At 37.5% G+C, this 72,089-nt stretch overlaps 1 protein-coding gene across 4 annotated transcripts; it reads left to right on the top strand.

Annotated features, from left to right (window-relative positions):
• Nucleotides 1–13,338: 13,338 nt before the first annotated feature.
• SLC1A3 (solute carrier family 1 member 3) lies at nt 13,339–71,174 on the top strand. Of its 4 annotated transcripts, XM_065661605.1 has the most exons (9): nt 13,339–13,519; nt 33,172–33,309; nt 54,398–54,602; nt 55,982–56,024; nt 64,549–64,844; nt 66,285–66,518; nt 67,766–67,960; nt 69,369–69,503; nt 70,739–71,174. In XM_065661605.1, the coding sequence occupies exons 1-9, from the start codon at nt 13,339–13,341 to the stop codon at nt 70,941–70,943; spliced, it is 1,632 nt and encodes a 543-aa protein (XP_065517677.1). In that variant the 3' UTR covers nt 70,944–71,174. The 4 variants fall into 4 exon arrangements, with proteins under 4 accessions (XP_065517677.1, XP_065517680.1, XP_065517679.1 ...); XM_065661608.1 differs by lacking the exon at nt 33,172–33,309; XM_065661607.1 differs by lacking the exon at nt 69,369–69,503.
• Nucleotides 71,175–72,089: the final 915 nt, after the last annotated feature.

Below are 72,089 nucleotides of genomic sequence, written 5' to 3'. Positions count from 1 at the left end.
TGGAACTAGTGGGAAGTGAAATTAGTAGCATTTTGTGCTTCTTTGCACTACATTTAGAGAAACCTTAGGTATCAGAAGGAAGAAAGGAATGAAGCCATTCACACATCACTAATAAAATGGGGGAAATTAAAGATTTTAAAAAATCTGAGGCAAAATGTTTTTAATTTTAATGGTATTCACGTAGGTCCATCAAAGTAAAATATTATTCCTGCAGTTCAAACAAGATATCAAATGTTGTAACTAAATTCTGTGTGCAAACAGGAATTCGAAGTTTTATTTGCTGCTGAACCGTTGTAGACTTTAATAGCTTGTGATTATACAAGGTTCGCATAATTTAAGCTGTTTGAATACAACATGACAAAAGCAGCTGAATGCGATCATCTCATTTCATTCGTCTCACATTTTATTCTCCAACTTTGAATCACTGTATCACTGGAATTCTGTCTAATAACTTATCAGGAACCTGATCAAATAATTAAATGCTTTCATATTCCTGGGCTTAGAGGAAGTCAAGAATAGCAAATACTTTTCAAAATGTATTCATATCTCAGAGAAAATACTGTTTTAAGGATACTTCTTCCAGGATGACACATTCGTATGGGTGACGTGTTTATAATGTTTAGGCTAAAACAGAATTCTTGGGTAATTCTACAAAGAATTCAGTAGTGATTTTCCAGAATTAATGAATCATCAAGAATTTAATATCAAAGCACAGCTGACTGGGTTCCTATTCAGTGCTTCTGAATCACTGTTCATTGAGCAAAGCAATCACTGAACAACGGGGTTTTTGCCTCAGCAAAATGTGAGTCAGGAGACCTGGATTACCATTGTCTTCTCTGGGAGTTCTGCCTGCGTATGGAGTGAGTGGGGACTTGTGGTGAATGGGAGCCATTCACAGCGTAGCTAAGTAAAGCACCCAATACATCACCATTTTGAAGTTAATACTAGGTGGTAGACATGACTGGAAGAAATACAGACATTTTTGGAGATGTGAAAGACTTGTGTAAAGTAGCAGTTCAAATGTATTGTCTCTTATTTCCCCGTTTTGGCCTGAACTTTCTTTCTTTTTTTTTTTTTTTTTAAAGGTATCTTTGCTCCAACATTCCCTGTGATTTAACAGATTAATTAAAATAATTTCCTTTTGCATGCAGTTGTAGGTGGGAGAGACATTCCTGTTTGGAGGGGATGAGCTGACATCCTTGCAGCTAAAAACGGTAATCTGTTCCAGTCTGAGCCCATATCGTCTATCATTGTTTAGTTGGAGGAGAGAGAGATTTCTGACTACCCGTTCGCAGCATACTGCTGTGTAACTGCACACCCACTGATCTATAGAGACACTGACAGCTGTATATTTGTGGTACAAACTCCTCCATGAACACGTCAGTATGAGTGAGACCTTCAGTCACATTTTCCAAGCCAACTGAGAGTTGGTATAAGCAGTCAAAAAATGAGATAGAAAGAAGTAAATTAAAAAGAACAGAACAGCAGGACAAGAAGGCCTACAGGGACGAAAGAACATGAGAGAAGAAACAGAAAAGGAGTATTACAGACTACACACAGAAGGAGCATAAAGTAAGGGGTGGTTTGGAATAGGTGTCTTAAGAAACAAATAGGGCTAAGGTCTAAGCTTCCCTTAAAACTCAGTTCACTGATTCAAGTGAAAACAAGACCTGTCCTTAATTGTTTTTCTTTCCAACGAAGGTAGTGGTGAGCAAAAGGATTAAAAAGGAATATAGACTTAATGAAAATAAAGGGAGAAGGAGAGCAGTGAACCAGCAGAAACCTGGGGAGTTGTAGTTCTACCAAGGAAAATAGGACAGTGGGGGTAGAAGTTCAGAGGGAGTAGAAGGGATGGAGTAAGTGACTGCCTGAAAAACAAGCTTAGTGAATCAGTAAATAAAGCATAGGGATATCATACTGTGGCTGAAATACTTGATTTACATCTTTCTTCTAAAAAATTCTGGCCTGAATGAAAAGACTTCTGTTTATGTTCTTTCTACAGATGCATTTATAATATGCTTCACTGTAGAGCAAAAAAACTTTAAAACAATCTTGAGTGTATTAATCCTTTGTGTTGTTATAGAAAAGACAGTTTTCAAATGTAGACTCAACACATTCTTGTTTCTTAATTTTGATTAATTTTTAATTGCAGTTTGCTGCATTTGTTTTGTATAACAGTAATATTCATATCCTCTCAGAAACTGAGTGAAGAGCCTAGTCTCTCTGAACAGAACAACTTGGTGTATCACACCAGTGATATCATCTTTGAAACATACTTGTTCACCCTGCTACATAATGCTTAATTTTTCCATAGATCTGATGACAAGCATTTGATCAAGAAGAATGATGAGTAGTATTAAGGCACTGTTCCTACTTTAAGTAAATCACAGATTACCAATGAGTTCTGAGGGCCCCGGATCCCAGCAGAGAATGGAATTTCAGAAAAACAACAAAATAAGTGCTGACCACTACACATTCTGAATGTCTATGAAACAGATATTTTGAGATTTTCTGTGTTATATTAAAATGGGATCATCCAGAAGACCCTAATGACACTAAATCACCTCAGCATATGTGGACTAGAAAGATAGAAGCAAAGGAGACTTTCTTCCATTCTGTTTTCCAAACCTGATGCTGCTTTTTCCCTTGCTGAAAATTTGCATGTTTTCTCAGAGCCTGTTTCTTTCTCACAATAAACAATGCAAAGCCCTCCTGCCAAAAAAATGTCCAAATGCTAAACAGTTGCTATTATAGTCATTATTATAACAGCAACTTTGAGCTCTGTGCTTTTAAATTACAATTATTTTTACAAAAGATTTTTGTGTCTTGATTGCAGTAATTATGATACCATAATAGTAAATGCGTATTTAAAAAGTCACGTTAGCTTACTGCTCCAAATAGATGAGTTTCCTTAAATGAACTTGATAGAGATTAGTGGTTTTCTTTGTATTTATTTTACTTGCTATGCCAAAAACACACTAGGAGGTATTAAACAGCTGATAAACCATTGTTTTATTAGAAAAATAACTATGGACAAAGATGTCAAATGAAACACAGTGTTTTATATGACATGTATTTCACAGAGCTAATACCAGATTCTAATTCAGAAATGTATATTTCTCTTTAGTCTCATTTCTCACCAATTTGCCCTTGCTTTGTTAAATAATCACAGAACAACGCCAGTTTAGAAGGGACCTCAAGGGTCATCTGGTCTAACCTTTCCAGGCAAAAGCATGGTCTAGACAAGATGTCATAGAATCACAGAATCATAGAATAGTCAGGGTTGGAAAGGACCTCAAGATCATCTAGTTCCAACCCCCCTGCCATGGGCAGGGACACCTCACACTAAACCATCTCACCCAAGTCTTCGTCCAACCTGGCCTTGAACACTGCCAGGGAAGGAGCATTCACAACCTCCCTGGGCAACCCATTCCAGTGCCTCACCACCCTTACAGGAAAGAATTTCTTCCTTATATCCAGTCTAAGCTTCCCCTGTGTAAGTTTTAACCCATTACCCCTTGTCCTGTCACTACAGTCCCTGACAAAGAGTCCCTCCCCAGCATCCCTATAGTCCCCCTTCAGATACTGGAAGGCTGCTATGAGGTCCCCACGCAGCCTTCTCTTCTCCAGGCTGAACAGCCCCAACTTCCTCAGCCTGTCTTCATACGGGAGGTGCTCCAGTCCCCTGATCATCCTCGTGGCCCTCCTCTGGACTTGTTCCAGCAGTTCCATGTCCTTTTTATGTTGAGGACACCAGAACTGCACACAATGCTCCAGGTGAGGTCTCACAAGAGCAGAGTAGAGGGGCAGGATCACCTCCTTTGACCTGCTGGTCACGCTCCTTTTGATGCAGCCCAGGATACGGTTGGCTTTCTGGGCTGCGAGCACACACTGAAGCCGGCTCATGTTCATTTTCTCATCAACCAGCACCCCCAAGTCCTTCTCTGCAGGGCTGCTCTGAATCTCTTCTCTGCCCAGTCTGTAGCTGTGCCTGGGATTGCTCCGACCTAGGTGTAGGACCTTGCAGTTGTCATGGTTGAACTTCATAAGGTTGGTATCAGCCCACCTCACAAGCATGTCGAGGTCCCTCTGGATGGCATCCAGATGTTCTGACACCCTGTCCAGCTGAATCTTTAAAGTGGCAAAGGCTAGGGAATCCACCACTTCCCTGGGGAGATTATTCTAGTGGCTGATTGTTCTCATTGTGAAAAATTTTCCTCTTGTCTCTAATTGGAATCTCCCTAGGAGTAACCTGTACCCGCTACCCTTACCTTTTCCATGTAAATCCTTGTAAAAAGGGAGTCTCCATCTTCTTTGTAGTCACCCTTGAAGTACTGGAACACGGTCTCCCTGAGCTTACTTTTCCCAGTGCTGAACAAGCCCAGTGTAACGGATGGGAACCTAGCTGAGAATTGATTACCTCTCATGACTGAAGAGAGATAACGAAGTATGCTGTTTGCCATGTTGTAGTCATAGAATCATAGAATCATAGAATAGTTATGGTTGGAAACGACCTTAAGACCATTTAGTTCCAATCCCCCTGCCAGGGGCAGGGACACCTCCACTAAACCATGTCACCCAAGGCTCTGTCCAGTCCGGCCTTGAGCACCACCAGGGGTAGAACATTCACAACTGCCCTGGGCAACCCATTCCAATGCCTCACCACCCTTACAGTAAAGAACTTCCTTATATCCAGTCAAAACTTCGCTTAAGTTTTAATCCCCTACCCCTTGTCCTACCATTGCAGTCCCTGATGAAGTGTCCCTCCCCAGCATCCCTATAGGCCCCCTTCAGATACTGTAAGGCTGCTATAAGGTCTCCACACAGCCTTCTCCTCTCCAGGCTGAACAGCCCCAACTTTCTCAGCCTGTCTTCATACGGGAGGTGCTCCAGTCCCCTGATCATGCTTGTGGCCCTCCTCTGGACTTGCACCGATGGTTTCATGTCTTTTTAATGTTGAGGACACCAGAACTGCACACAATGCTCCAGGTGAGGTCTCACAAGAGCAGAGTAGAGGGGCAGGATCACCTCCTTCGACCTGCTGGTCACGCTCCTTTTGATGCAGCCCAGGATACGGTTGGCTTTCTGGGCTGTGAGCACACACTGAAACTGGCTCACATTCAATTTCTCATCAACCAACATGGCCAAGTCCTTCTCCACAGGGCTGCTCTGAATAATCTCTTCTCTGCCCAACCTGTAGCTGTGTTTGGGATTGCCCTGACCCAGGTGTAGGACTTTGCAGTTGGCTTGGCTAAACTTCATAAGGCTGGTATTCAGTAGAGTATATATGTTTATGTTCATCGTCACTCTGTCAGAAAGAGACAGGAAAACATAGGTGTGCAGTAGTTCTATGACCTTCATACATGGCTGCACTGGGGCGCCTGGCCAACGCTCTGAGTGGGCAACGGTGAGATCATGAGAAACTGCTCGGTCCCACAAGTAAACAATTAGAGATCTGGCATAAAGCCGTTTGTTTTAAGAAGTGTGTAAGTGCGGGACCCTCTTGTGGCCATGAGAGATGCCTCACCTATGGGTGGACGCACCATGTGGGAATTTTCCTAATTACCTGAGACTCCTAGTACCAGCTGCATCGAGGCTTCCCAGCTGGAAGTGTGGGCCTGAATGATGATTCAGCGGTAATTGGTGAAGTATTTCTTCTTAATCTCTCTTCTTTCTATCCAGTAATAATTTAATGCACTGCTAACTTTCTTCAATACTTATATAGCTATACCTCTGATTAGCCTTATTGTACTTATTCACTATATAGAGAGAGATACTTGCCTAGTTCACATTAATGTGCTTGCTTTATAGTGTGCTTATTGGCTTTAGTGTGCTAGTTTATTAAACGCTGCATATTATACAGCTAGTGTGTGTTCACTTTGTGGTGTACCCTGTCTGTCACCAGAACACAGAGCTGTCTCATCCTTTCCTTACACCACAGGCTGCCCAGTCCTTTGATCATCTTTCTGGTCCTTCTCTGGACCCCTGCAGTCTGTCCACATCTGTTTTGGGACCAGAACTGAACACAGTAATCACGTGTGACCTCACAATTGCTGAGTATAGTAGAATGATAACTTCTTTATCTCTGCTGGTGATGACCTTGTTGAGGTACCCAGCATCCTGCTGGCTTTCTTTGCTGCAGCATACTGTTCACTGTGTTTGAATGAGATCATGTCAAGAAAATAGAGCAGTGAAAAAGGAATCTAAGACCTATTGTACAGTCTAGTACATGTACTAATGATAAGCCTATACCCTGTGTAAAGAGTGTCTAATATAAATGGCATAAGATCTAAGAAATGGGCTTTTTCAACAACCAGTCTGGTAGGGAATAAAGACAGAAAACAGTTCAGCCAGAGGGACACCTACCAACGGTGCTATTATTCCAATATGGGACCTGTGTGGGATCATTGATCTGTTGCTACCGTGACCAGCAGGGATTCGAGGTCACCATTTAGAGTACCCACGGCAGTTTGTACTCCCAGCCAGATTTCCCCAGGGGACTCTCAGTAGCTCTTGGTTCACAAGCTACTGAAGTTTACAGCTGTTCAGAAAAAGGTGTTTTTAAAAAAAAAAAAATCAGGAAGAGGAAAGAGAGGGACATGAGAGAAAGGTGTAGCAAGTTTCTGGCTCCAACGCTCTTTTGTAACTCGCCACAATGCTGCATTAAATTTTACAATGAACCAGTCTATCCCTCGACTCCCATTTAAGTGGTTGTCATTAGCTGTGAGAAAGGCAGTGAACCCATACTATACAGTGTTTTGGATCTGAAATGCTATCAGCTATTGATGTAGTTTTCTTACAATGACACAATCCCACCCTATCTCCCATCCTTCCTAGACAACCTTGCCTATTCTTTGGTGAGAACTGCTCCATTGTACATGCATTCATTCACATTCTTGATAAAACAGTAGGGAAAAAGTTCATGAGCCTCATCCTCTGCTGGTATAACTTCATTTCCCTTCCCCCTTCTCCCAAGAGTGAGTGGATGATCTGTCTCTCTGTGTTGAAAGGAAACAAGGTTTTCTATTCAGCTGCAGTCAAACATACAGTATGTGTTAAAGCCCAGACAGCCCATGATGCTGAGTGGAGATACTAAAGGTTCATGTTTCTCTGCTGGGAGTTTTCACAGAGCAGAAAAGTAATGCCGCTTTTTTGTTGTACAACTTCCGACTGACAAGTGGCAGAGCATAAAATCACAATTATTCTCATGGTGCAAGGCCTCAAAATGTAGGGATAAAAAGTGACCAGGAGGATTTATTGGCTGGCTTGAATGAGCAATGTTAATACTGTAATGGGACACTAAATAGAAATGCTGAAATGGGTCACTGAAAATCTGAGTCCTGCTGATTGCATTGGCCATTACAACTAATCATTTTGCCTAATCTCAGGCAAAACACTTTGCTTTTGAAATGTTCTTTTGATGGAATAGTAGCATTTAAAAATAATAATTCAATCTTTATTAATAGAAATTTTACAATATCATTCCTATTGATAACTGAGCTTGTCCAGTGATCTGCATTGTATCAAAGATAAACTCAAGTTCAGCACAACTTGGAAAGGAAGTTTCCTACTAAAAGTGACCAACAGCAACATGCTTTGATTCACATCATAGAGGGCTGTTAAAAGGTGTGAACTGCATCCCTTTACAACAAACAAAACCAGATCATATAGTTCAAGAACAAATGGGTGTTTGGATCACCAAAGAAGGTTAGAATTAATTCAGAGTAACACTTCTGCAGTGCCTACATTGCAAATGTTACATCCTCAATACCAACCATGGATCTACAGATGTCTTCCTGTAGCTCTTCATATTTGCTAACAGAACGTAGCCTGCGTCTTTTGTGATGTGTGTAGAGAACATCAAGTATATAGATTACAGCACACTATCTGTTGCCACTGTCTTCAGTACAGTAATTACTTTATAGAAGTAATTTCTGTATACTTTATAGAAGTAAATTCTCAATTAGTTCAATAAATAATGTGGTAACTATAATTAAATAAATAATAAAATAATAAATAATAAAAAAAAACCCAAAGTGTAATTTTTACTTTTGGCTGACCAAAACTGAGGTATTTGTCAAATACCACTGATAAACAGATTTGAAAAGAAACAAGTATTAAACCTCTATTTCCCACACTCATTTTAGCATGCTCAGAAAAGCAAGAGCTAACCAAGCACCTCAGGAGAAAAAAAATGCCATGGTCCTGTGGAAATATTGAGGAGCCTGAGGCTGTGTCTTAGCTCTGCCAACTATTTGCTAACTTGTATGGATTAAATTTGACCCCTTAGAGACTCAGTTTCTTCATTGGTACAACAGGGTATGATGGTAATTAACAGCTGTAAAATGGATTTGAGCTTGCAAGGAGCTTGCAAAATACTCTTATTTTGTCCAGCTTAATTGAAGACTGGGGAAGCACTGACATACCATTTACCACATAGTATTTCACAAGAATTTTATTCCAATTTTGACATTTTGGTTTCAATAATACTTTGCTGAGCTTCTACCTAAGCCTCCAAAACTTCAAAGATTCAGACAGTATTAATTTATAGTTCTGATTTATTAATGTGAAGACTTTGAATGTTAAAGTTTATTTGAGTTTAGTTACTATCTGGGAAATGAAATGGTTGTGTATTTTGTTGCTTCATTTCCACTTCTTGCATTTGCTACAGCTGACTTCCCTGGGTTTTTGTTTGGTATCTCTGGTCACCTGAAAATAACAATACTTCGTGTTTGAACAGCAGTTTCCAATCTAATACTTTTACTTCTTTTACAGAGACACTCTGATAATTTGCTGACACACAGAGTACATTCACTGGCTGATTTTTTTAGCCACAACTGAGCAAGGCTTAAGTTCACCACCACATAAGAATTCAGCTGGCTGAATCCACACTGCCTGGTGAAGATGAGTTTCAAGTTAAAGCCAATCCTTACCCTATACTTGCATCCCCTGTTTTGCAAGGCAGCTGATACATTGTCAGAGAAGGGCTAAAACTGAAACCCAAAGCGCAGAGTATAATGCTGAGCTAACAGGGCAACATAGACAGGTTCATCAAGGCCTTAGTTCATTCCTTGTCAATTTTCATGAAAAAAAAAACCCAACCAAACACCCCAAAAAAACAGAAACTGAACCAACAACCCGACCCCAGACCAAGCCAAAATACAAAACCAAAACCAAACAAACATGAAGCATCTATAAATTATTTCACCAATGCAAAGTTGGTGGTAACACCAGTGACGTCTGCTCTGTGTTACTCTACAAAACATACCAATGCTTTTGTGTATTCCTAGTGTTGGCTGATTCAATTTAAAGTCTGCAATGTTTCTAGTCACTTCCATGGCTTAAGTTGCTCTGCCTAGGAACTAATAATACTACTGAAAATTACAGACAGAAGCACTTAATCAGTAACATTTTTTTTCCTAGTGCTAGTATTAAGTACTGTATACTAAATCTGTTTATTGTGTATGTAAAAGAAAATGCCAGTTCATTGCAATTTCATCTGTTGCAGTGTGGCATTGTACTGTGAATTGTGACTCATTTATTACTATCCAAGGAAATCTAAAATACATGTTTATTATAATATAAAGGATAATACTCTTTATATGGTTGCCTTATTTCATCATCAAAGTTAAAATCAATAAAAGAAGTAGATTTCAGGAAATTAAAAAAAGGGGAAAAAAGACACTAAGAAAATTTTTAGCAAAAATATTGCCAAAAAGCTCTTAATATTTGTTTTTCTAAGCATTTTGAAGTATGTGTTGCTCACTGAGAGCTAATAAAAGTATCACTGATGTTTACCTAAGCTGTATGGCTGCTTATTGTCTATTTTCATTTTGTCTCAACAAAAAGCTAATTCCTCACAGGATTATTCTCATTTATTGTAAACTCCATTACTAATGATGGCATTAAATGAAGGCATACTTCTGGATCACCTCGTTTGGGACTTGACCTCTGTTCCAGGCAACTGGAACATTATTATTCATATGAACAGAGGGCAAAATAAAACCCTTATCTGTGAGGTTTCACAGAAAGCATGCCTTACTCCAAAAAGAGATCAAACAAGCAGATCACTAAAGGCCAAAGGTCAGTTAGGAGGTCAGGTCCCATCTCCGGGCAAAACTGTGAAAGTATTTTAAAACTCCACCACAAAAAATGAGAATGAGATTGATGCTTACACTGCCAGGTGTAAGAAAATGCATGTGTTTCTGTCTTTTCAACACAACCTGTCAACGTTTGCTTGCCTTTTAAAGTCAATTAATATGTTAATTTACATGAATACTCTCTTTCTTAATTTAGATACCTAAGATCAAGGTTCCGCAGTATACAGTTCAATCTCAAACCTACATTAATCATGAGCAAGTTTGTATTGTTATTTCTCTGTACATTGCACATTTTTATCTGAAGCCCATTTGAATTAGAAAACACTTTAGCAAAACTATTACTGTAACTGTGTGGAAATAACACTACTCTTAATTTTATTTCATGGCTAGCTATATTTTATGTGTCTGGCACATAAAATTATTTCTGTACATTTAAAATCACTTTCAAGAGGGAAAAACCCCAACATTAAAAGCCAATATAGTCTAAAAACAAACTTCTTAAATTGAACATTTAGCATAAGTTTAAATAAATTTCCATTTACAGTATTTGTTCATGCTTTAAATAAATACAATTAAAAATCTCATGAAAGATGCACTGAAATATAATTGTGGAATGTATTAACCTGACTTTACCAACATTTAAAACAAAAGTGTTTTTCTAAGAACTGAAAGAAGGCCTTTTGGAATTCCCTTGCCTCTCCTCTGCAAATATCTTTTCAATAGTACAAACTTTTAAATGCTAAGAAAACTGAAGGCCACTTATTTCTTGAAAGTGAATGTTTTATGCTTTCCCCTTCATCATTCATTCCTGGCTATTGAAGCAGGCTGAATGGGGCTTAGTACCAGTGAGTTTAAATTGCTAAACAAGGGGCAAGTCTCATCATGTGGTTTGAATATCTACAAGAAACATACAAAGAATAATAGCTGATTTTCTCTATTCTTGATAATGCTCCAGTTGCTTCTGAAAGATATGTCTGGTTCCCCACCCTGGGAAGAGCAGATCATGAATAACTGTCCTTAAGAATTAGAAAATGTGTGATAGCCTCATACCCTGTCTCCTGGTAGAACAAACTGGCATGCTCAGATATTTTACCATTTATTTTAAAAAGCACAGGAATGGTGTTATATAATTAAGTTCAGGCTTTTCAGATTTCCAGTCTGGAATGCCTAATGAAGAAGTGTTCCTGTTCCAGCCTCTGCTGCTCTGTGTGTGTGTGTGTGTGTGTGTGTGTGATCCTTCAATTCTTCCTGCATTCTGATTTTGCATTTCTAACGAAGCTGAACTGACAAAGCGTGAAAGTGGCCTAAAAGGAAAAACAAAGAAAGTGACCCTGCTTTCACTGTGCCAAGACCAATCAATATTCCAGAAGCTCCGCTTTGCCCTCTCTTCTGATGTGTTTTTATTTTTTTCAGAGTTGGGCTCACAGTCTCCTCCCCTTTCCTTAAGTTACAGTGATAGTAAGTTGCTGTATTCCAGAGCACATGCAGATTGTCAGTTTGCGCTGCCTCCCGCTTGCTCAGCTCTGCAGCTCTGTTGTATTTGCTGGGAAACCCCTACTTTATCTGCCACCACCGTGTCATAGGGTACTGAAGATCTGAAAAGGTGAGCCGATGATTGTTTCATTTTGTGGGGTTTTGAGGAGGAAGTAATTTTTTTCACTCTCTGCGTTTGTATGCTACTTAATGTACTGATCCTTTTGGCTGTACCCATGTTCTTTCTTTATCTTGGTGTAGTTGTAGAGGACAGATTAGCTGCATTAATCTTGGAAAGAAAAGTCACCATGAATGAATCTTTAAAAAAAAAAAATAATAATAGTTCTGAAAAAAACACTGCCTGCACACAGTAGTCATGTCCAACCTGGAATATTTACTAATTTAAATATCTAGCTCAGTCTCAGGATGTTTCCACTCTCCAAAAAAGCAAAACATACATAGCATTCTGTTAAAAATTAGACAGGATATTGCACCGAAGTGCCAATCTCGGAACATATGGTAGAAGCAGTGATCAAATCCCATCCAAATAAATTTGTTACAACATGGTATTTGCTCTAAAACATGCTGTTTGAAGACTCTGTGTACTTTTAGTCTAATTTATTAAAAGTATTAGGCCATAAGATTTAATAAAAGTAAGATGTTATTCTGGCTATGTATAAACTGAGAGATTTCAATGGAAGCACCTAACTTTATCCATTTATTAATTTCTAATTTCTTCACAAAAACATGCCACTGTATTGACAAAGACTTCAGAAAATGGGAAGATATCTTTGTGCAGGATCCATTATTGAATAAATACACACCAGGCAGCCACTAAAAAAAAAAAAAAAACAAAGCCTACTTAAAAATAATGTTCTAATCAAAGGCTTTTAATGTTAAAACATTTTAAGGTTGATTCAGTGTGTGATTTCTTACAATCAGATTATATCCCCATAATCGCTGTCAGGCCAAGTAAGCAGTATTTTGCAATGTGAATTTCTATTGCAGTCTGAAGTGACAAGCTAAGTGGGATATAACTTCTGATGTTTTACAGATGTGCTCTGAATAGTTCATACACTTCAAAGATGAATATTATCAACCTAAAACTCTCAAAGGCATGTCTTCTAAATAGTGTTTCAGGGGTAAATAAACTGTTCCTGCTGCGTTTTGCCATGTGAAAAAGAGGAATTCAGCCAATGCATTCAACCATTTAAAAACATCTGAAACACAGAACATTTTAAATGTACCAGTTCAAGCAAACTATTTCTCTCCAATGGTTAATGTGAAGGTGAGCTGGAATTTTTTTCAGCTAATATGGGCCTGCTAAACAGATGAAAAGCAAGCCTGACATATAGTTTCAAACATTATACCAACTTACACTCATACGAATTTTACTAAATTCACATTTTTAAAAAGTTAATCCTGGGTTTTATAGCATGACAACAATGCAGATTAATTTCTGAAGACACAAGACATATTTTATCAATCCATATAATCCTTCTTTCAGAGTTCTTTAGCAGTTATTGAGGTTATCTATCAAAAACTGCAATCAACAACTTAGATACTATAAATAATACAAGTTTTACTGAAACATGAAGAATACTTGCTTCCATATGGCTAATCATTTCTCTGAAAATCTTACTGCAATATGTGGTATTTCTTGTCTCCCAGGTTTCTCCAGTACCTCCCACGGAAAAGAGTCTTCCACTTTTCTGAAGGGATATTGGCAAAAGTTAATTATAGGAGAAAAGTTTCAGCAAGACAGATGACTAAAGGTAACGGAGAAGACCCAAAAACTGGAAGTAGGATGGAACGCATTCAACAAGGTGTCCGGAAACGTACCCTTTTGGCAAAAAAAAAAGTGCAGAGCATAACAAAGGATGATGTTAAAAGTTATTTATTGAGGAATGCCTTTGTGCTCTTCACCGTTGTTGCTGTGATTCTTGGTGAGTAATTTGTTCAGTAGGAATATTCTGTTCTCCAGTGCATTTGACAGTGACAATTTGCCTGGGCAATTTGCATTACAAATGAGATCTCAAATTCTTCTGCACTGATAAGCATGTTCTGGCTTTGAGAGTCTTGGCTTTGACAGCTGCACGTTGAAGTTTAAGGAAGAACCATTTTAACTATTCTAGTATGCCTAAGGAGAATTTGGGTGGAGAAAAATCAGTTGGTTTATGTCTTCTTCTCTTGAAGAATTATATACAGTAAATGAATTGAATGTTTTCAATGAAATCTTTTTCTACCAAAGCAAGCTGCTGCAAAATGCTCTGTATGTAATTTATTTACCTAATCTACCAAAAAATAACACCCTGCAAATGACAAACAGATCTCAATGAATTAAATTGAGTGACATTTCTAAGCAAAGATATATATTGGAGCCCCAGTGGTTTTGGTTTTCCCCATATAAATGCAAAACAAGCTTATGGTCTCTCACTCACAATCTTACACATGCATCTTTCAGTTGCAATTGGGGCAACAATGGCAATGTTAGTCGTTCAAAAGACTTCAAGATAGTGCCTGAATACACGCCTTCTTAGAGTATATTGAGAGGAATCCAGAACATCAAACAGCATTTAGATTCGGAATGCACCAAAATGTAAATTTAAAATATTGCCACACATTTAGAAAGAGAATCTTCCAAGAAAAATTTACAATTTTTAAAACAAATTTTCTTTTATATAATTACAGTACCACTTTCGATATTTTTCCCTTAACTACAGATTTTCTAAATGACACCATATGTTTCATGAAACACCATTCTTTTAGTGTGAGCAAGAACATTATGGCTTTACTGTACCACTTTAAGTTTTATTTTCTAATTAGTTGAAAATAAAAGTGAATCTGCTTCTGAAAACCCAAATATCAGCACTTAAAAGTAAAGGTTTATATCCTGCTCCTGGGTAGGCCCTAATGTCCTTGTTAATGCTGTTCCATATAAATCTGCTTGCTATTTTTCTATAATTTTTCAGGAATTAAAATTTTAGGGCTTTACCATTATTGTTGCTTGATGCTACATCTGCAGGATTATTTTAAATTTATTTCAGGTTTGATGGTCCTTTTCTGGGAGACAATAATACTAATTTACATATTGATAAACTGAAGTACTTTGTTGCTATAACAGAATTTCAGCCTGTTGATATTTGTCAACAGTATTTGATCACAAGTGAAGAATTTAAGCATTTTATCTACAATAATCAGGAAGACCAGAACTAAATAAGCAGGTTTTGAAACACTGCCCAATCTCAAGTGAATGCAGTTTTATTATTGACAGTTACCAGTCAATACTGGGCAAGACCAGTGTGCTATTGCAGTTTCTTTACTGTCATCTAACTCCAGTGTGATTCCCATAAATCTGGCAAAGTGGGAGCAGAAATGTAGGCTGGACAAGTTTTTTTACTGTTTGCATGTTCCAATTAGTTTTAGATAATTAGTAACAAATGTCTGCCCACAGCTCCACTAGCACCTACAGCAGTGTCAAAGCATCAGTAAGGCTGGAACCCAAGTTGTAGAACTAATGAAAATGTGCAGACTTGGATGAGCCATCTGCTCCAATTCTGCTAATGAACCTATAGATGTATCTGGTGTAATATGTAGAAAAAAGTCTTCTCATTCCTATCATGGAATACTTCAGAATTTTTTCACATTTGGTGTTTGTGGTGTAATTTTACAGTACATATACATTAGAACAGGAAATTCACACTTGGTAGCTTATAAAAAGATTTTTCTGGAGAGTCTTTTGCTGTCATAGAAATATTCAAAAGTAGGGAACAGTTGTCTAAAGAATTTGGAGGTGGTTAAATTCCACCTGTCTAGTTTGCAAGGACTAATCGTTATCACCTCTTGGTTGTATGGTGGTCTGTGAAAAATCAGATGGATCCCTTTCCTCGCAGACTGCAATCAACATTGTGAAATTAACCTGCCAATTAGCACCACTGACTGTCTCATCAGAGATGCTTGCATGTGAGTGTAGTGTAGGTGGAAACCTAGCTATGCGCAGGCCAGGGTTGAATCATTTACAAGAAACGATGTTTAATGCTCTCTGTAATCGAAACAAACAGATACATCAGTTATTAGGACTGTCAGTCCAGCAATTTTCATAAAGACTAAACTCAGGAAAAGCAAAATTTTAGCCTTAAAGAGAGCAATGTTTCTTCAGAAACATTTATTTCAGGCCTCTTTTGTCAAGGTACTGACATGAAAAAGCCTGTTTAATAGAGCATTTCTGACTGCTTTGCTGGCAGGATTGATGCTGGTTAAGGGGTTAAGATCATTTTTCTTAGGCCCAGTTACAGGACTTTATAATGGACACTTGAGTTTGCATCTGTGGAGACTTGCGCTTTGTTACAAAGTGGGTAGCTGCAACATGCATTTGTTTGTGGTGCCTACTGATATTTTGCAGACAGAGTAGAGATTTTCTGGCATTCACATGATAAGGAGAAATACAGCCATTCACCCCAACTTCTGCCGTTACTCTGATTCTGAAATGAATTCTAACCTGAATAGCTTTTACAATACAAAGCCAATTAATCTTTGAAAGCCTAATGAAGTTGCAAGGAGCTATAATTCATGTTGAGAATTACTTGGAACTATTCTCTCTTTCCCCAAAACCTCATGAAAGGCCCTTCTGACTTCACATTCTGCATAGATAGGATCTGTATAGCACATTGTCATTATCATTGTTGTTGCTATTTTTAGTGAATAAACTGCTTTCAGGCTCTTTGAAAAACTTCAGGAAAAGCGTGGTGAGTAGGTAAGTTATGAAGCAATTTTCTGATTCTTCTGGTACACCTAGAAATATGAATTTCCTGCAGTGGATCTTGGCAAGAGCCAATAGCTGAGAACAGTTATGTGAGGTGAATTTGGGAAGCAGACCACTGGTAAATTCAGTGTCAGGATGACCACGAGCAATTTAAGGTAGGCTAGGGGTCATGGTGGCTCATGGAAAATCTGCAGGAAGTCTTACGAACTTTGAAGTGCTAGCCAAATTACTGGCAAAATCTCAGGCTGTGCCCTCTCTCCCACGCTACTTAGCTCCATCATCCTGTCCCCAAAATGCCTTCCTTTCAGATACTCTTCCTTCAGTGGACTGTCTTGATTCCCTACTTACCTCCCAGTTTTAAGAAAGGCCGCAAGGAGTCCAGACTTTACTCTGGCAGGAGTCCTAAATGCCAAAGAATCTCCTGTGGATTCTGAGCTTGTACTGAAGGAAAGATCAAGACACACAGAGCTGCTGAGCAGAGATCCTAAGAAGCTGTTCACAGAGAAATACTGTTTTAATTGAGGGAATAAGTAAAATAGAGGAAGGTTGTGGAGCAAGTACTATAAAACTCAGTTTCTGCATAGTTATGAAATCACTATAGCTCCTAATGTTTAGATGAAATCCTTTGTACGCTGCCAAAGTCATATGCTGCAGTTGTCCACGTGGACATTCAAGGGGAACAGAGATAGAACCAGTTGTGTTTTCTGGCTACCTGTCCACCTGAGGGAGCATAGGAGTGGCTCTGTCGTCGAGCCCAGTCTTCTGTAGTTGCAGGCAGTCTCACAATAAGAGATGAAATGTAGGCAGGCCCAAACATCTGTTCTACAACAGCATGCACCATATAGATTCCAAAGATTCCAAAACTTTCCAACATCTTTAAAAAAAAAACAGGCCAAACTGGTTGAAAGCACAGGAAGAGGGCAGGAGAGATGAAAGCATAGCAATGTTCCTGTTTCCTTGAAAAAAGCAAAGAGCTAAATAAAGACTGAAGATGATCCTTCATAATACAGAAGGAAAAAAAAAAACCAAACCCACCAAACCCCTAAAACATCTGAACAGTGAAAAGCTGGGCAGGGTAGCAGATTCTCTTATATCAACACACTCCTTTAAATGAGTTCTAAGAAGTACAAGTCTGTAATATGCAGGTGGAATTCTGGGTAACACTCACAAAAACCAGCAGTCTCTTGTGTGCGGAAGTGACATCTTCTCTGCTATGGCAGATCCTCTGTGTCTACTGAAGAATGAGGTTGACATACCCAGAGAAGGGTATTTGACCCCATTGCACACTGATAATGAACACGATGACAATGCCTAAGGCAGCTTTGGTAAAATTTACATGAGAACAAACAAAAGATCCATCACTATGGGGGAAACAGCTGTGGGAAGTGAGACCTGCATGAGAGACTATGTTAAAACATAAAGAAAGAAATGTGATACCAGACAAAAGATGAAGACATATACAAGAAAATCAAGATAGTTTGGGGACAGTGAAGGATTGTTTAATTCTATGTATGCTCATGTATGATGCTATGTATGCTATGTATGATCTCAGAGGCTGTCTCTGTGCCAGTGCTCCCCTAAATAACCTGCACAGCCAATTGCTTTCTCACTGAGTGAAAAAACTTTCCTAAGTCATATTCTGAAAAAAATTGCTAACCAAATCCTTTAATCTTTTTTTAAGAAAACTTTATGATTTGGGGAAAAACAAACAAACAAACAAAACATAAACAGACACTCTAAGATCCAGAGTAACATTTAAAATTCAAAAGATTATCTTTTTCAAAAAGGAGAAAAAGTGTAGAAATATAGGGAACTTCAATTCTGCTACTAAGTAACGGGTCAGACTGTGAAATATGAACAGTACACTAGTTTAGCAGTTACCATCAAAATAAAGCTACATTTGTGTATTATCACTATCTGATTTTCTTACTGTACAGTCTGGTGTAACTGTCATACATGACACAGGGTAACAACAATAAATGTGGCTACTTTGTGAATCACAGTTGTGCATTCTGGAGTCAGCAGCTGTGTATATAAGCACTTAAAGGTATAGCGCTTAATATAGACTCACTACCTTCTCGTTTACTCTAAATTGTCGTTCTATGATTCTGTGAATTCAGGGGACTTGCAAAGTGGTGCTCAAAAGTAGTATGTCTGAGTGGTCATAAAACAATCCAGAGAAACATATATTCCTTGCACTCTTCATACAGCTTGTGAAAAAGAAGGTGAGATTCTCAAAATTCTGAATACAAATTAAATTTAAATTTATTTTTGTAATGCCACTTCTCACAAAGCAGATTTCAAGCCTGTCCTGGGTGGAATGCAAGACAGTAACCGCATGGGACGTTTAGGATGTTTGTGTGGTTTCTCAGAGATTTTACAAGAGAATTCCCTGAATGCCAGTAGAATATGGCAATCACGCTATCGAAAGATGTGTTACAACAGAAACAGTGGTCATCTCAAAGACCATAAAGAATTTTTTTTGTGTGTATCATCAAAAAGGGACTAAAAAGACATTTCTGCATTAAATGAGCTAGTGTTAGGGTTGCCAGTCATTTCTACTTTTCAATAGATAGGCACTGTAGTTACTATGGTGACTGCAAGGCAGTACAAAGTCATAAGCAAGGTATCAATGATTTGTGTGCTGAGTAAATGTTTAAGATTGTTAGATCTTTACTAGCACCATAGCTATTGTAAACCTAGAATGAGTTGTCATCTGTACTGGAATGCTTTTGAGTTGGCCACAGTGAAGGTGTGGTGAAAATAGTATGATCTGTTCGTAAATTCTGAAAAATTTCATTCATGTGGCTTAAATTTCTCAGTTTCTTGAAATCATAGAATCATAGAATCATAGAATAGTGACAGTTGGAAAGGACCTTAAGATCGTCTAGTTCCACCCCCCCTGCCATGGACAGGGACACCTCTCACTAAACCATCCAACACAAGGCTTCATCCAACCTGGCCTTGAACACCGTCAGGGATGGAGCACTCACAGCTTCCCTGGGCAACCCGTTCCAGTGCTTCAGCACCCTCACAGTAAAGAACTTCATCCTTATAGCCAATCTAAACTTCCCCTGTTTAAGTTTGAACCCGTTACTGCTTGTCCTACCACTGCAGTCCCTAATGAAGAGTCCCTCCCCAGCATCCACAGAGTCACCCTTCAGACACTGGAGGGCTGCTATGAGGTCTCCACGCAGCCTTCTCTTCTCCAGTCTGAACAGCCCCAACTTCCTCAGCCTGTCTTCATACGGGAGGTGCTCCAGTCCCCTGATCATCCTCGTGGCCTCCTCTGGACTTGTTCCAGCAGTTCCATGTCCTTTTTATGTTGAGGACACCAGAACTGCACACAATGCTCCAGGTGAGGTCTCAGGAGAGCAGAGTAGAGGGGCAGGATCACCTCCTTCGACCTGCTGGTCACGCTTCCTTTGTTGCAGCCCAGGGTACGGGTGGCTTTCTTGTCTGCGAAAGCACACTGAAACTGGCTCATGTTTCTCATTGACCAGCACCCCCAAGTCCTTCTCTGCAGGGCTGCTCTGAATCTCTTCTCTGCCCAACCTGTAGCTGTGCCTGGGATTGCTCCGACCCAGCTGTAGGACCTTGCACTTGTCATGGTTAAACATAAGTTTGGCATCAGCCCCCCTCACAAGTGTGTCAAGGTCCCTCTGGATGGCATCCCTTCCCTCCAGCATATCAACCGAACCACACAGCTTGGTGTCATCGCCAGACTTGCTGAGGGCGCCCTCAATCTCATTGGCCGTGCCACCGACAAAGATGTTGACCAAGACCAGTCCCAACACCGAACCCTGAGGGACACCAATCGTTACTGTTTTCCGGCTGGGCATTAAAACTGGCAATAACCAAACATCTAAAAAGTTTTCAGGGATCATATGATACTGAAGAAAAAATATTTTTATAAAATACTTATGTTTTTATGTGTGTTAAGATAATGCGCATTTGGAAAACCATACATAAAGATCTGAAAGAGAACTAAAAGAAATCAGATGTTCTGGATATTAGTAAGACTGCTAAAAATGTAAGATAAATGCAGGCATTGTGATAATTTACTGTAGCATTGACTTTTAGATTAGCAGCTGAGAGATACTGACTTCTTTATTTTTCCATGCCTTGTTAAAAAAATCAGATATTCTGGTACAACCAGCTGCATAAAATAAACCATGTAGTCACATTACTTGTGCATATCCTCTGTCTGTCCTCCAAATTTATTTTGTTTACATTCCTTTCAAATATTCATTTCATTCAGATTTTCAGATTTTCAATTGAATTTTCAGATTACAATTTAGTAATCCCCTCACTACAAGAGAGACATTGAGGTGCTGGAGTGGGTGCAGAGAAGGGCAACAGAGCTGGTGAAGCATCTGGAGCACAAGTGTGATGAGTGAACAGGTGAGGGAACTGGGAGTATTTAGTCTGGAGAAGAGAAGGCTCAGGGGGGACCTTAACATTCTGTACAACTGCCTGAAAGGAGGCTAGAGTGAGGTAGGGTCAGCCTCTTCTCCCCAGTCACAACTCGTGGGACAAGAGGAAATGGCCTCAAGCTGCACCAGGGGAGGTTTACTCTTGATATTAGGAAAAAAATTATTCACCTAAAAGGTTTGTCAAGCATTGGAACAGGCTGTCCAGGGAAGCAGTTGAGTTGCCGTCCCTTGAGGTATTTGAAGGACATATAGATGTGCACTTAGAGACATGGTTTAGTGATGGACTTGGCAGTGCTATGTTGATGGTTGGACTTGATAATCTTAAAAGTCTTTTCTGACCTAAACAATTCTATGATTCTTTGTTATTTAGGATATTTTGTCATATATTTGTTTCTCAGCATATTACAGTTCAGTTCGACTGGAGCTTTGGAACAACAAGGCAATGCAAGTGGAACATAAAAATAAAGTAATAGTAAGGAGCTAAAAGATGTCTTCCTCAATACCAGTTTCTCCAGCTGTGTCATTCTTAGTATATGCTATGGTGTTGACAATGTATCTTAGGAAACTAATAGGCTCCTGACCAAGGAGTTTTAAATTACTGATACAACAAAAATAAATGGTGTGGAATAGGGAAGAAAATATGCAAAATAGGTAAAGAACAAACGAAATTATTCTAAAGGAATTTTATTAAGAACTGGATTATTGTGTCAACCCATCAGACTTGAAGTTGTACTGACAGTTTGTACTTTTAATCCACAGGAGGAAACCATGGGTTTTTTTAACCTCATGGGGTTTTTAAACTTTTTTAAACTTTTAAACTTTTTCAAACTTTTTCGAACTTTTTTAAACTTTTTAAACTTTTTTAAACTTTTAAAAATCCATACAAAATGAATCTACTTTGAAGATAAATTTTATAAGGCATTTTTTTAACAAACAGGAAAATCATAGGTCCAGTGAACTGTGCAGCAGTGAAAAGGAGAACAGTTAAAAGCAGGAAAAGAGGCAAGGAAATCAAGAACTGGATATCAGTAGAATCAGGAGGGTAGCAAAGTGTCACTGTTAGTTATATTTTGTGGTTGTTCTCTGGTATCTGTTCTCTTAGCAGCAGTTATATTTACCTTTTGAATTCTTGTTAAATTCTATACATCGAAGAAACGCATTTTCTTGCTTGAGATTTGATGTATTTCCCGTTGGTACAGATAGAAGATTATAAATGGAAATCAGCTTGACAGTTACAAAGTGTGTGTTTGGTTTTCACCATTTAACTTGGCATAACTGCAAATTTATTTATTAAAAAAAAGTTCTAAAACATGGAGCTGAAATGTTAAGTGTTATTTACACTGAAGCATAAGATGATCCCTCACACTGGCTCTAGTAATTGCTGTGGCTTTATCATTCACAAGGACTGAATTAAAAAAAAAGTAAATAAAATTGCCTTTGTATCGCAGGACTAATAACCATGGAATTCCTGAGGATACTAACCAAAGGCAGTTGTTAAATAATGCTGCTGCATATATTTTGACGTCTTTTAAAATCATTTTTACTTGGGAATACATACATTAAACAAACATAGATATACCATCTAGTCTTTCAGAGCCTAAAATGTAAGAAAATGAAGAGACATGGAATCCAAATCTCAGAGCTGGGTGTTTTTCTAGGGCATGAGTGAAAGCTATGAGACTCAGAAGACCGCAGAAGTCCACAAGCTAAGCATGTAACTGCCTAAAACTTGCCAGGAGAAAAAACAAGCAAAAAACCAGGTTTGCATTCTTACTCCTACTCCTGTCTGAGTAAGTTAGGACCATGCCAGATATTTTTACCCAGTCAAGATCGAGAAGCACAGGAGCGCTCACCTTGGAAATGGTGTCAGCAGTGCTTGAGGAATTGGCTTACCCTTTTCCTTTCAAAAGCCAAGTAACAGGAGGATGGAATTCCACCATTACTTTCAAAGTTCTGTCATCAGGCAGAAGGAAATGCAGTACTTCTAAAAGCAAATACATATGCCAAGACAGCAAAAGTTGGCAGGATGTTAAAACATGGCTAAAATACTCATCTGTAAGAGGGAACCCCTCTCAGGCTATGAAGTATTCCTTTCAGCAAGAATAAGAACTTGAGGCATGCAAAATCCAGGTAGTTTTCTGCATGTGTCAGTCACATTCAGTTTCTAGATCCGCAAGACTGCTCCTGGAATTAGGCAAATAGATGTCTAAGTCATGTCAGTTCTGAGAAAACCACAAATAGAACAGTGGAGTGAGGGGTCTTCCAAAACAAACAAAGTGCCCGTTAACTTCATAGATTTCCAGAACTAAGCCTTTTTTATCTAGAGGGACTTTGCAGGTCACGGTTTGGACTCAGGTACTTATTATATAATTAAATATTGTTCCAGGTGCCAGTTTCCCTTTTCCATTTTTAGTGACCTTTAAGATAGGAAAATTCTGCCTCTCTGAATAACACTTAATGGTGAGAAGAGAGGTATTGTAAGCTATATGGAAGCTATATTTAAATTAGTCCTTGTATGCTTGTGTATGCTACAATGAGTTAACTCACAAGAAGTCAGGTGTGAGTCCTCTTTTTAATCAGCTGAAATTAAGCACTTCTGGAAGTTTATGTGCTGAAAGAGGCTGTCTGACTAGAAAGCTGAACAGATTGAAAGCTCAAATTAAGAATAGTTTCACAGTCATATTGAAGCTTTTAGGGATGGAGTAGCTCCAGTAATAAAATCAAAGAGCTAGGGAATGAAAGCATCCTATCTTTTAAAAAAGATGATAATATAATTCCAGGAATTTTAGTAATGAACTGATTTCCTTATTAGAAGTATTCACTGAATGATGGATTAAACACAAATCAAATATTGGGATAATACTTACACTTGGTATGACAAAAGTTTTGTATTCTACAACAGGAAATGCATGCTGCCAGTCTGTCCAGGTTTTCATGTGTCAGCAGAATACTGGATAAAAAAGGTTCTTTAAAATCTTATAACAAAATCTGCCATGTGAATTATGTTGTATGACCCAAACAGTTCTGGCATAGGCATATCTTGATTCAACAAAATACTTAATGCTCAGTGGCAAACATCTCAGTTACGGATTTAGACTATCAGCACTAGGCTAAATTAACAGGTGGTTTTGTAGGAATGAAAAGTTGGGCTATTTCCATAGACATGTGAATGCATAATTTGAATGCCCTACAGATAATGGTGTAAAACTGCATATCAAGGAAGAGAAGCTTACAATGAACTGTTTTGTAGTGTATGTCTGAGGTGGATTTTAAACAAAGCAAATAAAGGCAATTATCGGGGCCTAACTTAAGGCTCTCTGTTAGACTACACTGGAATTTCTTCAGAGCAGAGCTCTGTTTTCTGAGCATGTTCACACAAAGTTCTTGGCACTGAGGGATCTCAGTCTCATTGACTGTGATTCCTCAGTTTTACAATACTGTAAAAAAGAAAGTAATACAGATGGACAGCTGAAACTGTAGTAGAGAAAAACAGAATTAGGTGCTGTTAAAGACTATGTCAGCTTCCAGCTGAGGAAAAACAGGGAAAAAAAGAAATTTAAAGGCAAGAATGAAACTATATAAACTTTAAGAGGGCAGCTCTCTTATTAGTTGGGAACTATTCTTTATGAGAGTAAAAGCATTAACATCAGTTAAGAAGGTGAAGCAGCAAAGTAAACCCAGGAATGAAAAAAACCAGTAAATTTATAAATCACTAAGTAGCATCAGAATTCTAAATAATACTTCACGAAATATATGTATCATTAATGTCTGATCGTTTATATATATAATAAGAAAAAAAAATCCTGAATTTTGATGTAATTATTTGTTATTTTGTGCATTAAAATTATTTTTTTCCTATAGCTCAGTCTAATAAGAGTACATAAATTACGAGTAGTTTGTCTTTCAATAAAGTCTTTTGTCTGAGGATGGAATCAGGAATAATGTCCCTATTCCATGAAGAATGATCTGCTTCAGTGGAGCAGTGAAAACCCTTCTTCATTCCAAATCCTCTACAATCCTTCAATTGCTTGTCTTATAAATAACAACAGGGAAATCAAATATTAGAAATAAATACAGAAACAGTTCAAGGAAAACAGGGAAACATAAGAAAAAATTAAAGGCAAACAAGCAGAAGTTGGATAAAATGAGAACAATCTTTTGGACATGTTCTCAAAGGAAGAAAATTACCTCCTGATTGGGGAAGAAAGGCAAATGAACAAAATAACCTCAGAGAGAATGGAAAAAAAAATGTATGGGTGTAACACCGGAGCCAGTGAGTAGCAAAGGACAGATTTCACTGTTTTTTAAAAAGCTTTTTGATAAAACTCAGATGCTGCTATATCCCCAGATTCAATACAGGAAGTGTCCTGGCTTAGGCAGTACCTCATAAAAAATGTGATTCTTCTCATTCCTTAGTTCCATCAGTTCTTCTTTACAGCTTTGGACTCCCCATTCCAATTGCATGCTTTCTGTACACAAGATACATGGAGGAGCTGCTGTGTCTGCAAGTAGAGAGAATGGGCAACTGCCCAGCTATAGTTATAAGGATGTTTCAGGAGTTCAGGCACCTGCAGAGTTAGTGGAAGGCAGAGGCTTTGAGTGTCGTACTTCTGAACTGTGAATTACATGCCTATGTGTCTATGTTAATGTAGCTTTAAATGCCCATAAAATGTGTTAATATTATTAAATGCTTCTGGATCTTTTGTAACTGTAAAAGTAGTTGTAACTCGATAGAGATGTTATAAATCTGGTGTGACTTTTGTGGAAGGTAATAGCTCTCACTGGATAAGGTGAATCTTCAGGGTCAGGTTCAGGAGGCAGGTGCTCCTGAGGCACAGTGACTGCAGCACTGCAGGTCTGTCTCTCTTCAGTATAGCTGATTGCACCATGGCACTATTGTGACCCCTCAGGCTGACAAGAAGTTCAGTGTGAGCCAGCAGTGTGTGCTTGAAGCACAGAAAGCCAGCCATGTGCTGGGCTGCATCAAAAGGAGTGTGGCCAGCATGTCGAGAGGGGTGATTCTCCCCCTCTAACATAAGAAATATATGGAACTGTTGAAGGGAGTCTAGAGGAGGGCCACAAAGATGATCAGAGGGCTTGAGCACCTCTCCTGTGAAGACAGGCTGAAAGAGCTGGCATTGTTCAGCCTGGAGAATATAAGGCTCTGAGCAGACCTTTTTGCAGTTTCCAGTGCCTAAAGGGGCTACAAGAAATCTGGAGAGAGACTTTTTACAAGGGCATATAGTGATAGGACAAGGAGGAATGGCTTTAAATTATTAAAGGGTAAGTTTAGATTAGATGCTAGGAAGTGTAGGATGCTAGGAGGCACTGGCATAGGTTGCCCAGAGAAGCTGTGGCTGCTTCATCCCTGGTAGTGTTCAAGGCCAGGTTGGATGGGGCTTGGAGCAACCTGTTCTAGTGGAAGTTGTCACTGTCCGTGGCAGGGGTTGGAACTGAATGGCCTTTAAAGTCCCTTCCAACCCAAGCTGTTCTATGATTTTGTGATTCTATGGTATGATTGGGATCTCTTGGATACCTACCTCTTCTACAGTACTTCTCCCATGACTCCCCTCATGGTATCTCTCAAGCAAAACAAAGGTAGCTATTTGTGCCTAAATCAAGCCATATTCCACTTCGGTATAGCCACCTATTAGAACTACTCGGCAGTACAAGTCCTTAATCTCTCTACTGCATTGGCAGCATACAATTAAGAGAGAAGTGAGATATCACACAAAAATATATACACCTTTACATGTGGATTCTCTGCTGGGTCTCTTATCAGGTGAGAGCTGTAGAGGAGTAACAGCTGGTTTATTAAGCCAATTGATGCTTGGTCTTTTAAAGGTCTGAAACAGAGAAGCAAGTTCATATCTAAATCATTTGCTCTAAATTCAGTCTTAAAAGAGAATTAAAGGAATTTTAAGCTATCTTCAAACTTTAATTTTGGATTCTTTTAGGAAGAGTAACTGATAAAGTTGCTTAAGGGTACATTTCTGTGCTTGATTAATGAAGCCCTACCTGTGTCCCTGGGCTCGTATTTCAACCCTAAAATGTTTGCTTTCCTCCCTTGCCATTACATCACCACCATCATCTAGCACAGCAGTAAATCTGTCCAGGGAAATAATTTGTCAAAAAACTAACCCAGTAAAAAATAGTTCCTCCCTGGTTTAGCAGCCAAATGATCTCATCCCAGTACCTGGCAAGTACAAGTGCATTGAAGTACAGATTTCAAGTTTGATTAGTCTGGAAAGAAGGAGGCTGAGGGGTGACCTCTGCTTCCTGAGGAGGGAATGTGGAGAAGAAGGTGCTGAGCTCTGCTCCCTGGTACCCAGTGACAGGGCACATGGGAATGGTTCAAAGCTGCACCAGCAGTGGTTTAAACTGGATACCAGGAAGCATTTTTTTTACCAAGAGGGATGTCAAACACTGGAATAGGTTTCCTGGAGAGGTTGTTGATGCCCCAAGCCTGTCAGTGTTAAAGGGGCATTTGGACAATGCGTTTATTAACATGCTTTAACTTTTGGTTGCTCCTGAAGTGGTCAGGCAGTTGGACTAGATGATTGTTGTAGGTCCCTTCTACTGTGATGACTGTGTAACATAAGAAGCAGTTCTCAAATGATAAAGAGCCGTAAGTCTGTAGTGATCCTAAATTAAATTAATTGAGTCAAAAGGTAGCTAGTTAGCTACTAATCAGTAATTAGTGCAACAAGAGGTAATCTTTACAATAGAATTAGTAAAAATAATGGAAAAATCACACATAAAATAAAAAGACTGCTGCAGTATTTAGGAATTTAATATGTAGGTTAGGTATCTAGTATTTAGGTTCAACAAAATGTTTTCAAAGGGAACATACATCCCATCCTATATAAAGAAAACCAGAAAGTAAGAAAGAACAGGTGATATGCAAGGTGGGGGGAGGAAAAGTGAGAGTGAGGAGAAGGTTCAATATAATATTGTGGGAAAAAATAAATTATGAAAATCAAAAGCATGCAAGTGAATTGGTTAGTCTGTGGTTCTCATGGCAAGCAAAGAAAGAGATTAAGAGCAATTGTGTTTTTTTTCGGGAGCTGGAAGTATTTCTTATCACTAGAGGAGTTACTTACCTGTTTGTTTCAAGTACATACAGTTGTGGCCTTATCTGAAATTGGTTGTTAGAAGAAAAGGTGTCAGAACAAAATGGTAAATTAAGCAAAGGCAAATGACCCGAAGAACAAAAGCATTCATTCCAGAGCTCTGCAGGAACATAAGAATGAAATGGCTGGGCAGCTAACAAAAATACACAATGCACCATCAAATTTGTAGGAGCCCAAGTCTCTTGGTGGCTCTAGACTAATTTCTGCTATAGAAAAAAATGTTATTTGCTTGCTGGTTACAAGTTTTTCTAGAAGAGTACTATTTACAGCTATTACTTTATCGCACCATTTCACCTACTTTAAGGTATACTTTTCCAGTTTTTATGAATTTTATATTTCATGCTAGAAAAGAAAAAATAAGTCTTTATCAATAACCTGCTGAAGGTTATTGATAAACACCTCATGTAACAGTACTTTGAGATTTACTGGCAAAAAGCAGAAGTGTATGTAAATCTGACTGGTGTGTTCTGTTTGAGCTGGCAAGCACTAGTATAGAAAAGATATTTCTTGCCCTTTCGTTAATACACCACCTAGTATTTTCCTCTTGAAATAGCTTAAGTAATTTTTTATCAATTAAAAAGTAAACCTGCTGGATGTTCTACTTTCTGCATGAAAATACAGCGGAGAGCATGGAGATTGTAAAAAGTATTATCTCCAGATAAAGGTATGGTCACACTCGTGTGTTTCTGAAATAAGACAGAGACCAGAGGCTCATAAGGTTTAATTTAAAAAAAAAACAAACAAGACTTCACTTATGTAAGGAAAATACTGCTACTGTTCACTTTAAAACACCATGCCTATTAGGAGATTCCTTATTCTCTTAAAATTATGAATTATTTGAAGTAGTGAAAAAATCCACAATCTGCTGTATTAATCTTTTATATCTAATTCTTCTAAGAATGTCAAAGAGGAGAGTAGTCTTAAGCTTTCCTAAAGTCCTTGAAATAGCATTTAGATCTGGGTAAAACTCTATCTCTCCTTCCTCTTTGAAGAACTGTGATTTGGTTTCTTTTACTGATATGCTGTTTTAAACCTATGTGTAGATATGCAACCTGTTTTATTTATGCAACACAAAGGATCATGTGAAAGAGCTCTCTACCATTGTGAGAGCAAGACATTCCAAATACAGTTAAGAACTTAATTTTCTTCATGGAGGATTTTAAAGTTCATTTTAAAACTCAATTTGCAAAATTATAAGTTGATGATACTGTGATAGATCACTACAATAATATTAAAAAAAAACCCACCCAACCAAAAACGAATAAATATCTCCATAACACAGCTATTCCTAAAAACTGAGTATTACAGAAGCATTTTTGTCTTGTTCCTTCAAACCCTGATTTTAATGCTCACTTCATCACATTTTTATGTTGATCCATTTAAGAAATTTTATATAGAAGTTTGTATGCTTCTTAGCAATTGCAGGTATACCCTACCTTTTAAAGCCTGACCTCAAGACTTTATTTTTCCTTTCTGGTATTGCAGCATCTAGAAGTTAAAATCCTAGGACATTCATCAATGTTTTCCTGTCTTAGGAATAAACAATCCCAAATCGTATCTGCTATTTTTGCCATTTCCATCCCATTCTTGTCGCTGTTAGAATTATTTTCACCTCCTGCTACTTTTGAATTTAACATCATCTCTTCACTTTATTCATACAAACAGAATATTTTTTGAACATCTACATTGGTAGAAAAATGTAATAAAATTGTGTAGCCCCAGGATTGTTCTGATTGTCCTCAGGATTATCTACAAATCAACTTTTCCATAAATTTGGCTATATCACTGACAAGAACACCTGAAAAATCTTTTTATAACATAATCTGATTTGCTTCTTCATAGTGAACTGTATAAATCATTCAGCAGTATGGTTCTGTTATACAGCTATACACACGTATAGAATAAATCTCCTTAACTTAAACAAGCACTACTGATTTTTATCCAGAAAAAATCTAACAAATTCTGTTGAGAAATCTACACTTCCCTGCAGTGCAGAAATGGTGCACCATTTACCATTTGAGAAGTCAGGCTCTGATAGCGTTGATTAGTTGTTCTTTTCTGTTACAAAGGGTAGACAGAAACCTGCACAACAGGTTGTGGGAACTTGTTTCACATAAGGCTTTGTTTCATTACAATTTTCAGAATTAATCAGAAACTTGAAACTTCTACTGAGAAAGGCCAGCTCCAGTGTTTAATTCTCTCAGTCTTGATTGGGGAGGGTGCTAAGCACTGCAATTCTTACCACACACAAAGACATGGATGATTGTTGAAATACCACACACCTTCCAAAGATTTAGTACCTCTTCTGGGGTGTTACTTCCCAATTTTATTTTGATACTTTGTCGTTGTGTCTATCTTTAAATCATCATTGTATGCTGTTATCTCACTATTTTAAAAACTGCGAATGCTGGTTCTGAGAAGTGAATTCAAGTAAGTCAAAGCTACCTTTCCAAGTTTTACTTTTCTGTTTCAAGTTCATGATTTTTCTTAATAAAACTTTGTCAGATAGGATGTAATACCCAGTATCTAGGTATTTAAACTCAGAACCAAAAATAAAGTTTAATCTCCATATACTCTAAGATCAAGAGACACTGGTAAAATCATGCTGTTCTGTTCTTATCCGTTCAATGCTTTCATTGTCACACATACAATGAGGAAATAACTTGCTGAGATCCTTTACTGAGCCTCACTATGTGAAGACATTTTCAGAAACATCAGTAATAGCAATCACTACTACATCTATATTACAAGCAGGGAAAATGAGTCAGAGAAAGGTTCTTACGTCTTAGGCATAACTGCATAGAAATTAATAGCAGTGATAAGATTAAGGCTGAAGAATTACTAACTATTGGGTGTTGACCCAATTCACCACAATACACTACCAGGCACATTTTTTCCACATCGCAGAAATTCTTTTTGTAAACTGCAGTGCTGGGCAACCCTGTAATTATGCAGAGAGCATTTTCACACACACAAAAAAAAGAAAAAGCAGTAATTTTTGGCTCAACAGGCTTACTTGAAACTTCAGAAACTTATTCTCACTATGAATAATATTAATTCAAACAGCCATTTACTCAGGCCCTGATTCTCTCTTAGGCCTCTTTGTAGTGCTTGAACAGTAGTTGACCAGATAATCGAGCCCTTATAGTATAGCATAAGGACTAGTTCTTATAGTAGCCTCAGAAACCCTTACTAACTTCAGTGAGGCTTTGTACTAGTGCAGACATTAATTCATGTGGAACTAATTGCAGGACTGTGGCCTAAGAAACTGGTCTAACTCTATTTGCTTGTTACCCAGTTGTCAAAATGCAGTGCTCATTAAATGCAGAAACAAAGGGTCCAGATGGATTCTTTATATCTGAGAAATGTGTTCCCCATATAAAAAGAAGATAATGAGTAACACTGCTGTGGAATTTAAAACCTTATTGGAAAGAAAGGAAAGTCTAAGGCAGGTCTTTTAATCAAGAATAGTTCAGAGTCCCTTTCTCTATATATTTTATGATCTACTTTTACCTAAAAAATATTTTATGCACTTGGACTACCTGAGTCTTCTTACAACATGAATGAGACTTACATGTTTTGTAGTTCCCTTGCTTTTTTCCACAGAGTGAACTCCATGCTTGGTTCCAATTGTACTCTAATTACTTTTCTCCTGTCCTGTAACACTGAGATTTTCTGTCCTACACAAGACATTTCTGGACTCCTCTAACTTAACCAGCCTGCATGATCAGACAGTCAGGACTCATTAACATGAGAGTTACAGATATTTCCTTACATCAGCAGATGGCAATAAGCTAGTGTGGGAGTCATAACAGCGTATTTTAGCTAGTAAAATGTGGCATGAAGATACTGTCTGCTGTATGGATGTGCCAATCTAAAATCTGTTTTTTTAAAAAAGCGCAAAACCACAAAGTGATTAAGAATTGGAACTGACATTTTCCGAAAGTGTTTAATGTTACAGCAGTTCTAGGATGTACCCAAGTGCTAATAGGATCTAGATGTGAGCGTGAATGCTCTGCTGCCTAACATCACTGAGGATTCAGTTTCATGGAAAGTTTTAGAAAACTGAAGTGTGTCTATCTACCAAAAAGGGCAGTCCCACTCTTCTCCAAGCCACAATTCTACCTATTCCCTGTGAAGGTACCAACACTTGTGCAGCCATGCGAACAAATTACCTCAGGGAATTGACCTAGCTTTAAATTAACCCAGAAAAATAAATTATTTTTGCAGAATGATCAGTTCTCTGATTCAACTTTCTATACAGCCACAGTCAAAACAAATACCAGTGCTAGACAGTGGTGAAGAATATGGAGTCATTAATGGGAAGGAGAGATAGTTGAGCTGCACGATCTGTATAGTTAAAATGTGTTGCCTGGCTGGATATAGAAGACATACATCAGATAGACACAAAACCATTTTTTAGTAAATTGCAACTATTTATGTAAATTAACCAAATACTAAACTGAATAAGCAAATAAAGCGTTTGGTGCCAAGTACAGGACAAAATATACAAAGTTCTAGCTGAGTGATTTAGGTTGCCACACATCAGCTCATCTGTAGATTCCATTTGTAAATATAACTCAAGCACCATTTATCTGTTGCCAGCAAGATAAATGGATCCACTCCCTTGCTCCACTCCCTCAGGCACTGAAACCCACCACTTGATTATCCAACAAGACCTTCCAACCCTGATTAGCTGCTTCTTTGCAAGTGCTTGTGTTTCTGAATGTAGGCATGTGTAAAACTACTAACCTTCTCATGCTGTTTTGCTGTGTAAAGACCAAACCACAAGAGGATTCTCAAATATGTCTGCAAAGGTTATCTCACCCAATCTCAAGCTCATCTACAGGGTTAGGTCCCACAGTGTAAACAGGCATGGACAAGACTTCTGAAGGTTGGTAGCTAGTATGTATATGCATTGCAAATATGATTACACTCACAATCCCAGAATTCAAAGCACTTGGCTGCAGTAGCGGGAGCTGTTATCTTTTCATTAATGCTTAAGATATATCTTTGCCATTAATGCAGATTTGAAAAAATAGCAGCACAAATAAACTCATGATTCTGTTACAGTGAAAAATAATGTAATGGTTTTATCAAGAATCATCCTAATAGTAGCTGATATTTGAGAGAACAAATCAGGAGTGCAATCTGGGACACTGCATGTTACAATCAGGTATGCCAAGTAAGTGCTATGCAGACATTCATGTTCAGAAGTTACTACTACTTTAGAAGAGTAAGTCATGATATCTTTTCCCTCTCTTTAGGTGTAATTCTTGGATTTTCTCTCCGGTCATATAAGATGAGCTATCGGGAAGTCAAGTACTTTTCATTTCCAGGAGAACTACTTATGAGAATGCTGCAAATGCTGGTCCTACCACTAATTGTGTCCAGTTTAGTCACAGGTAAGAAATAAAAAAGAAACTTTCTTTTTTTGTTCTTTAAATAATTTGATAAAAATGCACACACCAAATCATAATAAATGAACTTTCCATGTCCTAAAAGTGTTCTAACCTCCAGAAGGAGATACATTTACTCTTGCTGTTTTAGAGGCAATATAACAAGAGGTTTGAATTGATATACAAAGAAAGCAATTCCAAGGCAAACTAACAGGACAAGTTACTATATGTAGCTTCTATGAAGGTGACTCTGTACTCTTCTTTTTTCTCTTAATTTCTGAATAGATATTTCCTTCACAGCGTCATATTGTTATCACAGATAATGTATCTCAGAAAAATACTTCCAGGACCAAAGAAAGTTTAAACTACGAATTGTGAGCCTGGGTAACCCATGCCTGTAAACCCAGATCGGCAAAACATCTATCTCCCAATCTTTTATAAGAGATTAGAAAAAATAGGTGATAGATGGATAGATTGGATAGTTTGGAAGAGACTTCATTCCGTCAGTTCTGTTAAATTCCATCAATTCCATTGCTGTTTTCTGGTCAGCAGCTCTATTATATTTCAAGCCGTCTTTACTAAGTTGTCCCTTGAGTTAGAAATACAATAATTAATTTCTTATGATGATATGTGCTTTGTCATTCCACCTAAGTTTCATAGAAAATCTCTCAGATCTTTTATGAATGTTCAGAATGTATCTGTGATGTATTTATTGTATTTATTATAGAAAAGAATTGTATTAATTAAAGAAAAGAAAGCATGGACATTGGTTTATCAGTACAACAGTGGTACAGCTTGGAGAGCTTAATTAAACCACACACTGTGCAGTCTTATGTTCTAAACACCTTAAACACTCCTTAATTGTCAGCAGGTCCAGAGACTATAAGCTCTTCTTCATTTCATTAATTCTCAAGTACTTTAATACTAAGATCTCTTCTTACAAATGCAAGTGAACATAGACACAATCTTCACAAACCCCAAAGACAGTATATATGTATATAAGCTGTTAATACAACAGCAGCAAACTAGGGTATTCACAGCTAAAAAATCATTTGCCTTCACATATTTCAAGGAGAAAGTAGTTTGTTTCTATGCACACATATTATGCAGATACTGAAAGTTTAATGAACACTGAAACCAGAGAGACATTTATAAATCTTGTTGGGAAAACAATTACATGTTTAATTCCCAGCAAGTGTATAATTCTATTATATGTCATATCTCCTTGCTGCTTTCGTGTCCGTTTCACATGCAGAACTCCTCAGGTTGGCTGCACACTGATAGAAGAACCACTTAAAATAGAAAAGGAGAGACAGTCACCCTTTTTCAGTTTCACCTTTCAGTTTCAGCGCTGCTCCATTTTTGGAGAACCTCCAAAGTTTCTTGTAATTGTATCCATACTGGTTCTCTGAGAGAACTCAAGGTGAAGCAGGAAATCAGGTTGATCATTCTACACAAGGATTTGAATTCCCTTTAAAAATTCTAGGTGCAGACATTTTGTCCAGGAAAATCAGCAAAACCACCTCAGAGTCACAAACATTCACAAGGAGCTGGCCTAGTGATAAACCATGCTCATCTGCTGTATTGCCAGGTCTCAGCAGAGTTTGTGAAATACCAGAACAGTGAGTTTTCAGTTAATTCTATTCTGAGAAGAATCATCAGTCTCTGGATTTAAACAATTCCTTTCATTTTGATGGTTTTTATCCCCCTTTAAGACCTTTGGAGTCCTTTATCCTTTTTTATGCCTCTTTTCATAACAATAATTTCCCTTATTATATAAAGTTTTTGCAAAGAGAAATCTTACCTATAAGATTCATCTTATTAGCATACCAGTGCCTTGTAATATTAAGTGGACTATTCTTAGAGTTCCTTTTTGAATTAGAGATGGTAATTTGCAAGCTGAAAACATTTTAAACTTCTTTAGCTGAGCAATGAACAATCAGAGAAAACTCTATGAAATTCACAAATGGCAGATTTCGTAATTTTAAAAGTATCATTAAAAGCAACAGAACTGTGTCTTTTTTCACGGGATTAAAAGCAATTTGCTAGTTGTTGCTTAAAACTGGAAAAAACTTTTCTACACTGAACAATACCTCATGCAGTGTACGAATTTTTGTATTTTTTTTTTTTTTGCTTTTACATATTTGCTGCAGAACTGTCATACTCAAGTAGAAATACAGGTATAATTGAATATCTAAATAATAAAGAGCGGTATGTAACTTTTACAGGTGTACTACTGCGCTATTTAATAGAAGCTATTGGCTTCTCTTTTTTTACACATTACTGGATAATTCTTTATGCTTCTCAAGCCAGTCTTAAGTTATTCTTGGCATCCATGAGCCAAACCTGGTATTTCCTGTATTTTGTTTGGCAAAGTAAAGTGGGTGCTTCTTATCTAACCTCAGAAGGATTCCTCCAGGGTCTTGAACACTGATAATATAATTGCTTCTTCCAACTGTGAATGATCTGAACAAATACTTACTTTGTTGACAGGAATGAACATGTGTCCTAGATATGATATTCTAGGTTTCCATTTGTATATATGTAAGTGTGCTCAATTTAACTGGTAATGACATTATCAGCACATATGGTCTCTGAAGTACTAGAAATAAGCTGGGGATAGTTATATTCCTTTGCAAATTTTGTGAATGTCCAAGAAATTAGAACAAAACCAAATTAATAATCCTATGAGCTATAGGCTGTTATATAAATGAAAGATAAATAGAGAAACTGAAGAATTCTGCTATACAGCTAAACAGTTCTGACAGTTATTCACAGAATCTCAGGGAAATAAACTTATAAAAGGTCAAAACTTTCAAAAGTCAACCCAGTCATATTTCTCTATAGGCTCTTTTGGTACTTTCATCAAAGAAGCAATGCAGAAGCACATTCACAAGTTTTTACTCACATTCACCTTATGGCTTATCATTACTGCATGTTGCTCAAGCAGGTATGCACTTTTCTCTATGAGATTTTATCATCTGATGTGTATGTTACCCAGCATGTACTAACATCTGCTTTGGCGAAAACAGAGTTTATTTGCATACCTTTCACCGTCTTTTACTGTTTATAGGAAAAACGTTTATACGAATATCAGTAGTCTTTATCTTTTGTGGTTTACATACAAATCCAGCTGCGTATTCTGTGGTTGCTGGTCTTCATTCTGTACAGTCTTTCAAATAGGAGAACTCCTAAATTGTTATTCCCAATCAGTATGTGTTACAAAGTCAAAGGCAAAAATTGAAGCACAGCATATGGGAGGCAGCGTAAATAACCACAGAAACTGGTGAAATTCCCATGGATTATTTCATTCACAAATCTGACCTGAATACAAAAACAGGCTGACAATTTTGCTCCATCTCTGTTTTGAATTTGCAGGAATTATAGGATTTAAAAATGTTTATTTTAACATAAATGAAACTGGGAAAGAGAAAGGGAATGCAGAAAGAGTGAAACAGGGAAGTCCACTGGCTCACTGAAGAATGCACAGCAATAATAGAAACAAGCAAAGATACCAACTATGAATACCAATACGGTGCATTGTGCATTAGATTATAATGCTTATCCAAACTTTTAGTGGGAGTAACAGTAATATGGTACAAATGAATCTTAATCACACACCACTGTGTAGCAGGAAAAGAAGATCAGCATTTTTCATTTTAACAGTTATAGTGTCCTCTATTAACATCTTAATAACAGTAAACATAAAGGGCCAGAATTCTGAATTTGTTCATCCTAAACCCCTCACATCAGAGAACACATTAGGAAGGTCTCATAACAAGACATGTGCATCACCTCCTCGGAAAAGTGTCGGGGATATATCCTTTGTCTAGGTTTGTGGAAGAAGGAGCTATAATGCAGGAAGTCTCTAGGTAGCTCCAGTGTTCTCTCTGCTCGCTGACAAGTCTATTGTGTAAAAATGGCTATCACTTATGAGGTCCCAGGTGCTGTCTCATATCAGCCACAAATGTTTATGGTAATTTCAACAGATAGAAAGTCTCTCATTCAGCAGGAGTCCAGAGAGGGGAACAAATGGTATGGAGCCAGATTATCCTTCTAATAGGAGGAAAAGGAGGGGTCAGCAGTAATTCCTTTTAGTTCATTCTGGCAGAATGGACTTATAACCAGCACCTGTGCAACATCTTGTGTATTCACAATAAAGCCGAAAGCCAAGAATATTAACAAAAGTCAGTCTTCTGTGTTTCGTTTTAAGAAATGCAGCATTCCTGATTCAGTTCATATAGTTCATACATGAAAACTGAGATACAATTAGGCTGTTATTTAATTTGAACATCCAAAAATTTTTTCCACAAATAAAGGAAAACTCATGTTTTGATTTGTGTGTGTCCAAAACCAAGTCTGGCTGAAAATGTGGGCATGCAAGTTATTAAGTTTGTAGAGATCCAGCCACCTTGCAAACAGGATTTTCTGTAGGGATAAAGAAACAATTGAAGAAATATTACAAGTGTTGATTCATGTTCTGTAAGAGTTTCTTCTCAAGCTAGCATCTAAATGGCAGATTCAGCAGCAAAAAATGCACAAACGTGAAACTTTGAACACATAACTGCTTCCCATACTGTGTTTTCAGTGCCTGTATTACTGTATAAAACAAATGTCTATAAGGTCTAACGTATAGCCTGTAATAATCATTATTTAGACAGGCACTCAAAGATGAAAAAATTGCAATCTTCTTGTACTGTTCCCCTCCACAGTCTTTAAGAGAATGAAAATAATTTTAATAATTATGTCATGTAATTCTAAAGTATTTTGGACAAAGGTTTTAAAAGTTAAAAAAATCAGTTTAGCAAGCAGCTACATTTTGAAAAATCATTGAGAAAAAAAAAGGTAGGTTGGAAACTGTTCAGCACCTAGAAACATAATTTGTTGAGTCAAAGCACAAAAAGAAGTATGTCCAGATTTAGTGTGTGTTGGCAGTCACTGTGACAATAATTCCTGAATATGTTTCCTGAATGAGTATTTGCACCAAAAGAGCTACAGGAGGAAATAAATTATACCCAGTTGGATGTTAGAAAATCATGATGAAGTGTCATGTGTATTTGTAGAATAAACACAGCGTTGGGTGGCACTCAGAAAGTGCTGTATAACTTTATTTATGCAAATACCAAAAGTAAATACAGACAAAAGGATCATAAAATGAAAATATAACTAAATTCTGAACCATTTCTGAATCAAGTTTGAATAGGAAACACACAGCAATCTGTCTTCACACAAGCCTGAGAGATCAGTGCTAAGCAAACCCAGATCTCACTAAAAATTAGAATGCAGTAAGTGGATATAATGGCAATCTATAAAATAAAATTTTATTATGTGTTAAAAAAGAAAACCTGAGCATGGTATACAACAGAAAATACACAGCTGTGGTTTTTGAAGTCTTAGTCTCTGCAAGCACAGACATGCACAAACAGCAAGGGTATTCAAGAGGAAAGTCTACAATAACTAGACAGCAAAATTAAAAAAGCCCTTTAAAATAATTCCAGTTTGCTGGAAGCCTTTAATTAAAGGCTGATTTAAGTTTCATTGCAAAATACAGCTTTTCTTAATGGGCCACTACTTTAAGTTGTTTCACAAAGTATTGAATTGGTTGTTAAACACTTCTATTAAGTTTGCAGTCTGAATGGGATTTCAACTGTATTGATAATAGGTAACAACCTGACATCCACAAAGGCTTAGTTTGATTTTTTTATCTTAGTTCAAAAGGGTAACACCAAGACTTTTCTTGCTGAACAGCATTTCACTGGCAAAACAAAGAACAAAAAAACTATTTGGAGGAACCCATAAGAGTTAAAATACCTTGCCTGAGCACTGATGAGCTATTGTCAATCTCCCCTATGTCTTTTTTAACATTTCTATTTCAATCAAAGGCAGAAGGACTAAAAATGCCTTAGGTACAACTCAAAACAAATTTTTGAGTTTAATATAAACAAATATGAATTGGTTACAGGAAAAACAGTAGGCCTGAAAATTAAAAAAAAAAAAAAGAAAATAAAAAATATTACAAATGTAACATCAGCTACATTAGATTGTAAGTAGAAAAGACCTGGTGGTGTATTTTGTACAGCAAAATGGCCAAAATGCAAACCCAAGGCTCCTCAGCATTTTGGGAATTAGGACTCTGAAAACAAGCATTTTATTCGGGATACTGGAGACTGAAACTGTAAAGAACAATGTTGTCACTAATGAATGACTCAGTGATAATGTGACAGTTCAATTAGAATGGTGCCAAGTGCAAAGTAATACACCTGAGAAAGGGGAACATACTACACCTATATTATACCTAATCACAAGCTCTCAGACAGCCATTAGTACACAGGCAAGAATTCTCCGTCTGACTGGCAGAGAACCGGGAAAGGTGATAGAGCATATTAGTGGAATGGAGTTCTAGTGAAATGCAAGGAGGGATTAAACAGACTACAATTTTACGGCTTGAAAAAAGCTATAATTGCAGAAGACGGCCATAAAAGTCTACAGAAAATATTAATCACTTGTAGAGGCTTATATGAAGTAACTATTTATTATTGTATCTCATAATTATATTTCATAACTCAGGAAATATGAAACAATTAGGGAAATATGAAATAATTAGGTTGAATGAAATAACTAATGAACACATTTATAACAAAGGGAAGTATATTTTCACATCGCACACAACTTGAGTTGTACAGTGCCACAAGCCAGAAGTTGATAGTTTCAAAGCGCAAGAGAGTTCACTGTAGAGATGCAGCCATCATGTGGCACCCATGAGCTCAGCAAATTGTTTGCTGGAACCTAGAATCTCTTCACAGAATTGTCATTTTCTTTTACTTGGGTGGGAAGTCTCCTGATGGTAACTTTTTCAGACTCAGACACTCAGATCTGATTTTCTTCATGCAAGTGCACCCACGGTGCTGTTATACTGATAAAGTTTGATGCAAAACTCTTGTAACATACCACCAGTCCCAGAAATTACTGAGTTTTGTTGTGATGGCTTTTTCCAGACAGCATCAGTTATGGCTGGGTCTGGGCATACTCTGTCAATTCTGGGTGGATTCTGCTTCAGATATTTTACTCGGGCCACCCTGAGGACACTTTTCCCCTTTTACACATGGCCTTTTTCATTTTATTCCCCTAGGACTTGATCTTTCCAGGTTTGACTGAATGATGTCACTAATACACTTCACAGCAAAATTAATTGAATTTAGCTAAAAGCCCATCTGTGTGTCTCTGGAAGGTAGCAAGTACCATCTGAATTCCAGAAATGGGGAAAAAGAAATTCCTACAGTCCCCTACCTCTTCTCAAGCCTGGCTTTTCTTGAATCTCCTGTCTGTTTCTCAGGAAAACAAAGTTTGTATGTTTAGCATTTTTGCTCTTAACCAAGCATTCATCTTTGTCAAGCATGGTATTTCCATCTGAAAGAGGGACAGAGGGACACATGCTATCAGCACAAACAGATTCCTCAGAAATTTGCACACTTAGCAAAGCAGAGCAGTTTAGTACACTGCAGACTTTCAGTTCCTGCTAATGTGAAGACAGCTATACCTAGCAAAACAACAAGAAAAACACCTGGGGTGGTAAGCTCTTAAATATTGGTTCTTCAGTTCAACAGAAACAAAAGTTTGTGTGTTCTTTCTATTTATTCTGTCTTGGAAGGACCTTTTTCTCTGCATGAGTCTGTCAAAACCAGATATACCAATGTTGATCTACAAAGAGAAGTAAAAAATACTAAGATACAGAAAGACTTGTGCAAAAAAAAAAAAAAAAAAAAGTCTCATTATTTATGGGGCCATATTATGCAGGAAAGAAAAGAGAAAGTTCTTTAGTTTCACATGAATGAATAGCAATTCAGTTCTAATATCGAGTGAGAAATACTCAAGTAAGGAAAACAGTCGAGTGCTCAATTCTCATGTCAACACAAGCTTTCCAATTTTAATGTTATTCTTAAGTCTCTTAAAATCAAGTATCAAAACAAGTTTAATTCCTGGCCCCTTAGTTGTGAAGAAAAGCTCAAAACCAGATTCTGACTGCATTCTGAAAACTCAAGAGTCATACAACAAAGAGCACTTACGTGAAAAAATGTTGGGGTTTATAGTATTACAGTACTTGGAAAACATTACATGTAGTTCCTGAGTTAGCAGATCTGGTATTGGTCTTTAAGTAATACTCATTTTCTCTACTTCAGTGAAGAGTTTAGAGGGCTTCAAGCATATCAGAAGTTGTGAAGAGTTTTTTGGACTAAGCACATTAACATAAACATTTATTTAGATGCCTCAGTTGAACATGTTTTCAGAATCAAGCTTCAGTAACAATTATATACTTACACAGAATTAACATTTTTTCAGATAATTACACCTTTTCATCATCAGAATATTATACTGCTAACTCCTTACTGGGGGTAGATAAGGAAAAGTACAGCATAGTACTAAAAGTACACTATTTACAATAGAATTAACATACTGATGCTGATTCTTTTCACTATAAACAGATCTCTTACTTTCTGTCTACTCATATGCAAAGCTAAACACTTTATTCTGAGATTTCACCACCCACTTCTGACTTAGATCTGAATACTTAGATATTATCAGAGACTCTTCAGTGAATATAGTTTTTTTCCAGAGCTAGGGGAAAAATAGGTTTTGGTCAAGGGTTTGCCTAATGAATGGTTATTTCATTAATGAATACATTCTTGCACTGAAAATCAGCTTTGTCCAATATTTACAATTGTGGTATGTCTTAACTCCCCACCCCTGAAAACAAAGTTGCAGAACATCAGCTTACTGAGTCTGGCTAATATCTAAAGCCTAATGAAGCTGTGCAACAGCCTACGTCTGTAAAGAAAGTAAACTTTCAAATTCAAGAGATGATGTTTAATAGTTTGTTGCAAAGTAAATAGAGTTCTTTTCTGCAGGACATTACAGTTAATAGTGTTTTCTTTCATCTCTTAAGTTAAAATAAGCTTGTATTTTCACTGGTATACCTCAGACCTCCCACTGAAATTTGTATCCTCAGTCCTCCCTGCAAACAGATGATGCCCAGATGATAACTGTATAACACCTGAGTTATGGAAGCCAAAACCTATTCTTCATCTGTACTTAGCACTGTAATATCCCAGAAAAAGAGCTGAAGAATGTTATTAAAAAGCAGTGATTGCTACTTTCAGGCATTGCAGAGGAAATCTTATTTCTATCACCTCCTACAAGCCTGTAAGGTGGAGAAAGACAAAGCAAAAAAATGTACAGCTTTGATGTTGCAAGGCTGAAACTGAATCAGTGACCCAAAGTTCAAGAGGTCATTGAAACAAAGGAGGGAAAAGAAGGAAAACAAAAGCCTCTTCATATGAAACTCCAATTCCACACTTTCATAATGAGTTCTCAGAACAGCCTTAACATCATTACTGAATTGTGGGGAAAAAAACACAACCCATAATTATAACAACAATTTAAAATGTCATACACTAATTGCAGCTAAAGTACGGACTCCTTTTCATATGGCATATTAGCAGAGGACCTTAATTTCGCAAATAGGAAGCATTGATTTGGGGTGTAATTAAATTACAATTTAGTCCTATGTGTGATGACAAAAAAAGGATAAATGCATATGATATTCTTAGGTGTTTTAAGTGCTTATGATGTTCTAAATTTGAATGCTTTTACTTATTATTCAGATACTAACTTGTGGATTATAAGTAGTGTTTTAAAATGCTGCTTGTTCGTAAATTGAAAAATGCTTATACACTTTTTTTCAAGTTATGACTACATTAGATCCCATACTCTTTAAATAGACTTCATTGTACTTGATGAAGGAAGCCTCAGATTGTTTCTAGACTCTTTATTTAATACAAAATTATTTTTTTATGCAATATAAAGCTTTATATGTAGAACTTTTCTTATCAAATTCAAGTTAACTTGATTCTTAAAAAAATAATCTTAAAGCGCTCTGTATTGTCAAATTAGCTACTGTTCTGCAGTTTCTATTGCAAGTAATGATTTAAAGACATGAAAGAGCTCTATACATTTCCTTCTGATACAGATAGATAATACTACGTAGTGATGCATTTGTACCTGAACTATCAGAGGGACTGAGGCCCCGCTATACAAGCCTCTGTACCAAAGTCAATAGTACTGGGGGTAATGTCTTTCAGGACAAACTTCTCCAAACTGAGAAGATGTTAGGTTGACATTGCCGACCTCAATGTCATAGATGATAGTAACTGAGCTACTTTTATAACAGTATAGGGAGCAGGATAACAGCAGCATGGAGCTCTGTTCAAAGTGATTTACGTGGCTTCATGTGAATGCAGATAGCTCTACAACTCATCAGAAATTAAGATTATACTTGAGGTGTGAGAGGAGAAATGTCAGGAAAAAAAAGTGTAAATCCATCAAGAACAATGCATGAAAAGCACACATACTGTTCTAAAATATTACAGACTGAAAAAATGTGTGGTACATTGGAAAGAATGTGTTGAACTAAAAGGATTACAAAAACATGTAAACACCAGCAGGGTATGTGTAACATAGACAGAAATGAAAGCAATAGATCCATGAGCAGCTCACATAAATTTTCTGGAAGATCAATTAATAAAACAACAGCAGATGAATGAACTGCTAGCTTGAAAGCAGAATGAAAATTTACCACTTTTAAGTTGGACAGTTACATCAATTAGTGCTGTGTCACTGACAAGATTCCTAAAAAAAAAAAATAAAATAAAATTACAACGAAGAGCCATTTTTGTTATTAAAAAGCTTGTAGAAGAATAGACAGTAGCTACTGCAAAAGCGAAAAATATGCAAAATTCTTTTGTAAGTAGGAAGTTACTAGATTAACTTCAGATTACCCAAATAGAAATGTTGCTGAATTAGGAAATAAAAATCATATCAGGGGTTTAAAAATTGTGCTAAAATTAGAATTCCAAGCAGAAATCCAAAGGCCAGGTTTCTACAAGATGAACTAATACAGTACCATTAATTCAAACCTTAGCTGAGTAACATCCAACTGGGCAAAGCTTATTTCCAGATGATGACTGCTGCATGAACACTATAAAATTAACTTAACTGGTGTCAGATCCCAGCGAACAATCGTCCAAATTAAAGACATTATCACTGCGATAGAGTCTATTATTGGAAGTTTTAGTGAAGGAGCCAAGAACTGACTGGCCAACGATCCTGGATCACATTCTGAGTGAGAAGGTGATGCCTCCATCTTAGAGCTATGACAGGTTACAGATCAGTACAATCCCATACCCCTAGCATTGCTAGCTATTGTATCTGTAGAAATACCTCTAATCTCATATCCGTATTCTCAAGTATGTCATGTTATTTTTTCAGTAGCAGCTAAAGTGGATCAAGAGTGACTTAGCATAGTAAAGAGCCTACAGCTTCATACAGACAGTCAGATAATAGAAGCACTGTATGTTGGTGGAATGTTGTTTCGTAAGTGCTGTGCAGGCAAAACCATGTCCGTGAAGAACTGCAGGCACAGTCTACCGAAACTCAGACCAGTGTTTTAGCAGATTAAAAGCTTACACATGTATTTTAAGAAATTGCATTACGGATTCTTATGGAGCACTAGGTAATGTGCATAAACACCATCTACAAGGCAAAGGTATTGTTGTCACTGGTATCTTGCCAGGATGCATGTGTTTCATGTTTGAAGTAGATGCTTTTAGCAATATGTTCAGAATAACTGAAAATTAGTATTTTTATCCTTAGGAATAGGTTAGCAGTCTTAAATTCAAGCATATATATTTCAGTCTTGTAACAACATGTCCTTTAGGACTCAAGCTAACAACGCACTTTGGCATATCAGCTACTACAATTCACTTTTTTTCCTCATTAAACCAAAATAATTTACCATGCTACATTACGTTTTTCTTAAGGAAATGAGCTCCTTTTTTCACTTCTGATACAGAAAATAAGCAGCTCTATGCCTAACCGAAGAACCCCATTTCCAGCAAAGTTTAGTCCAAATGTCTGGACATAAAAGGATGTCATTTTAGAATTGCACTGTGCAGGTAGCAGCAGTGTTTTGTTACCAAAAAAAAATCGTGAGCTGCTATTTTCTGTGTTCCTGGGTCTCTTATTCTTGGCTTGAAGACAGTCAGCCCTTTGTACTCTGTTATTACAATGAGGTAACCAAAGAAAGACAGTCTTGGTTTGAGACTGTCAGCTGTTACTAATCACTGCCTCATAGCTTGCTGTGAATCCCTACTTGCCTCTCCCTCCTGCTCTGCTTAGCACACATAAAGAAGATAAATTACTCCCTAGTTTCCCTTCAGAAAGCATATTGTTTGGCACATTCCAATACTGTGAGCAAAAGATGGAATAATGCGAAGAGTTAAATGGGTATCTAAACAGCCACGCAGCAGGGGCCTTCTCAGGCAGATGTAAGTTTCAGGAAATGTTCTTTCCTACTGGCTCTCCAAAAGTATTCTGTTCTATTGAAACCTAAAAAGTACATCAACTATACTTTTTAGAATGGTAGAGCATATTCCTGCAAGAGGTTTCCTGCAGTAACACAAGTATCATTGACAGTAAATGCAGCATCTAACTGTACCATATTTACATATTTTATTTTATTGGGATGTGTAATACCTTGATACCTATAGCCTATTGATCAACAACAGGCATAGTCTGGGGAGTTTTATGGAAGTCTTCCCTTCCCTCACAGACTCACACTGTCCTGACAGACAAGAATTTAAAAGGAAGAATCTTACAATAGTTTGGGTTGGAAGGGACCCTTAGAGGCCATCTGGTCCAACACCCCTGCAATGAGCAGGGACATCTTCAACTAGATCAGGTTGCTCAGAGTTCCATCCAACCTGACCTTAAATGTTTCCAGGGATGGGGCATCTACCACCAGCCTGTGTCCAAATTTTACCACCCTCATAGTGAAGAATTTCTTCCTTATATCTGGTCTCAGTCTGCCCTCTTCTAGTTTAAAACCATCCCCCTTTACCTTACTGCTACAGGCCCTCCTAAAAATCTGTCCCCATCTTTCTCATAAGCCCCCCTTAAGTATTGAAAGTCCACAGTAAGGTCTCTCTGAAGCCTTCTTTTCTCCAGGCTGAAGCCCAACACTGTCAGTCTGTTTTCATAGGAGAGGTGCTCCAGCCCTTTGATCATCTTCGTGCCCTTTCTCTGGACTTACTACAACGGGGTCACGTATTTCTTGTAAAGGGAACTCCAGAGCTGGATGCAATACTCCAGGTGGAGTCTCATGGGAGCAGAGTAGAAGGGGAGAATCACCTCCCTCAACCTGCTGGTCATGCTGGACACAGCTGGCTTTCTGGGCCGTGACTGCACATTGCCAGCTCATGTCCATCAGTTTCATCCACCGGTAGTCCCCAAGTCCTTCTCCACAGGGCTGCTCTCAATACTTTCAATCCTTTCGATTTATTATCCTTTAATACCAGGGGTTGCCCCAGACCAAGTGCAGGACTTTGCTGTTGGTGTTGTTGAACCTCATGAGGGTTACATGAGCCCATTTCTCAAGCTTGCCCTCTCGATCCCACTGTCTATGTCATTGATGAAAATATTAAACAGTTCTGGTCCCAGTACAGAACTCTGAGGGACATCACTCGGTACTGTTCTCCATCTGGACATTGAGTTGACCAGTAAAGTTATTTGTACATGGAAACAAGTGAAGTCAGAAGTGAGCATGGCTGTGGAATATCCTACCAGGAAAATATTATAAAAATAGCAACTGATTTGAACCTCAAGCTCAATAAATTTCTAATGAACACTGCATAATATGTTTGCCTGCTACATGTGAATGCTATTGACAGCCCAGGAAATACTTTCCAGCATAGATTACTGTTACATTTTTTTTATAAGATAACAACTGAACTTGGTGCACTGAAATCAGAATTTCATAAAGAGAAGCTATTCCACTGAAAGAGCAGTTATCAGTGGTGAATAACAAAATGATCTTTCATTATTCATGGTTAACTGAAAGTTAAAAGTTGTTGTAAAGGAAAAAGACTATTTGGGCCTCTACAAGTACATGTGGCAAGATTAGGTTAACATCCTCTAGAAAAAGTATTTTTTCATCATAGGCAACCTTTCTCCTTACTGTAGTAGTGGAGAATCCACAAAGTAAGGTGCCTCACTTTAAGTGCTGATGAGGACTCTTCGTGTTTTTAACGGTGCGTTTCTGTTAAAGTCTGTAATGTCTCTTATTCACTCATGCAGTGAGATTCTTTTGTTACATGTAACAAGAACGTCTGTGTATTTTCATAAGTGTATATTTTTATGCTGATTTTTTAAGGCAGTGCTGTTTGAGTAGCTGTGGCCCTCACAAGCTCTCCTCAGCCCAGGTGCTCTTTTACACACCCTTGTTCTCTCCTTGTCATCAAATGGTGTTTGCTCAGCTCCTGGTGAGAACAGAGCCAGCTTAAAGATAAGCTGGGAGAAGTGAGGAACGCTTAACTTGTTTAGTAGTGCTGCTACCAAAGAGCAAAGGATGCAGTTTAACAATACAGCCAACTTGAAGTAATGACAAACTGCTGCCAAAATGCTAGTTTTCTGCCCTTGGCCATGCTTTCCTTCTGCTTCCCTTGTAAAAGTTCCGGTTTTCACATGACACAATTCTGAAATTATTCATAATGACAAACTGGCTGAAAAACTAACCCAACAAATCTCAAAGTTAATAGTTTTCTGGTGGCAATGAATGGGCACGACTACAAAGCTGTGGGGCAAGTCTTGTCCTTTAGGAGCCACTTTTGCCCATTTTATTGGCTTATTGAATTGCATTACTATATTCCAGCCACGGGTTTCATTAGTCAGCTTGGCATAATCGTGGTCATGTAATTCTGGATCAAAAACAACTGCTAATTTTCCTGTGAGATGTTTTCCCAGTGTTCTTTAATAGACCTGGACAAACTAATCCAATCAAAAGTTAATAAGTTAAATATAATAAGTAAAATTAAATTAATGAAATCTAATTTCATTATTTAAATTTCATATTCAAATAAGTTAAACTGAAATTTAGGGGCAGCTTGTCCCATCAGTTAATGCAAAAACGCATAAGGAGCTGTATTTCAGACTTGCATTTTATGTGGCTTCAGGAAGTCATTAGCTGTATTGATTTAATATTAATTAACTTCACCAGTGCACGTAGTTCTTTGAAAATGTTATTTTCAAATGCTTTTTTCTTTGCAGTTTTATTATTTAATGCTGCTGCTATTAAAAATAATAATCAAGTTTTGATTAATTCTGAGCGTGATCTTGTCAGGGGCTCAGTTGTCAAAGCTTTAAATATTATTTAACTTTTGTTTTCTGGGAACACTCAGCACCACTCAAGACATGCTCATCATCTATCAGAATAAAGCTTTAGAGCTTAATCATGTTAATTAAATTTGGGGAATACTTCCACTTTCACCTATTGCTTTGCCTTACAATTTTTCAGCCAGCATATTTTACCATGACCTTGCACAGCATTATTCATTTCCACAAATCCTCATCAACATACATAAAAGGATTGTTCTCATGGCCTCACACTGTGAGTTTACTCATCACACAGTGCTTAGTGGATGCAGGGGGTCGGGAGTAGCTCATTTAAGACTGCCTCATTAGGAGAATGAAAGACAACCTTAAAGAAAAAAAATTAGGGCAACACTCCTAAGTCAACAATTGCCAGTATTGCTGTTACACGATAGGAATCCTTAACAAGCAACTACAGTTTCCTAATGAAGAGACCATAAAATGTAAGCAGGAAAATAATTAGCAATAAAAAGATGCTATATTCATTATATTTTGTTTTTAAAGACTGAGTCCAAAACATCTAAATGATTTTTTTATAAAAATCTACATTAGCAAGGAAGTGCCATTAATTCAGTTCTAATACATTTGAATAAGGAAATAATTCGTCATAGATCCTCACTTATTTATTTCAAGTAGTCGGTATGTATGAAGGCCAGAATACATTTTGTTCTGCATACTGATTCAGAACTGGTTCGTGTTTTTATATATTTGCAGCACCACACAGTTACATCTTGGCAGGATTCTGACTGAGAGGTTTTCAGTCATATGGCCAGAGATGGTAGCCTCATGTCAGTGGATCTACAGCCAAGTGCCCACACCAGGGCTCTGAACCCGTGGTTCCTTTTGAACTGGGCAGCATTGCTACTATCCTGTGAGGAGAGGCTGAGGGCTCTGGGTTTGTCTAGTTTGTAGACAAGGAGGCTGAGTGGTGACCTCCTTGCTCTCTATGGCTTTCTGAGGAGGGGATGTGGAGAGGAAGGTGCTGAGCTCTGCTCCCTGGTACCCAGTGACAGGACACATGAGAATGGTTCAAAGCTGCATCAGGGGAGGTTTAAACTGGACACCAGGAAGCATTTTTTTACCAAGAGGGAGGTCAAACACTAGAACAGACTTACTGGAGAGCAGTTGATGCCCCAAGCCTGTCAGTGTTAAAGGGGCATTTGGATAATGCGTTTATTAACATGCTTTAACTTTTGGTCAGCTCTGAAGTGGTCAGGCAGTCAGACTAGAAGATTGTTGTAGGTCCCTTAGAATGGAAATATACTTTTCTATATTTAAAGTTTTCACCATTATGCCTCAAAAGTAATTTTTAAAGAAACCAAAAATTGAAATTTTGTGAGCAAAATATTAGATACTCTGTTAAAAGCACAAGAATGTTAATATATGAAAGCAAACACAGAAACTTCTTATTTTTTCCCAAAGTTTTTAAAAGGCAGCAAAAAAGATTTTGGAAACAGGGTCTTTCAACATGAAATACAGTAGCTGGGCATTTTAACTGTTTTCAAACTGAAATTATCACACACATGCATGCACTCACATGCACAGCCCCTCCCCACAGCGACAGAGTCCCACTTGCTGTGAGAAATTATAAAATCACTGAAGGTACTAGGATCAGTCCTAAGTAGTGATTTTTAAAAAAAAAAAAAAAAAAAAAAGAAAATGAATCTTTCTTCTTGCCCAGTTCTTCCTTGGCATCCCACTCGATGCTGAGTATAAAGAGAAAGATCCCATTTAAAACCTGCAAGTTATGGGCCCTGATTTGGTAAATCATGTTATAAGTGACTAATGTTAAGGGCAAACAGAAGTTCAATGCAATAGAAGCAACTCTGGTTTTGTAAATTCTAAAATTCTGTGTATCTAGAATTAAAAAGTACATAAATAAATCTAGACTCATAAGTACAATATAAAAAATGTAGTTGATGCAAACCCAATCATAATATAGTAGCTATTCAGGAAAGTTGTTGCATCATTAGTTCAGGCTAATTTGTGGAACAATTATTAAGTCAAGTGAACAATCAGAACTATCAGCTTAACAATTCAGAATTTTTAACAAGTTGCCCTAACGAGATTTTTGTTCTCCTTTTCCCTGAATCCTTTCTCTCTCTTTCTCTGTCTCTTGCAATTACACACTTACTTGTTTGCTGCCTTTCCCTACATCCTAAAATATTTTCATTCCTTCTCTAACACCTTTGTTAATGAACAATGTAGTGCTTTGCTTTTTGCCCTAGCACTCTGGAGAACTCTTTGTCATGTCTTTATTTCACTCACAATGTGAATGATTCCTCACTTCTCCAGAGAGGGAAAGAGTAGGTGAAGGGAGAGGAAAGGGGTAAGGACTTGGGTTTGTTTGCAGACTTAGGCCTGCCCCCTTCTTTCTTTTCTTCCCTTTCTCCCTCCTTGCCTCCTTCCCTCCTCATCAATACTTAAAAAGTCATTCCCATTCATGATGTGTGAGCACACACGCTGGGAGAAATTACAGGCGCTCTGCTCCGGGTTGCCTTGACAACTTCAAGGCATCCCTGTGCGTGGGGACCGGTGGCACAGAGAAGTTTCCCAGGCCCCCTGGGGAAAGGGAGGGAAATGGAAGAGAGGAGGCAGAGGTGCTGGAGCCAGCACCCATGCAGAGGAAAGAGCAGAGAGCAGGATGAAAGGGACACATACATCTCATGTGGGACAATGGGAGCTTTGCTGGCTGGCTGTGAAAAGGACACACTGAGGATACAATGGTCTGCAACACATGAAAGCTTTGGAGCGAAAAGCTGTTTATTGCTTCTCCATTAAGGACCCTTCCAGAGTCTCTAAGCTCTAAGAAATCTTGTCAACATCTTAAAATTTAAAGAAAAAAAATCCCTTTAATTTTCTTGTGTTTTGAAAACAGATTTAAAATATTTTTTAGCTAATTCTTGTTGGTGATATGCTTAAGCTTTTGCAGTTTCAGCCCTGTGTGGTACCAGGTGTCCTTCCTCTGTGTTCCTTGAGTTGCCATTAAATTCAGTGGGAGGGAGTGTTTCCCAGCAGGTCCCCAGTAGGGGCTCTCTGAGGTGAGAACTTGCTTCCTCCTCATATGGCTTTTATTCATACTTAGGCCTGTCATCCCTCTGTTTTTAATGCTTGCTGCTATAAGCAAGCCACGAGTGTAAGACGAGAAGAATTGCTGTTCCCTACTTTCACGCTGAGAAGTCATTTATATGATAGGAAAAGGAGGAATAAGACTCACCAGCCTAAAATAAGGGACCATGTAGTCACAGCCAGAGTGCACAATAGGAAACCAAGCTGGAAAACAGCTCATAAAGAAAAGAGCATGACTCTTGCTCCCAGACATATCACTTTCACACAGTTTACCAGTCAATCCCAGAATCAGTCCAAGAAAGAAAGAGGATCACAAGCTCTAATCCTTCAACACAGAAATCTTTAGTAGTAAAATAATCCCTACACTGACTCCAAGTGATTTTTGGATTGCAGGAGACTCAACTTAGTATCAGTTGTGGAGTGCAAATTAAGATCAGGATTGGTTAGAGTTATAAGTACAAATGCCTGCAACCCCTCTAGTTTGACAGCGCTCAGCATTTGGTCCTGAATCTATTACCTGGCAAGGGCACAGTACTGAGAACTGGCTGATATAATACCTGTGCATTTCCCAACCTTCCTACCAAACTATATAGGTTAAACTTTTTATGCTCAGGATGTGAAACAAGTTTAAAGCTGCTCTTATGCTTTTAGCTAAAATGAAAAATACATAGCCCATTGATGATAATTTTGAAATAGCAAGTAAGAATACAGAATTAAAATATACAAAGATAAAGTTGACTGGACTTGTATGTATGGATCTGTATTTCACTTTTTAAATTACACTTCAAGTTATATACTTCTACTTTAAATAAAAGATTAGCAACAAATGCTATCTGGTATAAACATTGTGCAAGTCAGTAGCAGATCTGAAATTCTGTAAAAATGACTAACTTTATTTTATACATTGGTTAATTATATTTGCATTATTCTGCATTTGCATTATTTTGAGGACTTTAAAAAAATAAATGATCCTCCACCCACCATCAAGAGGCATACAGGACTTCTTGTTTGTAAAGATAAAAAAACTATTACTTGGTAGTATTTACCATTTTCACAGGTTTTCAAAACGTAAATGTAGACTTACCACGAGCATTATAATCCAGTTTCACAGATGGAAAAACTAAGGAGAGAAATGAAGGACCAAGTGCTTCAAATATTGGATTTCCATTTTCAGTTCCTTTCTCAGTAACACTTTGTTCTTCCACTACAATGGCAGGCATAAATCAAGCATTTCAAGGTGCAAATCTAGTGGTCTTCCTTTGCAATTCATTTTGTGTGTACAAATTTTGCTGATTGTAATGGCTTTTGCCAAAAGGACAGGCAAGCCCTTGCTGAAATGAGAGGGTAGGTATGAAACGTGATGAGTTTTGTACTTTGGAGATTTGATCAGTGTCTGGAACATAGCCGTGATCTCAGTTACATCAGTGACTAAATTACTTTCACTGAAACTCCAGTAGCACATATCTCCTCCTTTAGGAGACAGAAGTACAGTATGTCTACAATGATTTGAGAAAATATTTGGTTTTTCATGATTCTTGTTATATGTTTCCATATTATTTATATTCATGTAGTACTGTTACCTTATTTCAAATGCTTTCTCCTCTGAAACAGGCACCTAGAGCAGAAGGTGGTCAAATTTCATTATATATGTTCAAAACCAGCATATAGATAGATGTGCAGGCAGCCTGCAGAAATCTGGATTAGACAGTGCCAAGCGGGGGTCCATAGGAGGAGGTAATAGAGTGAAGAGATCCTCCCTTGACCTCTTTCTTCATTCTGCACTTTGAAAGCTTGATTTCGACAAGAAACTTCAGCACTGTTTTGAGACAGACGGTGTAACCCTCCAGGTGAAGTATGGGGAAGTTATTGACGATTTTAAATTTTAAGGAGGAGGAGCAAATGGACGTTTTAAGGAGAAGAGCACTAAAACCAGAAAAAACATTTCCATTTGTGACAGTCTTCCTGAGACACTCCTTCTCAGAGATTCAGAGCTTTTTCCCTGGCAGAAATGCAGCTTCATTTAAAAAACACACTGCAGCCTTGTCAGTGAAGTCTGATGAACAAATGCTTTAGCAGATGCCATAGTGAGCACCCTAGTATTCACATTATATCAGATGCATTAAGACAAGCCAAAAATTGGGATTAATGTTGCAAGGTTTGCAAAGCTCATAAAAGACTCTAAATGCTTATTCATACAATGGTAAGGATTTTCTGGGGGAAAAAAAAAAAAAAAAGCTAACAGCAGTTAATCTGTTTTAAACTCCCATAGATTGGGACAGAAGGAAATGAGGTCATTCCATTCAGGATTGAAGAAATCTCTTCATACACGTTAATTGTAGCAAACATTATTAAGATTACTGGAGAGTACTGTGTTTTCTTTCCTACTATTTCAGATTAGGTGTAGCACATTTCTAAGTCACATTTTTGAGACTATAATAACTATGCTAATCAAACCCCACAAACTGGCTCTCTGGAATGCATGCAGTACTATATTGCATCAGACCAATAATCTTTACTTTTATGAAGTGTTTACAAAGCAGAGGAAGCTGCAACTCTTGTAATAGAACGTCGTATAAAAACAAGCGTTAGGAGTGGGATGGCAAGACAGGGGCAGTATGAGTTGCAGAAGAGGGCTGACCTACCTTGGATAGCTCTTCAAATGTAATGGTCATCAAAACTCTTCGCACAAAACTATTTTCATCATGCTGAGTTTATACTCTTTACTCACAACTGTATGAGGTAATGTCCTTGTGCTTAAATTTACTAGGAATTGCTGCCCTGGACAGTAAAGCATCAGGGAAGATGGGAGTCCGAGCAGTAGTCTACTACATGAGTACTACGATCATTGCTGTACTGATTGGTATAATCATTGTGGTCATCATTCACCCTGGGAAAGGTACTAAAGAAAACATGCACAGAGAAGGCAAAATTGTGCAAGTGACAGCAGCAGATGCCTTTCTTGATTTAATCAGGTATGGCTATGATATTGCACATTTTCTGTACCAATAGCAACAGTAATAATATTTAGGTTCAAACAACACAAAAGTAGAGAATTTTAGACAGTAGTTGCATAAGCTAGCCAAATTTCTTTCAACTATGTGATACCAGTATCGCTAACCCCTACAACACTACAAAAGAATACATGGATTTATTTTTGAATCAAGCCATTGCAAGAGAAGAAACTGCTTTTAATATTAAAAAATACTTTCACACGCAAAAGGAAGATTTCTATTCTGCTATCTGCATGAGTTTTTTCACCTGCTTCCGTAGTACAATCTTTATTACCAAATTCCTCTGCTTTCCTTACTTCCAACTTCTGACAGTTTCCTCACTTCACTTGAATCCCTGATTTAGCTATTCGCCTTAATTTTGAATCATAGCCACCAATCTGGGTGCATCTACTCAACTTGTTAAATTGTATGGATGGGAAATAAATTCCAGAAGCAGGCAAGTAAATACTTGAAATAGAAAAGCGCAGGTAAAAAATGCTGTTTTCTCCTTGCTCAGAGACTCTGCAATACCTCTTTTATAGAGCTAATATGTCATAGATGTATTCCAGGGAGTAGGGAAGCTGAGGTTTTGAACTCAGGAGCTTTTCCACAGGTAAAGACACCAAAATTTTGTGTTCCACTAACCCATTTGGAGAAGCCAGAGACATGGAGAAAGGCCTCCAAGAGTCATGCTGCCAGGAAGGGGGACTTCAGAAAGACCCATGAAGAGGTTTGCACTCAGATTCCTCAAGATTTATTTAGATGGGCTGCTTCTAATTCCCTCAAAAATGTCACCATTCTGGAAAGCAAAGAAACAAGCCCCCATATGTAACAAGTACAAACACACATACACATGTGTATGTGTTATTATTAAAGAATACTCAAACTTCAGAAATACTTATTTCTTAATCATGAAAGACTCTAAATCAAGTGATGAATGTCATGAGGTGCTAGGCTATGTGACTGCAAAACGTGAGAAGTAGAAATGCATTAAATATTGCTTATTAATCTGGATTCAGAAAGCATTAATAAATAACAAAATTTGAAGTCAGCACTGACCCACAGAGCTTTGTTCATTTGGTAATTTAGCTAATATTTTGCTCCATAACCAGACCTGATATACAATATTTGATTCAGAGATTGCCATTGCCAGGATCTATCCAACCCCACTACATTTCATCCTGATAAAACTAACCAGGCCAATGCTATATGCAAAGCTCTACTCACAGTATGCATAGCTACATATTGGTCTTAGGACTCCTTTGAAAATTAGCTGGTCAATTCTTTCATTAGTTGTTTCCCCACTTAAGATATTACTAGAATTTTATTGCTTCTAATGTTATTTTCTTTCTTTTTCACAGAAATATGTTCCCTCCAAATCTGGTTGAAGCTTGCTTTAAACAGGTAAAAATGCGTTGCTATTTTGAACTAAAACATAACAAAGTAAGAAATTGATATATAGCAGCATTTTCTTTAGGAATACCACGTACTTGTACTTACAGCAGAAATGAATCTTATGTATGCTGCCAGCTGTCAAAAAAACCCCGAATTAGACCAACTAAAGCTGTGCTTTGTTTTCGATGAGAAGTGAAGAAAACACACTTGGCAAACAAATATAAAGTAAGATTTTTTTTAAATGTCAAATTATTAAGTCTGCAGCAAGCTACATTAAAGTCAATACAGAGTTTATTTTTCAAAACCAGTGTTACGTTAAATTGGGAGATATGCACCCTTTATACAAAGACTGGAAGATCTTAGTCAGGTGAGAAATGTGCATGGGTTCAAATCAGAGGAAACAATTCTGTGAGCATCAATAATAAAATCAAACTAGAGAACTTCCTGTCACCTACGATAGAAGAGCATAGGAATGCTCTTATGTTGCTTCCCGTGTTCCTTTATTATTAGCTTGGTCTTAACATAAACTGTTCTACAGAGAAAATAAAAGTAACTAGTTGCATTCCTTTTTTAAAAGGAGGAAATTATAGATTCAGCTAAACATATGTGTGTTTCCATAATCTGAGTGACCCTACAGACAATCTTGAACTCATATTATTTACCAGTTATTGCTGTAGCAATAAAAAAAAGCTGAAATGTGGAGGTCAAGAAGCAAGGGGATAAAGAAGAAACGTCCCAAAGTCCAGCTGAGTTACATCTTGCAGAAGAATTGAAGAGAAATAGTAACATTTTCTTTAGTTATATCAACAGAAACCAGTAAAAAGCAGTGACTTTCTAGATTAAAGATTTGTTCAAGATAGATAGAGATAAACTAGACCCTGGTCCAAAGACAACAAATGCAATGCCTCTGTTTTCAGTAAGGATGAGGATGAACTCAGGACAGTGATCCAGAAGAGCAGTACAAAATTGCAAAAGTCTGTATCTAAACTAGAAACAAAATTCCAAGAATTGAATGTAATAAGGTCAGCAAATAATATAATCTTTATCTCAAATTAATGAAATAATTAGGGCATAAAGTTACAGATTTAACAGCAAGTATTCTTAATAAATCTCTCAGTTTAGGAATTTATTATTTATAAGTCGTAAAAGCAATCATATTGCCTTTCAAATTCTAATTTCAAAAAGATTTGGGAATTGATTTAAGTAGTTAATAACCCATTAGCCTGATATCGGGTGTGCTGAAGAATATAAGTAGAAGAAAAGTAAAGACTTCATAATAAATGAAAATTAAAAATACGTGAACAAAAGATAAAGAATAACACAAGTTTCTGAAACATAGATTGTACCAGAATAACCTTCTGTTTTTCTTCCACAGGATTGCTCATTTTCTTCTTTCCTTTTTTAATATGAAGGAAGTAGTTGAGCAAAGGATAAGATTATTGTTAAGAATTGTAAAATCTGTGGAGTTAGCAATGGAACTGGGTGCACCTCAATTGGTTGGTCTTTTTTAATTACATTGCCATAGGATGCACACTATAAAATTTACAGATGACAAGTCCAAGCACTTTGTATCAAAATATCTAACAAATGCCAAAGAAATTGGTATGTCCTTTGCATACTGTAATGCTACGAAGTCACAGCAACAAAGTGAATTGGCTCTTGCCAACATTGGCATTTTTAGTTATCTCCTTCAGCACATGGAAATAAATATTTAGAAATTAAAAGTAATTTCTGCTTTGAGATGGGAAGTCATCATTAGAAAGAAAACAAAATTAACACTTCTAATTGAGCTGTAGTATATATTACTGACATAACTCCAAGAGAGAAAATAAAACCAGAGGAATGTGACTATCTGGAATACTAAGTATATTCATGTCATTACATTCGTAGGGAGATTCATGCAAAATAAGCATAATGGAGAGAGAAGTTGCTAGGATTAAGAGCACAGTGTATAAAGCCAAAAGAAGGTTGATTTGAAAAGTATTCAGGTACAAAAACCAAAGTGGGAACAGAGCTATATAAGATAAACATTTACGCAAGAAGAACTGGAAATTACTATGAATTTAAAGTGGGAATTAGTAAGTTTTTTTAACCTGCATTACCTAAAATGTGAGGTTCTGGAAAAATCCTCAATTAGGAGTCATGGGGACAAACTACCTCATCAGTTTCAAGATACAGCTTGAAAAATTCTTTTGATAAAATATCCTTTAGCAACACGAAACTTGACTCAGTGACTAGTTATCCTAAATCTATGTTCTTAATTAAAGATGTTCTGTAAGTTCTGCTTACGTGAAGTATATTGCATTTCCAATGTGCTTTACAGCTTAAAGGGATTTCCAAAAAATGGTTCACAAACCTGGAAATGTTTAATGAATGTTTTTTCTGAATTTCATCAGCAGATCTGCTTATTGAAGCAGGATTTTTAATCTGTCATACTCATACTATTGCATTTTCAATCAGGTACCAAACCCTAGATTTTTAGGTATAATTATTTTGTTGTAGCAGATTTATTAAATTATAAGTGTTTTGCAGGAGAAACAAGTATGTGTAAGATTGATAAGTATCCAGGTGACTCTGTACATCTGACTCAACTTTCTTTTCAAAAGTTTACATCAGGTTTTTCATATATTTCTCAGAAGATTTATGAAGAAGGATGATCCATCTGGCAATAATTTGGTTCTGTAACAATATTTGTGTTTGCTGGCCCAAACACCACATACACACTTAAAGGTGTAATACTGATCCAGAGTTTTGCTCAAGTGGAAACCATCACTGACATATGCAGTCTGCATTCAAAACACAGCTTTTGATATATTAGGTGCTCACATTCTGTTTTACAGCATCCTTAGGCAGGTTTCTTTCCTGACAGAGATCTGCTTTGGAACCCGCTGGAAGGTTTTTCTTTCTAACTATGACCAGCAAACAAGTCCTCTAGTTACTGTGTTAGTTCTCACAGCAACGTTTGTCCCTGTTAATTTCCCCTTCAATAGCAAGCACTTCCCAAAGCACCTCCATTAACACAGAGAACCAGCCATGATTTCAAAAGTTTTTAGCCTCAAAGTAACACCAATGCACAGAAAATCGTACTTGCCTTTACATAGCTAATTTTAGAGAAGAAAGGTTGATTTTCTGTATGTGGAATTGCTCTCCTGCAAAACTAGAGTTGTGTGAAGAGGGTAACCAACCTGGGGAGGGCTTCTAGATGGAGCTGAGAAAGCTTTTGTAGGATTGCTGCTGGGAGAAGAAGAAGAAGAAGGAGGCTGAGACCTTAGTGCTTATTTCAAAAGGATCTTCCTAAGTTTTCTACTGTTCCTCATTCAATCTTCTGGTCCTTTGGATTCACTTTTCTGTTTTTCTTTCCCAATGAGTCTGTGAGGTAAAGCTGCCCCTCTTGCTTCTTCTCCTCTTCCTTCTTCTTTCCAGTTTCTTCCCCAGCAACAGGAAGTGTGGTGCAACAAAATGGCCTCTATCCTCCTAAAAGGACACCCCATTACGGATACCAGAAGCCAGGAGGAGTCCCAGTAGGTGAGAAAGAGAAGCCTACAAAAAAGCCTGAGGGAATCCTTCATTCAAACCTTTCAGCTAAGAACTGGCAGAACCATTTCAGGTTTAGCTGGTATATTCAGCTCTGTGTCCCAGGAAAGTACAAAGAGCCACCCTTGTCTACCAGATCAAGTTAAGAGAATAATCTGGAAAATGTTGGGATTTAGCTTCACTCTGTTCTTCACTAGTTAATCCCTCTGTCCCTGTGAAAGACCAGAGTCCTGTTGGCACACTGTCTCCATCAGGACCTCATCCAATTAAATCAGTGAGAGGGATCATTGGAAAAAGCAGATCATTAATCCAAACAACATACCCTCTGACGCTGTTATTTCTGTATGACATATGTTGCTACCTTTGCCATGCACTGATCATACTGATAAAAATGTTTTAGCAGTAGCAGGACAATCTGAAAAGACCAAATGCAGATAAATAGTCCACACTTAACTAAAAATGGATTATTTTGCTAAAAATTTTATCTATACCACTATATCCATCCCCTGCTTAGGGATATCTAAGTAAATCTTTGGATTTATCTTTCAGCTCTGGCCATTATCTCTTAATTTCTCTTTCTTCACTAATTTCAAAAACGGTATCGAGCCTGGGGCTAAGCAGTCATAACCAGCCTGCTTGTTAAGCAGCTAGTGCTTTTTAACTGCTTATTCTTTGTACTGTGCTCTGGAGATATATCAAAATACAAAAGAAACATAAGTAAACTTGGGACATCAAGAGAAACAAGATCAGTCTAACAATTCGGGGAGGGTCATTCTGTTGTGAATAAGTGGAAATTGATGTCAGCTGAAGCTTAAAGAACTGTAAAGTTCCATCTGATAACTGCATTTCTTCTGAGACATTTTTGATTAAGTATTCTTTCCTGAACTCATACAGGGGATTAGAAGTGTTAATCACATACCTAAACATGAATACTAATTAATATATGCCATCTATTCCTCATGATAATTTTGGCTAGTTAAGACAAATTTTCTCCCATGTCATCAGCTCTTGTGCAGGCAGTTTAACACATCCTTACGGAAAGGAAATAAAAAAAAAACCAAAAAAACCAAACCACTTAGGAAGATGGGATATCAATGACTTATTTTAATTTATTTTCATTTTTTAGGCTTGAATTTATGTAAACTTGTTGCTTTTAAAATCATCATTCATTAAAAACTGCACCATCGTATAGACTTAGCACACAGTGCTAATTACACCATCTCACAGTACTGTCAGTAAATTATGAGTTTTCAGAGGAATTATCCATGCAATTACCTTGTCTGCAAGTTAACCACTGGAATGCGCTACTGCCATGTTATAATGTGGCTTCTTAAAAGGTCATAAAATACATGGAAGTCAAATGACTGTGGGTTTTTCATACCACTAATGAAAACAAAATAATAATAAAGTGTAAACAGATAATTCATTCTCTTATGCAATAAAGTAATTATGTTGTCTATTTCATAATGGGCTAACTTGATTACAATTCATTTTAAAGAGCTACACAAACAGCTGAGAACTCTGATACCCACCAAGACAGAGATCTGACCGAAAGAAGGAATCTCATAAAAGCTCATAAAATGATCTCTTATTGCCAGTTTCTCTGCAGAGCACTAATAGTCAACTCTGCTATTACCTCATCTATTTCAAAATCTTTGTAATTTTCTATCATCTTAAAGGTGGTCTTTCATTGTCACTTCCTATAAAATGTTGGCTTTCACCGTTACCTTTGTGGTGATCAAGCAATCTTGTATGTAGTCTTTAGTGTCATCTGAAAAAACACTAACAGGAATAAAGCTTAACCTACACTTTTTCCTTAGTAGATATCTCCTTTGCATTTTCGTTATTTGGCTTTACTTAAATTCTTTTGCTTCACCAGGAAACTTCTCATGGCATTTGATCGACTACTTTGGGCATAAGAAGACAGACACATCCAGAGAGTTATCCTTAACCTCATTTGGCAATAATAGAACACCAGGCAAAAGCATGGTCTAGACTAGATGTCTCAGCACCCTGTCAGCTAAATCTTAAAAGTGCCTCATGCTGGGGAGTCCACCACTTCCCCAGGAAGGTTATTCCAATGGCTGATTGTTCTCATCATGAAAAATTTTCCACTTGTGTCCGATTAGAATCTCCCCAGGATTGACTTGTACCCATTACCCCTCTGCTTTTCCATGTGACTCCTTGAAAAAAGGGAGTCTCCATCTTCTTTTTAGGCATCCTTTAAATACTGGATCATGGTGGTAAGGTCTCCCTGAGCTTTCTTTTCCCAGTGCTGAACAAGCCCAGCTCTCTCAGCCTTTCCTCACACCACAGGCTGCCCAGTCCTTTGATCATCTTTGTGGCCATTCTTTGGACCCTTTCTAGCCTGTCTGCATCTGTTTTGTGCATTTGGGACTAAAACTGAGTACAGTAATCCAGGTGTGGCCTCACAAATGGTGGGTAGAGTGGGATGATGACTTCTCTCTGTTGATGATGCCTTTGTTGATGTAACCCAGCATCCTTTTGGCTTTCTTTGCTGCTGCAGCATCACACTGTTCACTCTTACCGAGCTTGCTGCTCACCAGGACCCCCACAGAGCTGCTCCCCAGCCTGTGCTTCACTCTTGGACTGTGTTTACTCAGGTGTAACACCTTACACGTGTGCTTGCTGAACTTTATAAGATTCTTGTTACCCCACTCTTCCAGACTATCTAGGGTCATCCTGCAGGGTGGCTCTCCATTTCAAAGTGTCTGAATACTTAAGTCTGACCAGCAGGGTGAGTCAGCAGATAAGATCTGCATATGTGTGTGTCCATCTGCTAGCTGAAATGGACTTTGCTAAGTGAGGTCCTAAAATCTAAATCATAAGGAGACCTAACAAATAAAGAATTAAAGGCATCTTTGTGATGGGCCAGAATTTCAGAATCAGCATAAAAAGAAGATACATGCTTATTACAACCTAAAATGATTTCTAACTGGGGTTTTTAAAGGTAAGGAACTTCAGTGATTGTGCTTTCTCCTCTGTAGCTGTCCAAATTGTTCTCTAGTACTCTGTTAACTTCTGAGACAAAGGCTAATTCCAGCCTAATTTGATATGAGGGGGGCAATTCTCAGCCAAATCAAGGCTTTGCTGCCGACTGAAAGAAGAACACCTCTGACTTAGCTCATGGCCTGTTCCAACAGGCAGCAGATAACCAGCCAGGCAGCACACATCTAACACTAACAGCCTATCACGTGTTTCATTTGACCTATTGAAATAGGCAGGAATGAAAGAAGGACCTGAGGGTAATGGAGGAGAATCAGGATGTCAGTTATGATCTGCTAGGGAAATTAGGAAATAAATGGGAAATTTGGTAGGAAATTAGGCTTTAATTCCAGTCCTTATTAGACAGCTTGCTTTTTTATGTTAGTCTTACCTGTATGCCCCAAGTCCAGCATAATTCCAACCATCAGATTTTCACCTTAAGGAATTTTTACCTGATGTTTTTTTTTTTCTGCTGAAAAACAGTAATGAAAATTAGAAGAATTGGAAGTGTTGAATGTACAGTGTTAGGCAGTATCTTAACATTGCTGTCAGGACTGAATTAAAAACCCTTTAGTAAGAACTTCTAGAAAATTTCCATTTCTACTGTAATAACTCTGTTGCCTCACAGAAAGAACCACTGACAAAAAGGTGACACAGAGGGGAAATCATCCCAGATTGGATATGAGTGGGTAAGGGAGTGGAGCTGGGCCTTTCTGTGTCAGCCAACTGATCGAGCAGCTCGGCAGTCTCCTCTAAGCACAGCCCAAATCTTGAAGCGTTTTAGCAAATTTAATTTAAAACTCAAGAATATCCAACCTCCATAGATATTTGTTCTGCTACATCTTAATCAGAAACTTTCCATAAACCTCCTGTAAACAAGTTTTAGTTGAAAGTTTGAAAGACTAAAAGCTTTTGGATATGCCAAATATGTGGAAGAAGTGCATAAAACTATTCAGGTGTGAAAAATAACAGAATATTGCATCAGGGTTGATAGATGCTGATATTCAGGTTTCTCATCTTGGTCATAAGTACTCCATGTCACTCAAATATTACTGCAGTGTGCAAGAGTCTCTAGATATTGCTAATAATACCACAGCTCCTGGACTTAATGTTTGTCTTTTTTTGGCAGGCCCAAGGGAATAAAAATCCAAAGTTGCTGAATTACCTTGACACCAGCATCCCCTGGCTTTAATAGGGCATTTAGTATCCTGAGATACATTAGAAACATTTTACTAACGATACTTAGTATTCCTTGGGTTCAGTAGAATTTAATCAGGACAGACTGCAGGGCTTTTTGAGACGAGACAGAAATACTGAGAATGAACATTTCTCTTTAGAAAAGCATTAGGTGGTGAAGGACTGTTTTTCAGAGTAGATGTTTAGGAGCATATTGAGATTTTGAAGTTGATTTACCCATTCCATAATAGAACTATTTAAGGTAGAACCCACTCCTAGTTAAGATTTGTTGCTGCAAATCACAGAAAACTAATGGCTTTGCCATAGCAAAGGAAAGTAGACGTATATTATATTTGAGTTACTTTCAATCTCATTTTTTATAATTCAGAAAAGAGGAAAAAATAAGAAAACTCCAGAGCATATAAAGTATTTTCACTAGCCAAAAAAGTCTCCTTTATTTAACAGATGTAAATACGTTGTTGGGAAAAATACCAATTTATAAAAATCCAAACTAAGAAGCAATACTTCTGTCACAAAACTCATGAGCACAACAAATCTGCATCTTCAATTTTGACATAGTCATGAGAAAATGAGCTATGGAAACTGAAGGTGAAGATACAGCACTTGAGGTTAACATGGATTTTTTTTTTTTGCTTTCAGGAAAGTCAGGTTTTCTTTGCAGTACATTTTACTAATAAATATTACACAAATAGCTGAAATGTCCTACAGTAGTAAGTAATAATTTAATGTGTGATTTTTTCCTTTGTTTGATATGACTCACAGAATTCTTATCTTTCTATTATTTTTGTTTTAACAGTTCAAAACTAACTATGAAAAGAGAATGTTTAAAGTAGGTATTCCATCCAATGACACTTCCACAGTGGCTTCCATAATAAGCAATGTGTCAGAAGCAATGGAAACCCTCACCCAGCTGAAAGAGGAAATAGTTCCTGTTCCAGGTTCTGTAAATGGAGTAAATGCCCTTGGCTTGGTGGTTTTCTCAATAAGCTTTGGCCTGGTGATTGGAAGCATGAGGGAGCAAGGTCAAGCACTAAAAGACTTCTTTGATAGCCTTAACGAGGCAATCATGAGATTGGTAGCTCTAATCATGTGGTAAGTGCCTCTTTGATAAATTTCATTTTAAGTTATTAACAACACTTTTTCATCACAGTCAGGTACTGGATAGCAACAGTCTGTTTGGCAGGAAATCAGACAATAAGATCTTAACTACCTCAAGCTTTTTTTCATACATGTGCCCAAGAACTGTAATTCTGTATGTCAACAATTTTGTTGACACACAACAAAGCATTGACATTTTGTTCAGTACAATGTCAACAGTCTACTCTTTCATTGTGTTTAGCTTTAGACATAAGAAAAATCAGGGTCTGTGGCAGAACTTGCTAAACTTATACTGAGCTGTTCTATGTCTTCATAGAGATAGCAATCACGACAGTATGCTATCAAAGTTTCCTATTATCCTAATCTGACTTTACCAAAGGAAACCGACAAATCTCTCCCATAATCTTATTTCTACACAGCAAGACCTTGTTATCATTAGTTTCCAACATAACTGGTTCCTGCAGTTGGATAGCATATACGTATGTCCTTGCATTGTAGTTGCACTGCTTAAACATACACATAATTTTCCTACTTCCTTTATTGTGTTCAATAGGTAAATAAACTCAATACCTTTTCCCTTATTAGGTATGAAGTCTTTTCAGGGACGAAGAAGCATTATTTGTCAAGCAGAAGGTTAATTAAAGAGCATTGTTACTTCTGAGAATTTTTTACATGGATTTGATGGCTTAAAAATGCAATGGAGATATGCTAGGTGAATTTTGTTCTGTGGTAACTTAGTATGAACAGACAAGTGGACATTTATAGATATAAAGCTGTACCAAATGTCCAGCTGCAGCAGAATTACATTAGGGTTTTATGCTCAGCACTATCTCTTTTTTCATCTATAGTTATGCTTACCCGTAGGAGAAAATAGATCATACCACATTGGTTGCTGTCCCGCAATGCAGCTATAATCTGTCATACAGATGGTTTCATGCTAATGCGTTTATCAAGTGCCCCACTGTATAAAATGGGGTGTGGCCAGAAGCAGCTTGAAATTATCAGATGTTTTCCCAACAACATGGGAAGCAGCACTGGTGAGAGGACAGAACTAGGTGCATGGCCTAGTCTACAAGTATGTCTATTGAGCCTTCATTCATACAGACAAAATTATAACAGAATTACCAAAACTAGCTTTTAAATTACACTTGAATTCCAAAGGGACCCAATCTCCCTACATGTCTGATAGGCATGCTATGCATCTTGAAATCCTTATCAGATCCTGAATCCAGTGGAGCCTGTCAGAAGCATTCACCACTGTGGTTTAATCCAGGCTGAACTGTGAGAAGTTAAACTCTTGAAATGCTTCTGAATGATTACAGACATCCTAACTGTGAAATCCTATGATCATGTTTGGATATAAAGACAAAAAGTCTTTATGGGGGAGTGAATTTCTACTTTTAGTACAATACTGATTTTGTTTCTTATTTGAAGGTATGCTCCACTTGGAATCCTCTTCTTGATTGCTGGAAAAATTGTTGAGATGGAAGATATGGGTGTGATCGGTGGTCAGCTTGCCATGTATACCGTAACAGTTATCATCGGTTTACTAATTCATGCTGTCATTGTCCTACCTCTTCTCTACTTCCTGATCACTCGTAAGAACCCTTGGGTATTTATTGGAGGCTTAATCCAGGCATTAGTCACAGCTTTGGGAACATCTTCCAGGTATAATACAGTATTTTAAGGCTATATGTTTTTTATAATATTGCTCATTTAAGAAACAATTGTTCATTGTAATTGGTTATTCAAGGTTTCACTTGGGCACTTTATTTCTGTTCTGCTGCTCTCCAATAGAGATGATTGTTTTCATTATACTGACTTGAACTCGATTTTCTATAAAAATCACTAAACAGAGATTAAATTAGTCTGTTTGGTGATGCCGACTGTATGGCTGGAATCCTTGTGCTTTAGTCTTGATGTTTTAAGATTTCCAGGTAGTTTGTAATGGCATGTGACCAAAACAACATTGATCACATATTGATTTTCTAGCTACTGCTGAACAGTGTTTACACAGCATTGAGGCCTTCTCTATTTCTCATTCGACCCTTCAGTGAGTAGATTGAGGGGTGTGCAATAGATTGAGAGGGCACACAACCAGGAAGATTCCATGCTATATACAGTATGCTCAGCAATCAAAAGGCAAAAGAGGTGGTTTTAGGTAGGCTAGCCATGTTTTACTAGGGAACTGACTGGGCATTGGTCTGTCTGTGGGAGGCTGTAAGTGATTGCCTTTGCATGACTTGTTCTATTTTGGGTTTTTTTTTTTTGTCTTTTCTTCCATTTATCATTCACTTATGAAATGTTTTATTTTTCTCCCACAAATCTCAGCCCCTGCATCTGCTTATTTTTAGTGTTCCTTTCCTCTTTGTCCCTTTCATTCAAGGTATAAGGGCATGTAAGTAAGTGGCTATGTGGTGCTTTGCTGCCTACTGGTGTTAACCCACAAGTGATGAAGTAATGCAACTGTCCATCAAATGCCCTTTCCAGGGGAACTAGCAAATAAATAAAAGAAAACATGCTGTTTACCGAAGGCTTCAATAGCTCAGTTTGTATAACTTAGGGAAAACAATGCTTAGGGACGATTCAATAATAACTCCATGACACAGAAAATGAGAAGCAGGACTCTTCTGCCCAGCAGTAGAATCTTATGACAAATTGCTGAAATTAGACACATTCAGACTAGGTGTGGCACAGAGAGTAACAGTAATTAGCCACTGGAAAAAAATTCCAAGAGCATCAGGAGAATCTCCATCATTGGAAGTGTTCTGCATTTTTAGAAAAATATTCTGCCAGATCACGTAAAGCTAAGAACAATCAGAACAATCTCTCTTGTCATCACAATGTGTGGCAGTCTTTTCATTCCCTTCTTGTAGAATCTGTATTGTATATTAATTTCTTTCCTTTTGTTTTAGTTCTGCCACACTACCTGTTACATTCAAGTGTCTAGAAGAAATAAACGGAGTGGACAAACGAGTTACAAGATTTGTACTCCCAGTTGGTGCTACAATTAATATGGATGGAACTGCTTTATATGAGGCTTTGGCTGCAATTTTCATTGCACAGGTTAACAACTTTGATCTGAACTTTGGGCAGATTATCACAATCAGGTACAGAAACCACTATTACCTATATCTTATTAAAGTGTTCTGTAATGACACCTTGCTGTTGTATGTGGGATTAAACGAAAGCATCTACAGCTAAAACTAAGAACTGCTACAGTAGCTGAATAGCTGTAATAATTTACATCTTCTGCACATACTCTCCCTTAGTATACCTTCAAAAAACTGTAACTTGGCACTTAGTAGAGGCAAACAGTACAGTTTTCAATTACTTATAAATTTTATTTCTTAAGAACTCATGCAGCTGTTGGGAGCTATAGACTTACAATCAATATCATGTAGTTTATAACACCTGTACAAAGCAATAGCATAAGGCAGCAGAGTACTAATGCTAGGAATACTATTTTCCTAGTCCTGAAAGTACAGGATACAAGTAGAACAAGCTGTGTAAGGAGCAGTAACACCTTTTGTTACATCAGCTGATACAGGTGGAGAAGATAGGTACATTTTCAAGCGCACAAGCCTTTACGTTTGAAATAGAACCGTAAACAACCCACTAAGTAGCACCTGATGATAAATGATCTGCATTAATTTCCTTATATTACTCAAATAGTTAGAGAGAAAAGGGTGATGGGTACATGTGCAGAAGAAAGAAATGTTGGCAAGGCAAAAGAGGGGCACCATAGGACATGGAGACACATATTTGTCACTCGGGAACACTGAAAGTTCATATATGGAGAACTGGGAAGGTAGAAGATTTCTAAGAAGTACTTGCCTCCATAAAAACCACCAGCATAATTCCAAATTCATCAACAGAAGACAAAACTCTGCTTTCATGCTCTGAGGCAATCGTCCACATTCATTAGTACTAGAGCTGCTCCTGCCAAATAACCTGACAAAACAAATTCTTCCTAAACTAGGTCTGAGCAATCATATTTATGTCAAGTTACTAGACTGCATGATTCAGGGGTTCTGGCAGGTTTCTGTTTTCTGATGGCAGAACGCCAACTGCTGGAGGACATATACTTCACCTGGCATGAAGTCTATGTACAGTGAGATGGACAGAGAATAAAAGTTCTTGCATTAGATCTGCCAGGACAAAATTACCTCCTCAGCTTGTTTTTTAACATGCTTGAGCTTGTGGTGTGAGTTTACTCAGTGGGTAGGGGCAGGTAGCTATAATGTTTTTGTCTGGCCCTTAGCATCCAGCAGGGGATTTAACACCTTAAAAAAAAAACACGTTTCAAGGGTTCTGGATAAAGGTTTAGTGTAAACATTTTTGGATAAAGATCCACAGTCCCCTGCAGCGTATGCTCAGATAAGGGACTGGACTCATCTTCTTATTTACTACTGAGTAAATGCCTTCTTGTTTCATATCTGTTTTTAATGTTTGCCAGATGATAAGGGGACTTTATTATGGAACTTGATTAATTGCTCTTGCCGTCTCTTTGCACAGCATCACAGCTACAGCTGCCAGTATTGGGGCTGCAGGCATTCCCCAAGCTGGACTGGTCACCATGGTCATTGTACTTACATCAGTAGGTTTGCCTACAGATGATATCACTCTTATTATTGCAGTGGACTGGTTCTTGTAAGTATTTTTATGGAGTCACTAAGGGTTTGAACAATATTTAGAAGCGCAATTGCCAGGGACATCCTGGCAATACTGCAGTCAATGGTGTACTTCTTTTTGCTGTGGAAGGCAGTTGGAAAGAAGTGTTTAAAAAAAAATAAATCACAATTTCTTGCAATTAAGGGATTTTCTTGGAACAGGTGGTGGAGGGTGTTACTTAATGAAACGGGTTACTTAGAAACCTGGATCTTTAAGATACTAAGAAAGGTGTTCCAGACACACTGTAATTAACTTAGCAAAAAATTGCTTTAGTCCTCTATTTTCTGTAGGATGGTGATGAAAACCCTTCCATCAATCAGGCTCAGAGCTGGTTCAGATCCAATCCAGTTCATTGCATCTCTGCTGACTAATCTAGTAATCTAGGGAAGGTTCATATGTCTGCCCCATGGTAATGAAAAACAGTTGTGTAACTCTTATCCAGCTACCACAATATATTGCCCCCCAGTTTTTCCATTCCTCTGTAGAAGACTAGCTGACACTAGTAAGTATATGGGGAAACACCTTAAGTCCGGGGACTTAATCAAAAGCAGAAGGTTTCCTCCAACCTCTCTTTCACCCTGCACTTACGAGTTAGCATTTCTAAAGGCTTTTACCCTTTGGTCTTCTCAAGTGATTCCTGCAAGAAATTGCCCGTGTTGTTATCAGAACTTATTGTCTTCAAATGATTAGCTAACCACTTGCCCACAGCCTTATGTAAGTAGACACAGAGTAACACTGCCAGTCACTCCTTGTCAAGCTGCTTTCTACATCTTCTGGACAAGGCCCTTTTAGAGGGCTAAATTGTTGTAGTTTAATTTTAATAATTTCATCATAGTTCCACCCTAAATTACTGACCATAGTTTATGGTCAGGAGAAAAATGACCATAAAAAGTTACTTATTGGCTTAAATGTTCAGAGGATATAAACCCAGAGTACAGATATGCCTCCAAGAAGCATCTTCCATATGTTCCTTTTGTCACCCTCATCACACAACTTTTTCTTGCTGTGAAGTTGCCAAGAGTAGTAACACATTTTATGACTCCAAATGCTATTATATTTGCTAATTTCCATAGAAGAAATCATGGCATTAAAGGTCAAATAAATATACATAAAATAGCTGAATCAGTAGCTATATAAAGGCCATTTTAAGAGTTAGTCTGCATGCTTCAGTGAACAAATGGTGAAATCGAAGGTAACTTTCTGTTTCTCCTTAGGGATCGCCTCCGTACCACTACCAATGTCTTGGGAGATTCCATTGGAGCAGGAATTGTTGAACACTTATCACGACATGAGCTGAAGAACAGGGATGCTGAAATGGGTAATTCTGTGATAGAGGAGAATGAAATGAAGAAACCATACCAACTGATCTCACAAGAAAATGAGAGTGAGAAACCATTAGACAGTGAAACCAAGATGTAAGGTAGAGAAAGCATGAGTCCAACACTACAAACGTGGAAAACACATACTTTTTCCAGCCATTTTTATCTTGAATTCACCAAGTTCACTTATTCCTCGATTTCTCCCTTAATGCTCGCACTAGAAAGAATTAGTGAAAATATGTTCCAAATTAGCAGTGATCATGGTGTATGTTGGCTTCCCACTTAAAAAGAGTTAACAGGCAACAACACCGATCCTGCTAGACATGTGCTAACTGGGGATAAAAAAAAAAAAAAAGAGAGAGATTGCCATTTAAACAAAAAAAAAAAAAAAAAAAATCAGTGAATATGTTGCTCAGTCCTCTGCACTTTTTTTTTTTTTTTTTTTTAGTGAACTGGAAAGTAAAAACACTTAACAGAGCCTGAAAATGGTTTTATTTTTTTAAATACCAGTTGTAAAATTCCTAACATTTGTAAACACACAATCAATACATCTAACTTGGTTGCTGCATCCAGCTAAGTAAATTAACAGTATTTTTCCCTTTTTATCTGTGGGGTTGTTGTTTGGTGGTGTTTTTTTTTCTTTAGTTGTTCAAATACTAGCAGGACAATAAAAAGAAGGACAATAATTAAAAGGATAAAAAGATATATAAATTTTAAATAATGCCCAACATCATCTGCATTGAAGTATTTCTGATAAAATTATTTAATTTAGACAGAGATTTTTGCATTAGCCTCAGCTGATCTTGGCAAAAAAATACCCTTGTCAGCTCCTACTGACTTGCAAGCATTTACATATGTATATATGTACTTCCAACCTTGATTTGCCCCCTTAATTTCAACATCACAACCCAGGTGAACAATCTGTGTGTGTGTTTGCAGGAGAAAGGCCATGGGCTGTATTGATTCTGGGACAGAAAAAGTCTGTTTTCTCCGAACAGAGAGACAGAACATCTCCTGTTGGGGAAAAAAAAAAATAAAAAATAATGCCATTATCTACTTAAAAATCACTTATAAGAATAAAAAGCAATGCCAGCCTTTTGGAGAAAGGACAGACGGGTGAGATGCTCAGATCCTAAAGGGATTAGATTCTAAATCTGGGTCCCTGAGACGAACAGGAGGATTTCTGATTGGAAAACTTCCAAATGCGCAGCCACCCCACTGGTAAGTTATAGACCTATTAGATGGA

This window comes from Lathamus discolor, chromosome Z (assembly GCF_037157495.1).
Source record: "Lathamus discolor isolate bLatDis1 chromosome Z, bLatDis1.hap1, whole genome shotgun sequence".
In the NCBI taxonomy this organism is placed as follows: domain Eukaryota; kingdom Metazoa; phylum Chordata; class Aves; order Psittaciformes; family Psittacidae; genus Lathamus; species Lathamus discolor.
The sequence above is the reverse complement of the archived record's forward strand: the minus strand, read 5'-3'. Positions and strand labels throughout refer to the sequence as shown.

Excerpts from the sequence above, each read along its gene's own strand:
- SLC1A3 (XM_065661605.1), top strand. The coding sequence starts at position 13,339 with ATGACTAAAGGTAACGGAGAAGACCCAAAAACTGGAAGTAGGATGGAA. Across the intron at positions 13,520-33,171 it reads CGTTGTTGCTGTGATTCTTG|GTGTAATTCTTGGATTTTCT; the intron begins GTGAGTAATTTG and ends CCCTCTCTTTAG. Across the intron at positions 69,504-70,738 it reads ATTGCAGTGGACTGGTTCTT|GGATCGCCTCCGTACCACTA; the intron begins GTAAGTATTTTT and ends GTTTCTCCTTAG.